The sequence below is a fragment of the Cornus florida genome, unplaced genomic scaffold, assembly GCF_030987335.1.
Source record: "Cornus florida cultivar Cherokee Brave unplaced genomic scaffold, ASM3098733v1 CherokeeBrave_3.0.0_Hap2_Chr02, whole genome shotgun sequence".
Taxonomy (NCBI): Eukaryota; Viridiplantae; Streptophyta; class Magnoliopsida; order Cornales; family Cornaceae; genus Cornus; species Cornus florida.
Window position 1 is genome coordinate 77,660,646 of NW_026775572.1, and position 72,089 is coordinate 77,732,734.

The following is a 72,089-nucleotide window of genomic DNA, read 5'->3' on the forward strand; positions in this document are numbered from 1 at the left end:
AAGAATGAATTTATTTTGTTCGGTAGAGATGATACAAAGAAAGAAAGAGAATAAAAAAAATGATCCATCCTTCTTCCTTTACAAAGTTTTAAATAAAATATTATCATAAATTATACTAGTTTTAAATTACAGTACTATTCTCTATAAATTACGATATTATAAATATTACTGAATAAAATGATAAAAATAATTTAAAACTAATATAGTAAATTGTGAGTTTTTTCCTCTTCTGTTCTATCCAAAGTACCAAGGGCAGAGCTAGAAATTAAATTTAAGGGGCATAGCGTAAAAATAAAAAAATAAAAAAAAAATAAAAAATCACGACAATAAATATAGATTATATAAATAAAGAATAAAAATTACTCAAAATAATATGTCAATTAATAAGTAGTTTAAGAAAGATAAATAGTTGAAAAAAAAAAAAATTTAAAAAATGAAAGAAAAATGAGAGAATTTTAAAAGGAAAAAAAATTGAAGTTTGATTCAAAAAGGGAATTTTGACTTTTTTTAAAAGGAAATTAAACGAGTTTAAAGAATAAAAAAGAGAAGAACTACAAAATTTAAGAAAATAAAAATTTTTGGGGGACATTATATGAATTTTTCATATACACATGTAAAATATATAAATTTAGTATATATATTATAGTAAGCGGGGCCAGAGGCACGTGCCCCCTGGGCATACACTGGCTCCGCCTCTTATCCAACCTAACAAAAATATAAAAATATACAATCTAGGATATTTTATCCATCCCTTATTCACTCCTTTCCATTCAAATTTTTTCTTTCCTATGAAACGCAACATTAAACATGGTATGGAAGATACTAACAATGTAAGAGTCAAAAAGAATTGTGACTTTTGAGATTTTTCTATAATTTTATTTTAGGAAAAAAATGAAAAGGGAACGCTTTATTATAATTTTGGAGCTAAAATATCATCAACCTTTTTTAAAAAAAAATAATGATACTTGCACCAATGAATTTGGCATAAATGTTAAGTTTTACCGTATTTAATTGATTATTAATGCATTAGATAAGGTAACGAAGGGTCCTATTTTTTTATATTTGGCCCAACCACCAATTCTGCTTAATTATTGGGTGCAAGTATAATTGCTTTTTAAAAAAATTATTTGAATTCTTTGCCATTTTTCAAGATTCAAACCTGTTTGTCGCGTTTGGAGATTCTAACATTTATTGATTGGACCAAGTAATGGCCAATCAGGAAATTCTACCAGTCAACATCTTTTAAAATTTCAAATACATGGTCTCAAAACTTAATCGCATTGTAGCGTTTCCATCCAATATTATAGTATTCCATTGCTACTAGTAACAATCTAGTGGGTAGGTGGGGTCATGAGTGCGCAGGATAAGCAATGTAAAAGCCAATTCCCAGAGTCTCTATCTTATTTCTTTCGTCAGCAGAACAGTCATTCTTTTGATGTGTGTGTCTATATATATATATATATATATGTGTATATTGACCATCTATACATTCTGATTGAAATCCCATCACAAACGCTCTGACTTTTTTCCGAGCCAAAAAGAAATGGAGGGTCTGCCCTCTGGGTATCGTCCCAATGTTGGAGTCTGTCTCATAAACTCCGATGATCAGGTAATAATACTATGCTATTTTCTGCTCTTAATTAGAATAATCTTTTTCATTCTGTTGATTTATAAGCTGATAAAAAAACCTAGAAATTTGTTGATAGATGTTTATAAACTCACTCTGACATACCGTTTGGATTTTAACTATAACACATAATTTTTTTAGTGTAAAATTTGAGTATTCAATACTGCCGTAGTTTGTGGTATATATGTTTTGGTGTTGAATTTGCGTGTGGAGGCCTTGATATTTGTATTTCTTTTTCTTATTTAGAGTTGATATTGTATTGATAGCAAAATTACAATTTCTAGCAGAATTATAGAATAATCGGATTATACTATTCTTTCTTTTTGGTAAATAAATTATACGATAAATGGAATTAAATTAGTCGATGTTAGTTGGTTTTTTTATTTTTATTTTTTTTTATTTTTACTTTTTTGGGGTTTGTTGGTTGAATATTTTAGTCCTGTTTGGGCAAAAAAGAGACCGTGAAGGTTTTAATTATTGTACTAATTTTTATCACATACAAGAGAAAGCCTACTTTGTTTTCTAATGCTCAATACCCTCATATCTGTGTCTTAAAAGAGAGAGAGAGAGAGAGAGAGAGAGAGAGCCGATTACTGGCAGCAATTTTTGAAATATTGATGATTACACGGACATATGGTGAAGTAAAAGGCCACTACCTAATATTGGTACTCCTACAAGGGGTTCTGGGAGTGTGGACCGGAGAGAGACCAAACATTCGTCATTATTTAGATAAAATGGCTGCTTATAGATATTTTATTTTATTTTTATTACTTATCAAAAAAAAAAAAAAATGGCTGCTTATAGACTGAAACCGTATTCTCACACTTTGCTATCATTGCACAGAGAAGTGGTCCCTATAGATATAAATCAAAGTGGGTTAAAGTTTTGTAATTATTTTTATGGAAATTTGGCCAATTTGAAGACTACACACACATGGACACTTGTAAAAAGTATGAAATATAAAAATTTGTCCAGAAAATTCCTTAGAAGCTGATGTGAATAAAATTTATAGAAGATTTACACAATTACTCTTAGTTGATGTTGACTCATCTTTAGCATTTGATTGATATGGGTTAAATCTAAATGTGAATGGGAATTTCTGAATGGTAAACAGCGATGCTACCTATTATTGATGCTGCCAGTTATTTGGTTGATGGAGTATATGTGGTTGAAATCAACAGATTGTTAAAGAGTGTTCTACTTAGATATGAGCGTGTTAATTTTATTAAATTATCCTGGAATTGATATTTTTGGATGATATTTTTGGATGGATATAATTCAGGATCCTGTAGAGCTTAGTTACTCTGTTGGCATCTTTGGCCAAGAATCTGAACCTTATGATACAAATGTATTTCTGCATAATAGATTTGTGCTGCATATGACACTTTTTCCAGCTCCCTGTTTGTTCTTTCATGCCACTACACAATTTCACTAGACTTCTTTCTCTGGGTTGGATCATTGAAGAAAGTACTGAGGAAGGGTTTTCGTGAAGTGAATTGTATTTGTTTGCCTCTGAGTCTGAGTGTTTTTTCTCGTCATTTTACAGTTGTAGTTGGGTGGATGAATGGAAAAAATGGTAACCCTCTGTCGTTTATTTGCAGGTTTTTGTGGCGTCAAGATTGAATGTCCCAGGAGCATGGCAAATGCCTCAGGTAAGCCTCAACGGGTGCTTTTTTTTTTTGGCTTTGTACGTATCACTGGTTCCCATGACTTAGGAAATGATGTAAATAACCCACCCTATCTAGGGCACAACTTCAGTTACACAAGGTTGTTCATTAACTGATGAACTTATTCATGTAACTACGTAGGAGCATGAAGTTCCATAATCTATTCACACCTTTTCTTTCCTAACTAAAACATGTTGGGACATAATTTAGCCATGATATTAAAGTGTTTTGGCCAAAGAGGTCACAGTCCGTCCATCCTCATTTCTGTATTAACCCAGGGAACAATTGCTGCACGCCTAGAAGACCCTTATTGTTCCAAAGATTAATCATTTCAATAGTAGAAAAACAGGAGAAATATTTAAATCCCATGATTCTAGGCTAAAATATCTCAGTTAGTACAGTAAGTCATTTCTCATGATTCACGCTAACATATCTCGGCTAACACTCCCCCCGAAGTTGGTGCGTGGAAATTTGAGATGCTCAACTTGGACAATGCATCCTCAAACATGGTCTTAGGGACGCCCTTTGTAAGAATGTCTGCAAGTTGCTGAGAGAGAGTGACAAATGGAATGCAATTATGACCTAAGATGATATTCTCTCAAATGAAGTGCCGGTCAACCTCTATATGCTTAATCCTGTCATGTTGAATGGAATTTGTTGTAAGGCTAATGGTACACTTGTCACAATAGAGTGGGAATGGAAGTGACATTGGAAGGCACAAGTTTGTCATAAATGTTTTCAGCCATAGTAGTTCACACTCCAAGAGTCATGCCCCTATACTCTATTTTTGCAGTCAATTGAGAGAAACAACATCCTACTTCTTACCATGCCAAGTAACCAAGTTGCCACCAACAGTAGTGCAATATTCAAAATTCAACCTCCTATTTGAAATTGATCATGCATAACCAACATTTGTCTTAGGCCTAAACTCGCTAGTGACCATGATTGGCTAACAAAATACTGCGTCCCGAACACCCCTTCAAATAGTGAAGGATATGAATAGTTGCAACAAGGTGAGGGGTGCGAGAAGAGTGCATGAATTGACTTATGACACTCACAACATAAGCAATATAAGGTCGAGTACGTAGATGAATTTCCTAACAAGCCGATGATATTAACCAACATCCGAAAATAACTCCCCCTTAGAATCAGTTAAGTTAACCAATTATTTTACTCAATCGGAGTATCAACAAGACGAGCGCCATGCTCACCAAAAGCACAAAACAATTTAAGAACGTACTTGAGTTGAACCTTGGAGTGAGCCACCTCAATGGCCAAGAAGTATCAAAGGGAACCAAGATCCTTAAATCTCAAACTGGCGACCCCGATAGTGTCATCTCTAGTAAGAACAATATCATCTACATACACAATGAGAGCAACTGTCTTATTGCTTGAATGGCGTATGAAAAAGCAGTGATGGACCCGGAAAATTTTTGGGGGGGGGTTGGGGGGCAGTCTTTTAATTTGTGGGGGCAAACTTATATAGTGGGTTCATTTTTGTAATTTCAATGGGGTTTTCTTCATAAATTTTCAAAAATTTAAAGTATAAAATGCAACAAAAAAAAATCAGTGGGGGCGAATTGTAATTTTTAGTGGGGGCATTGTCATAAATTCTTAAAAATTTGAAGTTTAAAATGCAAAAAAAAGAATCTAGTGGGGGAGAATTGTAATTTTAGTGGGGCATCTTCATAAATTAAAAAAAAAACGAGGTATAAAATAAAAATATAACAAATCCAGTGTTGGGTCCGTGCTTGTGAAAAAGGATGATAAGCTGCACTCTTATAGAAACCGAACTGGAGCATGGCAGTGCCAAAGTGATTAGACCAACTTGTAGGTGACTGTTTGAGGCCATATAGGGTGCAAAAAAGACAGCAGACCATCCCAGAATGTGCAGTACAGCGAAAGCCCGGAGGGGGGAGCCATATATACCTCCTCCTGCAAGTCACCATTGAGAAGGCGTTCTTGACATCTAACTGAAATGGTGGCCAAGAATGAATCGCAACAATGGAAAATAATAGGCAGATGGTGCTCTTCTTGGCAACAAGGGCAAAAATCTTGTGGTAATCTATGCCATGGGTCTACGCATAACCCTTGGCAACTAATCGGGCCCTATAGCAAGCAATTGACCTGTCTGGATAATGCTTAATTGCAAACACCCAACGACACTCCATAACCTACCTCCGGTTGGATTTGGGATTTGTGTTGACAGAAAAGTCTACCATCTGGATTATTCACTATTTTTCAACTTATATCCGTTATAGAATTTGCATATCAACTATCCTTGTAGCGGAAAACCCTTCTTGTTTTGTGTCTATTGTCACTATTCTTTACTCAAGTATTTCATTTCATTTAAAAATCCATTGTATGTATATGATTGACTTTCAATGAGATAGACCTAATTTTTGGTGAACCCTCACCATTTTTTCCTCCTATATGCTTATGTGATAAATAGACAGTCCTGTTCTCATCAAGTTCTTCATGGCCTAACGGAGTTCATATTTGACTATGTAATTCAATTCAACAATTTTAATTTTTTATTTTGGCGGGCGCATTAGACTATTTTTGGCACCATGTACACATAGAATGAGCTCTCTTAAACATTGTGTCGTATTAATTTACCACAACCTCATTTTGTGCTGGGTTTCACTTTCACCTGTAATAAACTCAATTCTTTTAGTATAATCTAGTTTAGTCAGCTATTATTTTTCATTTTCTAGCTGTCATTGTTCAGCCAATGAATAATTTTCTGAATTGTCAATGTTAGGGTGGTATTGAAGATGCTGAAGAGCCAAGGTCTGCAGCAGTTAGGGAATTACGAGAGGAGACTGGAATAGTTTCTGCTGAAATAATTGCTGAGGTTGGTCTAAAAACGATACTCTATAATGATTCACTTTTCTGTTGTAATAACAATGTGCATATAACAGGTAGCACCTGCTATGATTGTCGTGATGAAACCCTCGCTTTTTCTTTCCGTCTCATGACTGATCAGAACTTATACCTTATATTCATATACTTTCTGTCTCATGACTGAACGGTTTGTTGAGTGGTTGTGTAAAACAGTATTTTTTTATAATGCCCTTATATTTATTTAAACACCATGTCCTCAAGATATATACTTTTAGCTTGTGCAAAAATGATAATAAATAAATTTAAAAATGAAGGGAAAGCAGGATCAGGTCATTTGGATTACTAGTACTCTGAATGCATCACTCTGAATGGTTTGGTGAATAATTGTATATAACTGTAGACTATGAAGGTGGCTTATGTATTTGTGTGATGTCGTATTATCAAAATGCTAACTGTTGGCTCATCTGCCATCGAAAGAGGAGACAATGGGGCCAAGGCTTATTTGTGGTAAAAGCAGCAACCACTCCTTACTGTGATACAGTCTCTTTTTCCTCAACTTTCAGCGGTAGATATTAAAACAATTGTGATAAAGTACTGGTCATATTCGAGTTGACTGAATACAAATGAAAACCTTGAATACTTTCTGAAGCAGTTAATATGATATTAAATGTTGCCTTCTGAATTTTAATAGTAGACCTGACTTAAATCAAGAAATCTTTAATCTATAATGGGGCCTTGAATCCACAGGTTCCAAAGTGGTTGACTTATGACTTCCCACCTGCTGTGAAGGCCAAAGTGAATCGTCTGTGGGGAGGTGAATGGCATGGGCAGGCACAGAAGTGGTCAGTATTTTCTTCATTCTTCTTTTTGGGTTTGGGTGAAGCAGAGAGTTGCATCATATCATAGATCATGTTGCAGTTATATATTTCTAATTGACTAAACGATAGTTGATGCAATTGTCAATCTAAACTTGGCAATCAGCTAATAGTTACCCAATCCACTTTGTTCCCTGGCCTCTTGCTATATTCAAGTCGATTTTATTAATTTAAATTTTAGTGAATAGGTATGGACATGCACAATGCAATCCATCCTTTCTGTGTCCTGCATCCCATATCCTTCTTTTTATTCTCTCTCTCTCTCTCTCTTACGGTATTCCTTTATGCTATTGCTCTAACTGAATAGAAGAAAACTTGATAATTATATCAGTAATATGCACATGATATCTGCCCATTCGTATTTTGTGTTGGCTGCTGAATTGAAACACATTGGGGATCTATGTGTTGGCTTGCCAATGGGAGGAAATGTCTGTTTATTCATTTTGTTTTTCTTTAAACCTATTATATTTCACCAGTAAACTAATTCTCATCTGCTATGAACTCATCCTAGAACAAACTCATCCTAGAACAAATTTGTCTGGTCAATTTGAGAGCATTGGGAGCATCACATTCTGATTGAGTTTCAGGCTGAATATGTTTAATGCTGTTTCCCATAGACAGCATATTTTGACACAACTATGCAGGTAATTTTATATGCAATGAACTAGGTTATCGAGTCCATGTAAACTAGGGTGCATTCTCCTCTAGTTTCAGCACTTAATTCTGAACAGAGTAAGTGCTTATCCAATTAAGTGCATTTGATAATGCAATTTGAATATCACTTAAAAGAATAAATGCCACTTAAAATGGAATAAGTTTTAAGTGACAGTGACATCACTTATCATTGAATGTTGAACACTTAAAATTCAATATATGTACATATATTTAAAAAGTTCGCAATTTGCAATTATTACTTAAAACTTCAGCACTTAAAATTTAGCTCTTAAAATTTTCAGATTAATCAAACAGCATGATTTAAGTGGAATCCACTTCTATCTGTGGTTTGACTTTGTCGAACCCATAATCGGACCTTAATTGCTTATTTTCCATTCTTCAATGGAAAAGTGAGGTCTTACTGAAGGGTAGGGACTCAAACCCTATTCCTTTTAGCTGTATCCAGTTTATAAATTACCAAAGATGGCGACCTTGTGTTCTAGCAAGCAGAAATATATATTTAGCAGTTTTATGTATCATAGGCATGCAAACAGTATTAGCTAAAACTGGATATATACATATTTGTATACACTTGAAGATGCATAGGCACTGTGGAAGCTCTTCGCACATTATGACAATTTTAAAACTGCCACTGTTGCTTCCTCTATTGGAAGATGCAGCATCAATCTGATATCAAATTCTGATATTATTGTCATTGAATGGATTTATCAGCTCTTTTCTTTGTATCACATGTTATGATACACACACGCTCGCCGACAGAGACAAACACTATGGGTTTCGTACTCTGATAATTATAGATTGAATCACATAGGTTACAGATGTGGAGCATGTGGTGGTTGGATTTGGATTAGGTTAATGCTTTGCAGTTGTCCCTTAAAGATTTTGTAGAAGTGTTCTCTTACAGGGAGGAGTCGAGGGCCATTCTTCTGTGGTCATTGCTTCTGTGCTTCATATTACATTTTGCATTAAAGGTCACAGGCCTGTGGATGACCTGTGAGCTGAAGATAAGCGGATTTTTAAATAAAAAAAATAAAAAAAGCCTAAAGGTTTAACCTGGAGTAGTCAGCCAGTGAGTAACTCAGTCGGCTTGTGTATCGTTGTTCTCCACAATTCTTGCTACTCTTCTGATGGAGTTTAACTTGTTTGGTGTCACCGTACAAACAAATCTGACACACATGTACCAAGACAGTCAAAACAGCCTTAATAAATTCCGAAATTCTAACAGAATATCCTCTACCTTATTAAACTTCCGAAGCATGTATGATTAAGAGCATCCTTATTTAATTTGTACAAGATTTCTTTTTTCCTGAATTTTGTACAATATTTATGGACAGATTTATTGTTTTGTAAACATTGTGTCATTGTCGTGAAGTATTCTAGGACCTGATGTTTGATTTCAATATCCTTCAATCATTTTAGAGCTCTCACTCTATGTGGAACCTAAGTGAAAGATTTTATGCTTAAAAGAAACTTTCCTTGTCCTAAATATATTAGTGTTTGGGGGAGCTTTTGAGAGGCTGAAAAAGGAATTTTAAGCCTTGAAAGTTCTTCCTATAAATATAATACTACATCTTCTCGAAATCAAAATGTTAATGTTGATGTTATTAGCTCATTGTGAATTGAAAAGCCTTTTCCCTCTCCTTGGGCTTAAATAGCCTTCATATTATAAAATTAACGTTCAGTTTGGCTTGATGTTTTGTGCCCATGAGAAAAATTGGTGCATACTACCATAATAGCCCATCTGCATCAGGGGGACAATTAGTTATTAATTTTGGTAAAAATTCCATGGTCAATAGATTCGCCAAATATGCTAGCAAACAGAGCAGTAGAGAGAATGGACTGTAAAACTTTTGTTACTTGAATATTTATAACACATTTAGTTTGTGCATAGTCGAGTTTTTTGTCATTTTGAAAATGGAAGTTCTTTCTACTGTCATATTTAATGGTTGGATCTGTAGGCGTTTAGTATTAGGCTTTGCAATTGATGGGAAAAATTTATTAAAAAAATTTATGCTTCTTAACTTGTGTGTGTTAAAAAGTTTATATAATGTAGGTTTCTTATGAGATTAACAAAAGATGATAGTGAGGTCAACTTAGCAAGTGGAGAAGTAGATCCAGAATTCTCCGAATGGAAATGGGCAAGTCCTGATGAAGTCGTTGAGCAGGTATGCTGCAATTTTACTTCCCAATTCATTCTAGAATTTATTAATATCTTTGTTTGACATTTTATGACATGAGATATGACTTGTAACAGGCAGTGGACTACAAACGGCCGACGTATGAAGAAGTTATTAGAACCTTCAGACCTTACCTCAATGAAAGTGGACAATCTGCTAAGTGTCAGTCAACAAAATGGTGAATGTAGTAGTGCATGTGTTTTACAGCTCCTTCAATGTTTCTAACACACTTCAATCATAAAATTTGAAGTGTAGGATTTTACTTTGTTCTTTGTAAATGGTTGTGGCCGTTAAACCTTCAAATTAGGTGGTGGTTTAATTGTAATAAAGATGTTTCTGCAATATTTCACCATTTTCCATGATTTTATGATGTGTTTTGGTGTTGAATGAAAGGAGAGAAATGGGTTTGTGGGCTTGTATTGGAGAAGTGAAGGGTGTGAAGCTTTTTCGGGTACTCATCAGAAAATGTACAAAGACTATCTCATTGAGCCAGAGCCAAAACTGCTTCCAAGAGGGCATATGTAAACAACTAGCATTCAAAATAATCTTCTGATGTTACAGATTTAGTAGAACAGGTAATCTGTCGTGGCTGCATTGCCATAGGAAGATAAGAATTTTCCTTTTGGATATAAGCTTCCAAATACCCTTCAATTTGTTTTTGAACTCATGATGAATGTTATTCCTGGATTTAATAGGATATATTCGTTGGACTTGAGGATGTTGAGAACCACTAAGTATGCTGATGTAAGTGAGAAGGATCCATTTGGATTGAGCCCCCAAACCAGTATCCGCTTGGAGGGTATATGATCTAAGGATTCATGTTGATGTGTTGGACTTAGGTCAGACTAGGTAAACCTAATTGAAATGTTAAGAGATGGTGTACTTGGAGGTACTTGAATGACTTGATGTTGATCTAAGGGGTCATGTTAGGTGTACTTAAAGTTAAGAACATAAGTATTGCTTGATTTGAATGATTTGAGGAGTGTATATGGTTCTTGTAAGGAAACTAGGGTTTTGACTTTAATGGAAGATGAGCATGTGGAATGTTCTTTTTGAGAAACGATGATATTTTGGTCAGTTGATCTTGAAAAAGTGTTCGAACTTATCTTTTGAAAAAGAATATTCAAGGGTGAAAAGGGGGCTTTGAGTTTGAAGGTGCTTTCGAAAATGTTTGAAAAAAAGGGTCTGGGTTTGAAGACTGAGGGGGGACCTTTGGCAAAAGTCTTGAATTTAATTTGAAAAATATATATCATGTATTGGATTTGATTTGTTTTGAAAATTGACTGAATTTGAAAGAGGACTTCACTGAAGAGGCTTTGAACTTTAGAAGTTTTTTGTTTTTTCGCCCGTCAATGGTTAAAGAGTTATTAGTTAGGAATTAAAGTGGATAAGAAGAAGGGAATTCGTAGCATGTCTCCTTCTGACTTGAAAAAAGTGACTTTTAACAAAACCACGTGTAATTATCAAGGGCCTTGGAGCGTGGAGTGTGGTAAATATTGTACACCAGTGTTAGTATTTTTGGGTGAACCAAATTAAAATGTGAGTTCTTGACATGTGTGTTGGATCTGTTTTCTCTTATTATTTTGCTTAATTTCGGAACAGTAGCCTATTTCCTTTACCTCTCAAAGTATACGGTGAGGGTTCGAATCCCCAAGGGGACAAAGTGGATTTGTGACTGATGCATTTATTTTTTGCCAATGAAAAAAGTAAAAGCAAAAAACAAAACCCCATGTAATAAACTTTGAAGGGAGTTAATGAAAATCTAGATTTTACAAAGTTTAAGGTTTTATGCTGGAGTTACGATATTTATAAAAACCATGCAAAATTAAATTTTTTTAAGTTTTAAGAAGGGTTAAATGTTATTACACCCCCTGAGATTTGAGTTTATTACTCTCATATTAAACATGAGCAAAAGTTGCTATGACACCCCCTTCAAGCTTGGTTTAATTTGCCCTCACACCCTTAATAAAATTAAATGCCTAAATTACCTTTCATCCCTACTTTCTCTCTCTAACCACCCTTAAAAAGGTGCTTCGGTGAAATTAGTGAAATAATCACATGTTCTCTTTTTCTTTCCTTTTCAAATTGCTGGTGTACCTCCTTATTTCCATTTAAACTATGATTATCGATTGGTCCCACTGTTCCCAGTACATAAAATAATTTGTTATTGCCATTGAATTCTTATTCATTATTAAATGTTGCTAGACCAATGTTTTTTTGAAGATCCAGTAATCCTATCCAAATTTCTGAAGTTCTTTTAGTTCTTTATTTGTAAATTAATATATTTGAGCTCAAACAATAGATCAGATTTTGTGGACTCTGATCTATTGTTTCTGAGTGGGTTTGGATTAAATTATTTAGATGGAAAGTTGAAAAAAAATTTAGAATATAAGTCATCTGTAACTCCAAATATTTAACAAAATATTATACAATTTAAAATTAAAGAACTTGACACTTAAGTTTGGTTAGTAAATAGTGAGAAATTGGAGAGAAAACTTTTTTTAAAAAAAACAAACATTTGGAGAGGAGTTGATGATGGTGGTAGAGAGAGAGAAGGTGAGGCGCCAATGGTGGTGATGGCGGCGGGGAGAGGTGGGGCATGGTTGGTGGCGGAACTAGGATTGCAAGGTAAAAGGGGGCTAAAAATAATTAAACCCATAATTATTTAGTGTGTCATCCATACTCTAAATACAGAATTATCATAGATCAGTTATTCAAATAAACCCAATAATCTATAACCTTCTAACACATTTATACTTCCAAATTCTAACGTATTTTCACAGTCAAGAATCCACTGAAGTCTGTTTCATACAAATATTAAAACAAACACCTACAAAAATGCAAGATATATATGTTCCTTATCAATAAATTCACATTAGAAAGTAAGACATATGTGCTCCACTCCCGACTAGTTATTAATCCATTATATATTAAATTACCTAATTTAACAAGAAATCATCAAGTCATCAACAAAGCCCTTTTTTTTTCACAAAAATAAAAATCAATATTTCACTGGATTAACAATAATAATTTATGATATCCATCCACCTATGCCTTAGTGCCTTACACACGAAGAGTTTAGGTCTTCTTCTAACAATGTGTTTGATTTACATATTGAGCCGGGCCCTGTTATGTTTTATTATAGTTTATTTTGTGATTGAGCCTATCCATGGTTCGTAGGCTTGCTCATATTTTAAGGCTTGGCCTTTGTAAATTTTATAACTCTTTTAATTTATAGAAATACTATGGATTGGGTTGGGCTAATAGGAAGAGGAATAGTAGTACATGGGCTTATAGGAACAATATTACTAATTTTTTTTTCAATTGGACCTGGGCTATAGCCTAGGTTAGCCCATTACTAGTTCCTCCCTTGGATGGTGGTGGAGTAATATATATGATCGATATATATATCAAGGGTGGGTAAAGAGCAAAAGTGAAGATGGAGGGTAGTCTAGGTATTTAATTTTATCAAAGGTGTAAGGGAAAATTAAATCGAACTTGATGGGGTTGTCATAACAACTTTCGCTTAGATTTAATCTGAGAGCAATAAACTCAAATCTCAGTGGGTGTCGGAGCATTTAACCTTTTTAAGAATTGTAAACCTTAAATTTACTAATTTTAGGATAATGCATGCTTTGAGGGAATTTATTGAATTTCACAGGATTTTGATCATTCTAAGTGTACTTGCAAATTTTAAAGTCCTCCGTATTGGGCCGAATCATAGTACACTTGCTGGGCCTAGAAGGAAATTACCACCTAGCCCATATATCTCAGAACAATTCCAGTATACCATTAAGTACATCTAATTCCAAAGTAATTATACAGTTAGAGGCGACCAATTACAAGTGGCTTCAAACAGAACAATGAAGATTTTGATTTGGAACTGTTAGGGTTTGGGAAAATCCCTGACAGTTCCTCAATTAAAAAAACTTCAATTGTTTCATTCCCATCAGGTTTTAGCTTTGACTGAAACCAAGAATGGTAGTCATTTACCGGAGAAAGTTTAGAAGGAGTTAGGTTTCCCAAATAGTTGTTTTTCAAATCCTATTGACACGGCAGGGGGTATTGTGCTTTGGTGGATTGAGGAAGCTTCTATGCAAGTGGTTGTTCAAAATCATTTTCAGATCACAATGCCTTGCTGGCGCCGTTAACAGAAAAAGAAATTGAGAGTGCAGTGCTTGCTATGGTTCCCTTCAAAGCCACTGGGCTTGACGGTATGCCACCTTTGTTCTATCAAAAGTATTGGGTTGTGATAAAGGATGACGTAATGGTTGCGATTTCTAGCTTCTTTCATTCTGGTTATTTACTGTCATCTCTTAATCATACTAATATAGTGCTTATTCCTAATAATACATTGCCTACATTAGTGTCTCATAATCTCCCTATTTCTTTATGTAATGTTGCTTACCGTAATATTGCTAAAATTATGACTTGCCGTTTAAAGATGGTGATCGACTCTCTAAGCAGTGAGTCCCAAAGTGCTTTTATGACAGGTTGTCATATTATGGAAAACATTCTTTTGACTCGTGAAATCCTTCATTACTTGAAGGACAAGTGCCATGGGAAGAAGACCTTCTTAACTCTCAAGCTTGATATGACTAAAGCGTACGATCGACTTGAATGGCCTTTCCTTCTTAGCATGTTGCAGAAATTGGGTTTAAACTCTTATTGGATTAAACGATTTCTTAATGCTTGTTTACAGTCTTATACTCAATTGTTATTAATGGCAAACCAGTGGGTCTTTTCCATCCCTCTCGTGAGCTGCGATAATGTGATCCTTTATCGCCCTATCTCTTCATCATATATGCAAGGCCCTCTTATTGGCGTTCCAAAGGGCTTAACAAATGAGGGTATTAACGGGAAAATCTATAAAAGAGCTCCTTCCATATCCCATTTATTTTTTGCGGTTGATTCGATCATTTTTTGTCAAGCTTCTACAGGAGAAATGTCCATGTTGAAACACATTCTTCATCAGTATGAGTGTGCGTCAGGCCAGTAAATAAATTTTGCGAAGTCATCAATATTTTTCTCAAAGAATGCTTCACTTTCCCTCCGGTGCAACATTAGTCATATTCTTGAATTATCAGAAGAAGGCATGCATGCGCGGTATTTAGGAGTGCCCGCCATTATTGGTCGATCAAAATATGATGTTTTTCAATTTATCCTATAACAAATGAAAGAAAGGTTGGCTTCATGGCGGCGATACTCACTCTCGATAGATGGAAAATAAGTTCTTATTATGGCTGTCTTAAATGCCCTTATGACATATGATTTGTCTTCATTTAAGTTGCTTCGTTCTTTATGTTGGGATCTGATGAAACAAGTGCAACTGTTTTGGTGGGGCAATTAGGCTAAAGGAAAATACGTGCATTGGGTCAAGTGGTAAACTTTGTGTTCAAGCAAATCCAATGGAGGGCTTGGCTTTCGAGATTTGGAAGCTTTCAATCTCGCTCTCTTTACCAAACATGCATGGAATTTTTAGGTCCTTAAACAAGGCATGGCTAGCTTATAAGCTTCTTAAAGCAAATATTTTCCTTCATGCTTCTTTGTGGAAGCTTAATTAGATTCCAATACATTGTGGGGGTGGCGAAGTATTTGCTCTTCATGGGAGATCATTTATAAAGGTTTGTGGCGGTCCATGGGCAATGGGCAAATCATTCATATTTGAGAAGACTTGTGGGTTCCAACTCTTCTATATAAACTGAATATGCCTCAAGGTGGAAAAATTATGTTAAAGTAGCTGAGCTTATTGATGAGTAGCAACAATCTTGGAAATGGGATATATTGAACCTGTTGAAATATATAGACATTTCAATATAACGGTGGAGCAAAATCCTCCATTAATCATAGTGCCTCATTTGACAATTTTACAACTTCTATATTCTTTTATATTTACCATGCTTATATATAGGCTCTTTGTACTAGAGCAATAAATAGATCTGAATAATAGAAATGTAGCCCTTAGTGGCTCTTTGTGCCATAGATGTAGGCCCTAGTGGTTTTTTCCATTTTCCGTTTATTCTTAAGTTGCATTTTATATTTGCAAATTCAAATTTAACATGGTATCAGAACATCGATCATAGATCGATCATCACAGAGAGTTTGAGGGAGAGTATGAAAATTATTACCATGAAGCATAGTCTCTATGTCTTCACATTCTGTCTCTATGTCTTCACATTCTTTTTTTCCAGCTATTTTCCGGCTTAGTTCCGGTCATTTCTTGGCGTTGTTCTGGCCATTTTTTTGGCTTAGTTCCAGTTATTTCCTGGCGTAGTTCTGGTCATTTTTTCGGTGTTGTTCCGACCTTTTCTTGGTATAGTTCCGGCCATTATTTTAGCGTTGTTTTGGCCTTTTCTCGACCTAGTTCCGGTCCACTTCCCGACATAGTTCCGATCTAGTCTCATTAGGAAGATCCGGTAATTTTTCCCCGATGAGTTCCAGTTTATTTTTCCCGGTAAGATTCGGTCAATTTTGTGGTTTTGTTCCGAACACCTTCCCATTATCTTTTGGAGGCGTTTCGTTGGTAAGCTGGGTATTCATGATTTATTGAAATATATAAATATTTCTATATAATGGTAGAACAAAATCCTCCATAATCACGGTGCCTCCTTTGACTATTTTACACCTTTTATATTCTTTTATATTTACCATGCCTATATATGGGCTTTTTGTACTCAAGCAATAAATAGATATGAATAATAGAAATGTAATGTTCTTCGCCTTTGCCGTATTTCTAACAGTTTTTATTGACTTGTTTGGGCTGCTAGCGTGTTCGATAACATTGTCCTCGTCTTTGTCGTGTCTTCGATGGTTTTATGTTGACCTTTATTGTACAATTATTTAGCCCAGTGGAAGTCTCTGCCATTACTTGATGCCCATTTAGTCTTCGGGATAGAGAGGGTATGACTTATTGGGATTTGAAAAAATCGGGTAAGTTCTCGGTTAAATTTGTATATCATCTAGCACGTTCGATTATTGGGCAGTAACATGACTTAACATCTAGGAGAGATATTGGGGGCACTATGGACCAGATTGTAGGTTGGTCCACTGTTTGGAGATGTAAATTCATCTAAAAAAACTAGACACTTTCTTTGAAAATGTTGTCATGATGCATTACCAATAGCTCTTACCTTAGTTAAGAGAGGTATGGTGATTGACCCAGTGTGTAACATATGTGGGTTGGAAGAGGAAAATGTTACCCACATTCTCTTTAAATGCCCTTAGTCTGTTCAAGTATGGAAACTTTTGCCTCTTCGGTTTGACCTTGTTAATTCAAATATCTCTTCTTTCTTAGAGGGGTGGAAAGGACTGATCAAACTTTCACATTCCAAGGAGCAGTATGAGCATGTTTGTAGCATTGCGTCATTTTGTGGATGGTTTACTTGGAAAGCTAGAAATCAAATGGGTTTTGAAGGGGAATTATAGGATCCTTGTATGGTGGTGCGCATGGCTCTATCCCGGTACTGGGAATTATCCCTTTCTCCATTTGTTTGGGTTCCTCCAATAGATGGTACAATTAAATGTAATGTTAATGCATGGTTCTCTAGAGGTAATTGTATGGGTGGAGGGGGTGCTATTTTTCGTGATTGGAAGGGGGCTATTGTGAAGGCAGTGGTGTTTAAGCCATTTTCATCTCAATCCCTATTAGAGGATGAAGCTTATTGCCTTAAAAAGGTTTTTATGTGGGTGCGAACATGGTCTTTTCAGACTATCTAGTTTGAAAATGATGCGAAGTTGATAGTTGACGCTGTCCTCACTGCCCCGAATTGTCCTGTGGAGATTACAGCTATATATAGTCATTAGAAGTCATTTCATATTGCTTGAAGAAGGTACATTGTGTTGACAGTTCAAGTTACAAACAAATATGTGGTTTATATCCGGTTCAGTATGTGAATTTTAGCTACAAAGACTATCAGGGGCAAATAAGTCTTTTCACATATATATTTGGTCATTTTACACTTACATGGGATACTGCATTGTATTACATTGCTCAGAATTTCAATTTATTTTAGTATACATAGCTGCAATAATAATTTTTTTGTAAATGATGACGATTGTCCACTTCAGGGGTATTTTGGTCATTACAGATGATGAACGCTTGTGTGACACGTGTCATTTGGTCCTAGTGTGAGAAAATAAGGTCTGTTATGCATTTCTTAGTGACCAAGCTTGATATATATTGCTGATATACATTCATACACAAGCTGTTAATTTGCATGTGCAGTAGATAACAAAATAATGAGTTGTACCATGGGCATTGTAGTCCTTTCACACAAGGAATGCCAGACTATTCTCTAGCCAATGATTGGTATAAAGTGCCATGTGTATTTCCTCACTAAGGTAGGACTATAGATCAATGTACTATATATATGTCCTGTTATAGCAATGAGTCTCCCAAGTCTTGTGTGAGCACCCTTAAGAGCTACACTGTGATATACACTTGAGACACAAAGAACAATGAACATAATCTGAGTTTTGAGAACAATTTGTGAGTTAATTCAATTTAGAGATCTATGTGGTGTGTGTGTGCGCATTTGAAAATGATGTTTAAGGCTGTGGATTGTTGGTTTGCTGGTGCTGAGAGATGGTTCAGAGGGTCAATCAAAGCTTGAGGCCTTTCTTAAGATTACCAGAGGTTGAGGCAAGTTTGTTTAGCTATTTTACATCTGCAGAAAATATGCTTGTATCAGTTTTACAGCTGCAGTAGTTTTTGATGTCTCAAACCTCCATCTGTGTTTTTTTACTAGTTTATCTTTCTGATTTGAGCTTATATACTTGATATCTTACTGTGAGTTTCACTCTTGTCATGTGAGCAAGTTTATATAGTTAAATCAAGGCTGTTCAAGTTGAGTTTTGCATAGGAATATGGTCATTTGTGATTTTGACCTTTGAAACCCTAGCTTTTAGGGTTTTCTACTGTATAAGGCCTATTTGTGTATTATTATAGTTATACCATGCTGCCATCACTGTGATTATTAGCTGAGCATGTGTGTATTGAAGATATAAGGCTGCGAGAACCATTTTCTGGTCTATGTTAATACGAAATTCCAAATTTACCCCTCAGATTAAGCAAAATGAAGACTTGAAGTTGTTGTTTGATACTCTAAGCTCTACAATCACCTTTATCTTTTGTATTAGCTTAAGTATTGTTGTTAGAAATATTTTATAATGTATTTGGTGAGTTGTGAAAGCTCATAGGGTCCAAGTAAGGTTGCTTAGGACAGAGGAGTGCTTGTGTGCACTGTATGTGAGCTGGGTGTGTGTAGAGAGTGAGATAGCTGAGTGTGTTTCTTCTTACATTACCACTAGTGGATTTGCACTGACTGAGGCCAGAAACCAAGGATTTTGATCTCTAGTTGAGAGACATTTTCCTTGTAAAATCATTGAGCACTTGTGGTTGAATGTGTGAGCCTTTATCAGTTATTGGAGATTGTCTCCATCACTTATATTGAACCTATAATTTGACTAAGTGTTGAAAAAAGATTTGAAAAACAACCACTTCACCCCCCTTTTTGGTTCTTCATATGAGTATCATTTTTGTTTTGTAGGGGTGGGTATAGGAAAAAAAATTAAAACCCGTCGCGGGTTACAGGGTGGAATGGGGTTTGATAAAAATATGTCTCGCCCTGTTATTTATATATATATATATATATTATGTTGGTGAGTGGATATTGTTTAATAAATGATTTAATTTTTTTTTAAAAAAACATTGTTCAACCATCTCTTTATTGGTAGCAGATGTGAGTACTGATGTAAATAAGAATTTGGTGGTAATATTTCCTCGTGATTTATAGCAAATTTGAAACTAATGTGATTCATTAATGTGTGAGTGACTAGATATTTTGTTCGTATAAATGATTTTAAGGAAATTTTGCAATGAGTTCTTGAAACTTAGCATGAGCTTGTGGTTGTATTCGTGTTTGATTATATAAAATGTAATATTTATGGTTGGCACCAATGGGCAGTGGCCTATCGGTATGAACCCCTTACGTAGGTAAGAGGTTCAAGACTCAGTGGAGACATGTGTGTGTTACCAACTATGAAAAAAAGAGAGTTTATGGTTGGCTTCTTCTTCTTTTTTTCCTTTTGCGTAAATAGGGTGGGCGGGCATGGATTCACTTATTTTTTAATGGAGTGGGTATGAACGTTGAGAAATCAATTTGTTATGAGTATGGAACGGGTATGGGATTCCTATTAATTAAATGGGAAGGGAACGAGTTTAGGCAAACCCGTGCCGTACTCGTCCCGTTACCATCTCTACTCAACGACATTTACTTTATTATACTCTAATTACATGTTTTTGTAACCAAATATACATTTGAAATCATTGTTTTTAAACCTGTAGCTATCCCAAACTCTATGCTTTGATTCCTAATTAATATACAAACTTTGGGAGCTGGTATTCTCGCTCTATATTTATCCTCTTGGCTCCAAGCCTCTTTCTAATAAATGAAATTACATAATTGTCATTCTTTTTAATTTTTCATCTAAATTAGTCAACCCTACATTTTTTTTTTTTTGAAAGATGAGAAGTACATAACTTAATCACTTTTCCTCTTCACTGTAGGAAATTGAATTCCAATACAGTTAAGGTGGCTTCAAATAAGGAAATCGATTTCCAATAATTTAAAGCATGTGTCTTTAGATATCGATCTTGCTCCAACACTAAATATTATGCTTTTTCCCCATTCTTACTTCTCAATGGGGATGTATAGCTTTTTTCCATTGTTACTATTAGATATAAGGAGAGAGTATAAAACTCTGTATTATATTAACATGTTAAATGTATGTCATACAGGAGTATACGGAGGTTTATATAGGAGAGGTCATGTGTGGGGAGCAAGTCATTACCATATAAGATAATACTAAATATGGTAATGAAGGTAGGTTAAGACATCTACCATATAAGGTAATGCTATATATAGTAATGATATATTATAGAATATATTCTAACAATACATGGTAACAATATATTAAAGAATATATTCTAATAATCCCCCTCAAAGTCAAGGTGGGTTATATGAAGCCATCTTGAGTTTGAAGATAATCATTTCTCCTGATATAGCTGACGTGGCACCGATGCTAACGTGGTTGATGACATGGCAACTAAAGTGGCAGGTGGCTTGGCACTGTTGCCAGCTGTAATACCCCTAGTTTTCAAAAGGATAAAATGGGAATATTTTGGTTTGTTTTTCATTTTTATTTAAATTATTGGACTTATTTGTTATTTGGTTAAATTAGTTGTTTTATTATTATTTATGTGTATTTAATTTAATTGTTGTATTGTAATTGTTTATGTATGTTAAATTAATTATTTATCTGTTTTATGTTAATTAGCTGTGTTGCTTTAACTATTTAATTTTGCTTTAATTTAAGTGTTTTTTTTTTCCCCCCCTTAAAAGTAGGATTAAATGACGTATGTTTTAATAGGACTTATTTGGTATATATTTTTTGTATGGTTATATAGGATTAGGGTTTTCTTTTATAGAGATAAATAAGCTGACTTATAGTTAGCTAGGAATTGGAATTAGGTCTTAGTAAGTGCCTATATATATAATCTTATATGTCTGTTAGGGTTAGGAAAAAACAAAACCCTTTTCACGTATTGTGAGATAGAGAGATACAGAGACATGTAATGGGTGTTTGAGGGAAAAACAGTGGGGCGCTTGAAACTGATAGAACCACCAGATGGGATTTCAACCATGGACTGTGGGTTGAACCAAGGAAGGATAGGAGTGTTATTCGTATGAGGAACCAAGGAGGAAGCAAATAAGTTAGAACAGTGCGGGATCGCCGGAAAATCTAGGAAGACGGCGTAGGGATTTTAATTCAAAAATCTCAAAGGCAAGTTTCATTCTGTCTCCTTCCTATAAACTTGTGTTCTGTGCATTCTATATAGTCTCCAGGGATTAATTCAACCTTTAAAACTAATAATTGATGCGTGTTATATTAGACTGTAACCTGTTTTACGTTTAAATAACTGAAATTGGGTTTTTCTCAAACTGTGTTGTTTTTTATTTAAACTTCTGTCAATCAAGTTCATAATAGAATTTAAGAAGTTTCTATGATTGTTGGGACTTGTATTGAACCTTAAGAACTTTAAGGAAACTTGGAGCAGAGGAGTGGTCTTCGCCGGAAGCGAAGAAGATAAACAGAGGAAAAGAAAATTGTTTCGGTTGAAGCTTTGTTAATAAATTCATATTGAAATATGTAGGGTTTCTAGGACTTTAGGAACTTGAATAGAACCCTAGGAATGTTAAAAAGATTTAGGATAGGATATTGGGCTTCGCCGGAAGAGCAGACGACAACCGGACGAAGCAGAAACAAAGCAGTGAAGCAGAGAGGGGCTCTCAGGGGTGAGAGCCGGCTCCTAAATGGTGGGAGCCGGCTCCCATGAAGAGAGATCCGGCTCTCCATGAGGGAGAGCCGGCTTTAGAAGCCTAGGAGCCGGCTTCTATGGGAAAAAAACCCCTACGGGTGTTTTCTGCAATTTTTCTGAAGTTCAGGGGCTTAAAGGTAATTACTGGAAAGTGACGGGGGGTTTTAAATGATTAAAATTAACTTGTTAAAGCCTTCAAATAGTTGGTTTATGCTAAGGTGCTAAACCTAAATGAATGTCATAAAACATAAGCTTATAATAGGCCTATTGTTAAGGAAGGAGGAATGCTTGTTTTGCTAAGTTGTTTTGACAACTTAATTTGGACTGACAATGTAATAATTGTTAAAATTTATATCAATGATATATTTAGCATAGTTCAGTTCCAGGAATGTTGGTTATGACGTCATGTACTCGTATCTAATAAGTTGTATATTGTCGGGAGTAGTGGAAGGTTAGTTGCTAGTTTCGTGTTAGCAAATTAAATGAAACTGGTATAAAATACTTTTGAAGTTTCATATGATGTACTTAAACTGGAGTGTCATTATATCCGACACAGAATTTATAATGGGGAATTACATAGATGCCATGAGATTTAATTTTAAATTTGCATGCCGTAAAGGATTTGGGAGGATGTAAATGCTAGTCATCATTTTAACATTTTAAACGAACTAGTACGGATGTGTTGTTTTGGAATTCTAGTATAATGTGCAGTTTAAAATTCTGATATTCATTATATTATGTTATGAAGGATAATTGCTGAACTGTCTTAATTTCTGTTCTGTCAATTACATGGAAATGGATGGTTTAAATTGTTTATTCTTATTTTAACAATTTAAAAGGAGGTTCTATGAATATAATCATATACTGGATGCATGATAGGAGCTTATCTATATCTGATTTCTATTATGTTGGTTCTGGATATACTTGATGTTTATTTTGAGTGTGCATCATGTGTGGATCATATGCATTATATGTACCGGTATGGGACGGTGACATATCAGGGATGGATTAGATCAAAAAGCTAAGTCCTACCCCTTTCATACATACGGAATGGATTAACTAAAATAGTTAAATCTTACATGGATGCATGTCCTGTCAATTAAAACAGTTGAACGACATAACGGATGCTTGTTTTATTTTTCTGCATTAAGAAAGAATTTATATATATATATTTATGGTACTGTGATACGAGCTTGAGTCTCCTGATCACGGTTAGGGTGCGTATATTGCAAAGGTTGAGTAGCTAGATATAGCTAATGTTCCCTGGTAGGTCTAGGTACTTGGCCACTGAAAAGCGTGTTTTATATGTCACATTCTACCCAGGCTGAACTATGTTATAGGCTAGTGAGCATCCTATAGTGTGTATTTATATATCTATGGACTATTGTAGATATTGCCGAGCTATCTAGGATGTATCTGTGTATCGGGTTTATGTACGGATTGTAGTAGGATGAAACTTGCATGTGGGCCTGACCCACCTTTATTTTTCAGGTGTTCGTGAGTACCAGGCTTAGGGTTTGATCGTGGTGATGCAGATACAGTCACTCACTCTTCCGACTACATAGGATTTTCTTTCTTATTTTGGTTTTGGATTTTAATTCTGTAAATGTTTTACCAGTTGGAAATATTAGGGGTCCACTAGATGGATTCCCGAGTTGTACGGATTGGAAAGTTTATTTATATTAAAACTTTTATTTTGGAGGTTTTACAATTAGAATTCGTTTCAGCGTATAATTATTTTATTCTTAATTCAGTTTTATTCCTGCTTGTTTATATATTGATTGTCTGGTATCCTCCGGATCTGTGCCCGGACTTGATCACCCGTGGTTCTAGAATCGAGGGGTATCACACCAGCACCTCTACTGCGTGGCGGGGTGACGGAGCTGATTTGACACGTTAAGCAATTCTGAACGAGGCATCTCATTAAACAACGAGGCTTCCCTATACGGGGCATCCTGAGGCGGGGTTCTCTAAACGAGACATTGCATTGGGTTTTCCAAACGAAGACTTAGACAACGAGGCTTCCCTGGACAAGGCATATAAAGATCTTGGAGTGCAGAAGCGTGTTGGTCGACCACTGTCACCGAGGATGGGGCTAATGGTGCCATCCTCGGCGGTGACTACGTAAATTGTTGGATTATTTACCAGAGATTGAATGGCTCTGAAACAATGTTAGAAATAAAAGAGAGTATATAATTCTGTATTGTATTGATGTGTTAGATGTATGTAATACATGAGTACATGGGGTTTATCTAGGAGAGGTCATATATGGAAAACAAGTCATTACCATATAAGATAATGTTATATACGGTAATGAGGGTAGGTTAAAACATCTACCATATAAGGTAATGCTATATATAGTAATGATATATTTTAAAAAAAATTCTAACAATAAATGATAATAATATATTAAAGAATATATTTTAACAGTTAGGGTCGAATTTGTGGAACAATTCTCTCACGCCTCGCTTCCCACGTAAGCGTGAGATAATCACCCATCACCTTAAATTTGTCTTGTCTTGCTTTACAACAAACATAAACAATATTACTAATTCTGTTATAATAATCACAAGTTGCTTCAATATCCACACCATTAAGATAAAACCCTTAACTACATACATGATCACAAATCTCATAGTCTACAAATAATACCAAATCAAAAGTACAAGTCACATAATAGGAGACACACACAAGTTCTAATCATCACACATCTCATAATCCACAAATAATACCAAATCAAAAGTACAAGTCACCAAATGGAAAACACACAAAAGTTCCAACTATGCTACCTGTTGAATGCATTACCCATAACCCAAAAACCAAAGCATACTAGCTAGCACCAAAAATATATAGCAAAATCCAAATGACAGTCACACCTTAAAAAGTCTGCCTAAAGTCAATCTTACTCCAGTGCCACGATTTTCTCACCATTGTTAGGACCTAAAAAATGTTTAAAAAAAAATGAGAGTCAGCTCAAAAGAGCCTAGTAGGTTTTCGAATTTTATGAAAAATAAAAAGGTTTTATTTATTTATCTATTTCAAACGAGATTTTGGCAAATCTATTTTAATAGTTGCAGTAAAAAGAAAAATATAGTAATATTGCTGGAAAATTTAACTGAACACTTACGCTATGCAGTTGACTATTACAAACTAAAAGTATAGTATTTGAAATCAACGAAAAATTTGAAATTATTTATCAAAATTCAACTCATATGAAACTCATTTATCAAGATAATTCAAGAAATCAAATAGCTCATCAGAGAGGGCAAATTCTAAAGGGTAGTATTAACCATGCTTCGTCCACCACTGTGTACCCCTCACGCATCTTCAAGGACCTTCCCCCTGGGACCGCCACTCCCGTCCCTCGGATTAAGGGGATCTTACTCCGGGACCGTGAACACCCCCTCGTTAAAGCCCGAGCCGTTTAAAGTTTTCAACCTAAGAGAAACTCTTATCTTATCTATTTAATTCCGAGGCACATACATAGCGGAATACCAAATTCGATAACCATACACAAATCCAATGAGCAAATCCTTTTCATCAGCAGGAGTAGCCTGAAACTAGGGCTTGCCACTATGGCAAGAATGACTGGAATAAGAGCTGCAATGCTCTTATTAGGAGTCTTGAGGAGGAGGCTGTCTTGGCGGCTGAGGAGGTTGAGGAGGAGGAGGAGGCAGAGGTAACAGCAGCAGTAGACGCACCAGCGGCAGAGGGCGATTTCATAAATATTAACCTGGAGCGGGAGCCTCCAGCGGAGTCACCACATCATTCTCCAGTGGGGTTAACACTTCATTCTCAAGAGTAGAGTCAAGATGAGCATTGAATTCATAAGCATGGAACATCAAATAATAAGAATGGATTGTCCACCTATCTAAAAAAGTAATGTAATTGCATTATAACTAAGCCAATGGCATGAAAATTAAACTAATTAAACTAAGGTTATGGCACAATCCATCAAGAAATAAGTATGAACCATCAAATAGACCTCAAGAGTATTCCATTTAAGCACTATGCCTTGACCATCACTAGATTCATAATATCAACACACATAGACATGCATCAATGTAACAAAATCTAGAGATAAACACACGAACATCCACTCTAGCATAGATAGACATATGAATAGCATAAATAATCAATTGAAAATATTAAACTACACAAATCATGGTAGAAACAAGATTAAAATATATATCAAAGGTCAAGACAAGACTTACAACACTAATCTTCATTAATTACAAAGTATCAAAGTCTAGGAGGTATGCTTAGGGCTAGCTCTAGCCCCAAGAAAATGTTTAGCCACTCATTGATATTGTCATCCAACCCTCAAGGGCTATCTCCATGCTAGAATTGATCTTCTTCCTCCTTGGTGGAAACCCTAGAAGAGAGGAAGAATTTTATCAATTTGTGTATTCTTTCTCTAATCTCTAGCCAAGTCTCTCTAATCTAACCAACCTGTTTACTCAAAAATAGCCAAAATCCTTATATAGGTAACTCAAATGTCACACCCAGTGGTTAGATCTCGTGCACTAGGACCTCCCAATGATTGCACCATGAGCACACATTTAATTTGGCTTGAAATCAACTTTTCACGCAACTCGAGGCAGTTCGATCAATCTCAAGGTTGGTTCAATCGATCGAACCTTGGCAGCGCTTTTTTGGAATAAAGATAAGGTTGAGATATTTTTGGGAAGAGGATAAAAGTGGTAGTTGAAGATAAGATCAAAGATGTTCGATCGATCGAAGAAATGTTAGATCGATCGAAGAAGACATTTTGCTGAAGATAAAGACAAAAGGTTTGATCCATCTTGGCATTGTTGGAAAGATTACTGTGAGATCGATCTGAGCTTTATTCGATCGATCGAAGAGTGCTTTCTTTCACCAACTTGCTTCCACTTTGCTCCTTTCTTCCAATGAGCTTGAGATTGCATCTTTTATGTTCTAGTTCAGCTGGATTAACTTATTTTAGGGATAAGTGCCTGAAAAGGGAAATAACATGAAATTAGATTAAAACAGGAAAATAAGATAGGATAAGGTACTAAAACGTTCAAGCTTAAGGGGTTTAAATGCGCACTTTTCAGTGCTCATCACACATGTTTAAGGTAATGTAATATATTTCATAATACCATATTACAAAATTAAAATAATTCAACCAATATTGAATTATATAAATAATTCAATAATCTACTTATATAACATGCTTCAATTTCACATAATATTGAACACATCAATATTTAGCTTATTATCATATAATAATGTATATAACATTATTTTATTATATCTCAATTATTAGTATAATATCTACTTTTTATATCTGAAATAGAAGCATATAATAAAATCTACGTAAGGAAGACTCTGTCTTAAGATTGTTGGTAAATATATATGTTTCACGTGACATTTAAGATATAACAACCTTTATACTAATATATCATGAGATAATTAACAATATGTTAAGAAATAATTAATTAAATATGCAACTATATATTTAATTAAATATACAAAATAAAGCAATAAATTAATAAATAATAAATAAAGAACCTGGATCGAGGCTAGTATTGAATACTATGTCCTTAAGACAGATTCGCCCCGTTATGGTGCAAATGGACTCAGTGACGTCTATCTCCAGGATACAACGGTCTACATCCACTAGTAGCAGTATTACAAACTCGTGGATATGGCGAACCTCCTCCGTGTAATACTCTCTTTGACTCAAAAATGCATCTATACTATATAAATGCTGAATTGGGTGCAATCCGAACCAAATGGTTTGGACCAATCTTAATATGGTTCGATAAAATTGGATTAAGGTCTAAGTGGCTCGGACCACTTAACCTATGGTTTGAACCCACTTGGGTTGGGTTCAAGTATAGAGAGGGATATAGAAGAAAATGAAAATGAACGATTTGTAAATGATCTAAAAGGGGGTATTTATAGGCAACAAGGTGCTTTTTCGGGTGGGTGTAACCGTTTGGAAAAAACTAAAAAGTAGTTTTTAAGCAAGGTGCATTTTCGGATTGGGTGTGTCTCTTCATTATTGGACACAACCATTTATATGTGCTTCTTCACACTGGACACATGCACTCCAATTGGTTGCAATGGTTCACATGGTGTCTGTTCACCCATAGACACATCACTCCAATAGTTTTGAGTTGCATATTTTCATCCAATAACCAACCAGTAATCGCACCTGTTCAGTCAAAGACATTTATTGATGATTAATCAAACAATTTTCATTCACAATTTGTAACATTTTTTTGCAATTAAACTTATATTTATAGTATAAAAAGTATGTGTTGGACCTAAACAGATTATATAATTTAATTATAAACTTAAATCTAGAAATGGAGGAAAGGAAAGAAGAGTGTCGCTTTCTTCTAGTCATGTGAGATATTTTATTGTATATATATATATATATATAAAGTTGTTAACATATTTAGTCCTTAGCTCCAAGCGTCTAAATGTATCTGCTAGCCTTTGTGTCCATAAACTCTTATAGGTACCCCCAAACACACGGTCGAAACACAGTCATAGGTGAAGGTCCCACGTGGCAGACTAATGATTTGCTATGGGCGCATTGCACGTTCCTGAAACATCATCAGGAGAAGCTTTGTAAGAGTGGTGAGATTGTTTCTAGGTACTCTTAATAAATCTTATTTGCTCGTTGATGCAATCATGAACCAAAACCTAGTCTTGTCTCTAAAAGGAAGGAATTGAAGATATACAAGAGGAGGAAGAAAAAGAATCATATATTGGAGAAGATTATCAATTGAATAACCAATGGAAGTGATTGCAGTTTGCATTATATATATATATACACACACACATCTATCTACTGTGTCAATATCCATACTATCTAAGGGCTTTATCCTATTTCCAAACATATATATATATATATATATATATATATATATATATATATGACTTATAATAGAGAAACCAAATAAGAAATCCCGAATAAGCGTCGAAAAATGACCTGTCTTGGCCAAGTCATTTACTCGAGTTACTTTTTAAAAACATAGATTGGCCAATAAACATAAAGACAAATCTATTTACAATGTTCAGCCTTATCTTCGTATCATACTCATTACATTTTCTCTCTACCAATTACGATTACTCAGAAATTTTCTTTCACTTTTCTCTTCCAAAATTTAGCCATATCTCTCTCTCTCAAATTCTCATCATTTTCTCTCTCAAATATTTGAATATGAAAAAACCTCGGAAATTCTATTTTATTTTTCTCTCTTTAAAAATGTATGTATACGTCTCTCTCAAATTTTATTCAGTTTCTCTCCGAAATTTGTGTCTGAATTCCCTCATCTGAAATTCTTTTAAACTTTTTCTATCTAAAAATTTACCGATCTCTCCCTCAAATTCTCTTCGCCTTCTCTCTCTAAGATCTGGGTTTGACTTTCTATTTCATCTCCATGTATTTGTTTTCCCCACCATTCCTTTGTTTTCCATCTCACATCCGTCCCTAAAACCTTCAAATTTGTCTTGTGACTTTACAGGGCGTTCTCCATGACATGTCTGGTTTAGGTGCTCATTCGGGAATTAACTTTCGATTTCTCTATCATTATCCAATCCAAAAATATCAATATCTCTATTTATCATCTCTCTTTATATATATATATATATATATATATATATATATATATATATATTATCATTATCATAATATCACTTTTGTTTATATACATTTTTATTTATTTATATACATTTATTTATATAGTGATGTTTCGTTGGTTTTTATAATTAATAAGTGATGTACAAACAAATAAGAAAGTTATATATATGCTGAAATTTTATTGGCTTGTCTAATTAATAAGTGATGTACATATTATAATTAGAAAATTTATATACAGTAATTAGTAATTAATAAGTGGTGTACATAATTTAATTAAACTTTTATTTTGTGAGCGAAATGAAAATAAAAAATAAAAAAACAAATTACATATATTGTAGCAGTACGGTAAAGAACTCATTGTATGTCACTGGAAAATGATTCACAACATTTCTCATACTTGCGTGACTGGAAAATGATTCACAATATTTTCGTACTTCCTTTGTATAAATTCACGTTAGAAGTTTGCTAAGAATTGATACACGTCACTTTGACATATTATCACATGATAGTCATGGAGTTTACATTTGTTGAGTAGAAATGAAACTCCTATCCAGCCATCCTTCACTCTAATGGATGGCTAGATTGTACTGCAATCAATGGCTCAGAACTTTCATCTAAGATACTCCTATAAAATATCCTAAATATTTATCACCCTAAATAACTATCTAAGATACTCCTATAGAATTCTCAACACTTGCAGCCATATAACTAAAAATGGCTGGTTTGCATATATATATATATGCTTCATTTGTGGATGTTTTCATTCTTGGTGCATGTTAGATAGGGAGCATGGGTGCCGCATTTTACTTTCCGTGAAAGTGTAGGAATCAAAATCCACTCGGGTGAGTTTTTCTGGGATCCAAATTCTCTCTTGTGCAATGGTAAATTGACCCCTCCAATTAGTGATGCACGTTGTCAAAATGTTAAAATGTAAATCTAACATTACAAAATTTTCCTAACATAAATCACTAATTTAAAGGGACCAGTTTATTATTATGCATGAGAAGATTTTAGTCCGTCTTCGTGTGTTGTTCCTTAGGTGCGAAATAAGTGAACCACAATGAGCCACCTCTGCACTTTTTAAAATTACAGAATGGATGAACACTTAACACTGTTAGTAATAAGTTGCTTCACTGTAATAATTATGTTATTTCACTTGTTACAGAGATTACCAATACTAAATATGGCTTCTAATCACGTGATCAAAATAAAATTTTATTGTTATTTTAATCTTTTATTATATCAGTTTATGGATGTTTTCTTTGTAAATAATGATATACTCAAATCAAACACTTGTTTACTGTTCATAGTGTTTTTTTAGGTGTTGAATTTTGTAATTATAATTTTTTATTTTCTAAAATTTGAAAATAAAAAAATTGTACAAAAATCATATTGGTTGACAATTTCTAAAAATTGTTTTATGACGTCAAAATAAATTAAAAAAAAGTCTTATTTTAGGAAAACTGTCTTTTATAATTTTTTGACTTTTTAAAGTTTGTTTTCTAAATAAAAAATCAATTAATTTCTTTAATCTTGTGATGTTTAGAAATGAATATGGGTAAATGTAATGGGTTTTTGCTTTGTGTCTTGTTATGGAATGCTTTGTTGATTTCATCCAGTAAAGTACAATATTTTGCAAGTTTATTGATGCTGATTATTACTGATGGATGAAATGCAGCTTACAATTTTTTGTTAGACTTCATTTCAGTTGGTTTTATAAATTTCAATTAATATGAACTTTTTGGGTTATAAAAATGAAAAATATCTAGGTATTGTTATTTTTTATTTTTATTTTTTTTTATAGGAAAAATTAGGATATATAAGATTAACAATCCAAAGATTAGAGAGAAATTAGGTATATTGCCTGAGAAAATAAGAGAGTAGAATTTGATGGTTTGGATATATTCAATACGGATTTATAAATTTTTACCATTCGAAAAAGAAAAAGAAAAACAAAAAAAAGAAAAAAAGAAAAAAAAAAAGGAGGCAAAAGACACAGATCGATCTAAACTAATATAGAAAAAAAGTGATAAAAATTTAGAAAATCTAGTGTGCTCGATCTATAAATTTCACCAATTAATCAAACAAAATGAATGCGTCATGGATCAACGAAACGAAATGTATATGTCCGTATGGAGTGATAAAAGACTATTGCATCTTGACGCTACAACAATAAAGAGAAACAAGAGAGTTGATGATTTGCAACAGATCCAATATTTGAGTAACATTAATAGAGAAATGTATACACATTTTCTTTTTTTCGCTCTTCGAATTAAAAATGGTGAATGTTCAAATTTCCGTAGAGATAAATGGATGCGTGAATATTTTGTCAATGAAAATAATAATGAGAAAATGTTGTAGAATAACTTTGAATTCAGCAAAATGCAGGACACACAGGGTGTCGAGGTTCACAATATCCTGAGATTGGAATGGTTAGCATGTCATTGAGTCCATACTGAACTTTTACGTTGCTGCGCGATGCCCATATATGATGGTCTCTTCAATCTCAAATCTCAATAAGATGCCCAATCATATTATTTTGTTTTCCCAAACAAGGTCATTAGTATTTCTAGATTTCGTGTTTTAGAACTATTTTAGTGCTAAACAAGGATCTGTATGTGGACCTAGAAAAGGGGGAGATCTTTTAATTTATAGGGACAAACTTATATGGTAGGTTTATTTTTGTAATTTCAATGAATTTTTTTTCATAAATTTTCAAAAATTTAAAGTATAAAATACAAAAAAAAAAATTAGTGGGGACGAATTGTATCTTCATAAATTCTTAAACATTTGAAGTATAAAATGTCAATAAAAGAAAAAAAAAAAAAAAAAAATCCAGTGGGGGCATACTATTAAATTAAATAAAAAATTTGAGGTATAAAATGAAAATATAAAAATTGGGCTGGGCGGGCTCGGGTTCTTAAAGTCGCGGTCCGGGTCATCCCGTCCCGTCCCGTTATGCTTATGCACCATTAATCCCCAGTCACGGGTGCCATCTTCTCCCGCCATCTTTTCTCTCGGTATTGGCAATACTTCCCTTTTTTATTCTCAAACCCTAGCTTTCTCTTTCTCTGCTATTCTCTCCAATCTCCATCAACAATCGATTGCCGTTGCTGCTGTTCCCTCCATCAACAATCGACTGCCCCTTATAGAGATATTGAGAATATAACTCGAGATATCTCCAAGTCACCAAACAAAGCCCTCAAATCTCTGTAAGTTTCAAATCTCGAACTCATATCTCCCATTCGCTTCACAATTTGTTGTTTGTTCTTCTCAATTCTGATATTTTGTATATAAGATCGTATTTTGCGGTTTAGGGTGTTGATTTGCTTTTGAAAATCACTCATCACTCACCTCTGGCTCTGAGTACAGTACTACCACCAATCCATCTGTTTCCTTTGATAGATGAATTTTATGGATTTGAATGGCTGGCAGGGAACACTACCCTAACTTCCTTCCTCTCCCACCTCTCTCTTTTCTATGCTAAAACCAGCTATATATATATATTTCATTATGTATTGCTGCTCTATGATTCTTTACCTAGATAGAATTTAAAAGCTTAATACTTGAATTTATCCTGTAAATTTTTTAGTTGTTTAGGGGTCCCAAATGATCCAAGTCTATAACCATACCTCCTACGCTCCTATTTGGGTGTCAGAGTTGAATTAAAACATGCATCCAATCAGGATGAATGTTTTAGCCATACATAAAATTCAATGTGGGTTATAAAAAAACTTACTCAACAATGGAAAAACGCTACTAATTAAAACCAAGATCATCTATATATGTATCTGAATTGGGTTTGGTTACCTATGGGGACAGCAATCTTCATAGAAGCAAAACTGGCTGTATACAATACAAGCTGCTTGTCAAAGATAGTGAGACCCAAACGAGCATCATCAGGCACATTGTGGGTGAGATAGAGTGGGTACCATTCTTCAGTCCAATCATAGTCCACCTCTTTTAAAATAAAAAAATAAAAAATTCCCAATTTTTTTTTTTTTTTTTATCAATTCTCTTTTTGGCTATACAGTATTTGCGCGACCCTCCCCCACTCCCCAGAATGTGAATTTTAACCTGCTCCATGAGTATTGATACCTGAAATTTCATCAGGTAATGTATATATACATAGGTGAGAGAGTGTTTGATCGATTAGGTGATGGAAATTTTGTTTTTTGAAAGAGATTAGGTGATTTATATAGAGGACATATAAACCCAGATTCACTGCAATTTTATAGTACCAACTGATAGGAAAAACTTTAGATTGTTGTTAAAGACAATCTATACAGTTTTTTTTTTACCCTGTTTTTTTTTTTTTATGTCAAAACTTTCCTTTATCATCGACCATTAGTTTCCGATTCACATTTTGATTTTATATGTAATGTGGCATATCTGTGTTAAGACACAATTATCTACAAAATTAACTGTTATTGAATTGCTGTGACTAAACTGATATTGTCAAAAGTCTTATTTTCTTGTTGGGATGAGGTTAAATTATGTCATGATTGAAGGAATATTATGGAAGCATGCTCATTTTTATTTGTTTATTTATATTTTAACATTTCTATGTTTTGCTTAGGAAATTTTCATTTACTTATTTATTATTTATTATTATCTTTTATGTTTGACCCAACTTCCTCAGTTCTACATCTAATTGTAATATGGATTGCATGTCATGTGCTAATTTGGGTTTAAAATAGTTCTTTCTGGTATCTGACAAGTGTTCCCCAAACCATTTTGTCATACTTTTGAAACTGAACAGTGGTTGTATAAATTTATTCTGATAAACTGGCCAAGGCAAGAACATATTCTTGCAAGTAAATGGTCATGTGACAGTTCTATTTGTTCATTAGTACTGTTGTGTGAATCATTTTTATCTATTTAAGTATATAATCATCATAAGTGATTTTTTGGGAGCTTTTGGTGTGGCTCTTTGATCAATATGCTGGTAGAATTTTGTAAAACTGTTCGATGATATGAAGCTATTTAGCGCTACCTATCAACTTGCAATGCTTTTGTCATGTCAAAAATTGATAGCTAAGGTTTTACCTTTTTTTTTTTAGTGACCCTGCCGTGAATGAACTGTTATTGTCAGAAGTCTTATTTTCTTGCTGGGATGAGGTTAAATTATGTCATGATGATACTGTTATTGTCAGAAGTCTTATTTTCTTGCTGGGATGAGGTTAAATTATGTCATGATGATAAGAATATCATGGAAGCATGCTCAATTTTTACTTTTTGTATAACATTTCCATGTCTTGCTTAGGAAATTTTTTTTTTCTAACTTTGACCCATTTGACCCAACTTCAGGAGTTCTACATCTAATTGTAATATGGATTGCATGCCATGGTACTAGTTTGTGCTGGTTTCTCATGAGTGTTCCCCAAACCATTTGATCATACTTTTGAAACTGTACAGTGGTTTTATACTTTTATTTTGATAAACTGGCCAAGACAAAGGACATATTCTTGCAAGTAAATGGTCATGTGGCAGTTCTATGGGTCCATGGATCCTGTAATATTTAGCATTTTTATTTATTTAATTTTATAATCATCAAAAGTGATTTTTTGGGGACTTCTGGTGCAGCTCTTTGATCAATATGCTGGTAGTAATTTTTTTTTTAACTGTTTGATGATATAAAGCTGTTTAGCAATGCTTTTGTTATGTCAAATATTGATAGCCAAGATTTTTCGTTTGTTTAGTGACATTTTTCCTACATAAGCCTGTTATGGATTCTGAATGAGAGATTTTGAAAGCACATTTTCTCCTTTATTTTCATTGAAAGGATTTTGGACCTCGAGATATGTGCTCTAAAACAAGAGCAATGGCTGAAATTTATTGATAGGATTATTGAATGCATGAGAATCGAACATGCGAGGCAGAAATAAAACTCCAAAAAACTCCAATGATGCAACAAAGTGCACCAATCTCGTTCCTCAAGAACTAATGTAAGCTTCTTCTCGAAACAACACAATAATTAAAGTGTATGGCTTCTAGCTCAGATGTGTTTTGATCATAAGTGAACCTTCTTTATTATGTGGGTGTATATATATATGTAGTTGCTATGAGGGAGAAAGTCTTGCTCGTCTCCTCAAATCAATCGAAAGGTAACACTTCACGCTCTAGTTTTGGGTTTGAAAAACACATTCACAAACTAAAAACTTCATCTGATTATATTCTTGTGGAACAGGGAGATAGAGTCAGCAAGACAATTGGACAAAGCTTTGCCTGATAAAATATGGCTCAAGGTTTTCCTTTTCAATCTTTGAACTTAATGCTAGTATATGTCATGCCAGGTCTCTCTGATGGAGTTTATTTTCTATATGATTGTGTATTTGATGTCTAATTATTTGTTGTGTTTGCTTATATTAGCAACAATTTTCAATTGGGGTCAATGATGTCACACGGGTGCTTGAACGAATGCCTCCAATTTCTGTGATGGGAAACTCTGCTCAGCAGCCTCTTATAAACTGCAGAGATTGTGAAGCTTCACCAGTTCAGCTTCAGGCCAGTTATCTGACCATATTTCCTATTCCTAGTCACTGGGTCATTTGTTATTTTTAATGGATCAATTCCTTCAATTGCTTTGGCCAAGCTACTTTTGATGGCATTCGCTCATCCCATGTACTGTGTACAAAAATTTATGTTTCATCTTTCTTCTCTTTAATTAACCATCAAATCCTTGGGGTCAAAATGTCACTTAATATTCATGTCATCTCTGTGTTGCTAAGGCTGTCACTTATTATGCATTCCCAGCCAAATTGAAGTTGGAGAGAACTTTATAATTATCATTTAAAAATCAACGTTAATTCTCTTGCAGGAATGCAGAGTGAAACATGAGGTGAAAACATATCATTAATTAAAGTTGATCTTTAGACCTTGTGTACCATCAATTGTTTATTTCCCTTTCCTGATTCGTGTTGCATGTGTGGACAAACTTAGTTTGATGCATTATTTTATAGGATGTCCAGTTACTATTTGTTTTTGTTTGCCGTTACTTGAGTAGAGTAATGCCTTGTAGAATGTCCAGTTAGTTATCTTTTATTTTTTCTTTTCTTTATTTGCCGTGACTTGAGTAATGCCTCGGACTTCGTTAGAGGTTTTGAAAAGGTGGATGGAGATTTGTTGTAAACGTAAAAGTGCTGAACAGCCTCTTTTACCTTATTTGATGTATTTGGAGGGAGAGAAATAAGCCTGTATTATAAGGAGTGGAGTTCCCTGTGCATGGGCATAAGAATGTTCTCCTTAGATTTTTATTTTATTAGTTGTTGGAGTCTTTCTCTGGTTCTCATTTAAGGGTCTTTTGGGGCATATAAGGTTCTGTTGTAGCTTCGTCTTTTTGGTTTTTTACTTTGTGGGTACTTACGTAGTCAGGTTGTGATCTCTTGGCACCCTTTTGGTGAAAACTTTCATCTAGTCCATCCATCTCATCCACAACATAGATAAATAAATAAATAAAAAGAAAAAAAGCTGCTAGCCAACTTACTTATACAATTACCACCTTTTTTTCTTTATATGTTAGACGCAGATATATTCATAATGAGGACTTGAATACTGCACCGCTTCATTTAGGGTTTGCACGAGATATCACTCAGGCTAACTGCCGATGATATAGATATGGCAACCCTTCCTTGGTGGAAAACTTCATTTAGGAATCATTGAACTTAAAGGAATGCCTCCTACCGTAAGATTACTTAAGTGCCTATTTATTTAGCTCTTAAAATCAGTATTGCATCAAAATTACTACTTCAGAGAATATATATTGTTCTTTGCAATAGATTTTGACTCACTTGCAGCCTACCCAGGAAAATCTGAGAATAGCACTTCAATTATGAGTTCTTTTAATGAAAGCCTTTGAACTAATGGTGTGGTTTTGATTGATGCATATACTCGTTGACTTTTTTCTTTGTTACCTTGAATTATTGAGAGGCAATCTTAGTTATTCCCTTTTTCCCCTGATGATAATACTCAATTAATCCTTTGGTATATAAGATTACCAATTATGAAAATGACATGATGGTTCTTGTTTTGCGGATGTGTAGGCCATACTAATAGCTTCTGACTGCAACCCTCGGTGGCTGACAAAGCATCTTCCAAGCATGGCCTCTTCAAGGAAGGTACCACTGATCTTTGTGAAAGATAAGAAAGGGGGTTCTTTAAGGTTAGGTGAACTAGTCAGGTTGAAAACAGCAATTGCCATTGGGGTTAAGGTAAGGAAGTCATGATTTAGATAATAGTATTATTCATTATATAAGAATGAATATTTTATTTTGCTTATTATACGTGCTTCTTTTATTTATTTTTCTTTTTGCTCCATAAAAATAAATTTGAAGTAACATAAAATTCAACAGGAGCCCAACCACAAGTCATGGCAGGGACACCCCTAAGGGGCTAACTATTGCAGCCCTAACAAAACACACCATACACACCTACAAATTACAGACAACATCATTGAACCAACTACTTTGCTAAAAAGGCTCTAAACTCATGAACCACATCAAAACATAGACAAGGCCTAAACCAAAACTATACAAGACAACCGCTAATTGTCCAACCCAGACTACTTTTGGGCCATCTTCGATGAAGATCTAAGTCCAATTTTGACAAAGTTACTAACCTCAAGAGTATTTTAACGACTTTAAACCTTAAAAATGTGCCATGCACATTTCTACTATCAGACCCAGCAATTATTCTCATAGTCCTTCAACTTTTTCTAACCAAATATTGATGTAGCTTAGGATTCTACCAAATAATTTAGCCTTTTTAAATTTATTTTTATCTCATTCCCAATTTTTGTATTATTTTTACTTCATTGTATTACTCCCATTAGTTGTTGCATTACAACGTGGGGGATGTCCACATCATCATTTGGAGTGAAAGAGGAATCAAAATTGATTTAGGCCAATTTAAGGTAAAGGTTGATCATTGTTACTTAAAGGGATTATTAAATAGTTGTATCTTGTGACCTTTTTTTTTTTCCGCTTCTTTTTCTTTTTGTGAAGTTGAACTATCACTTGAGTGTATTGTGCTTCAAGTGTTACCTTTCTCTCACAAAAACCCTACCTACAACCGTTAGAAGTGAAATATTTTCATACATTTGAAGATTGAGGCAAGGCTGTCACCAACTTCTTCCATTCTCTCTTTTCTTTCTTTCTCATTCTCTCTCTTTTGGCCTTTCTTTTTCTCTTTTCATCTTTTACTCTTGCCGAGGGCACACGTTTAAGGTTTTTAACATTTTTTCATAATTGTTTTGATGTCCCTTTCTTGAGAGGCTTAGCAGAACATGAGACGCTCTCCACTTTGATGAGTTTTTTTTTTTTTTTTGTTTCCCACTTATGGGAAGATTATGTGACATAAGTGAAAAGTTGTGGTTGATTTCATTTCCTCCCCCTAATGGTGGAGAAGATGGTAGGATAGGTTCAAGGGGTGGATGTGTGTTTGCTGGAGGTGGTTAAACAGTTGGTTGATGGTGGCACGGTTGTGGAAGAGGAGGGATAAGAGATTAAAGAAGAGGGAAGGAGGCTTCATTTAATTTCCATTGGTTCATTTTCTATATTTTTTTGTTGTCTATTAGTCTAGAATGTTAGAAAGTAAGTAGGCTTGGGGGGTTGAAGTGATTCACAATGATGGGAGATCAAAAGACTATTCCATATTGGACTCTTGCTGCCGAATCGAGGGGGCTTGACTTTTATCAGGCTCTAAATGCAGTTCAACTTGTTTTCAATGATAAACACATTTAGTCGGTGTTCGAACACCTTTGCAATCAATTGATCCTGCATAGACAACCAATGCTTGACCAAATCAACCATAAGGGATTGCTATGGCGTAGATATTTGGAACCACACAAATGATCCCACTGAATTGGCATTACTTGGTGCCTTAGTGTGCTACAAGTGCTCTTCATATACAGTCCGAACAATCTATGCTTCTTGTTAGGTACTGATAATTGATCGCTCATGTCCTTTGAGTTCAATAGATTCAGCTGAATTTGTGTTGGGCCAACCCCACTGAGCTTTCAACTTAATATCCTAGACTTTTTAATACATGTCCAACCTCACATCATAGATCACCTTTCTACATACATACTGATTAAAGGGCCAAGAAAATGCCAATTATCAAACCAAAGTGATGTTTTCTGCCCATTTTCAATGTCGTGGTTAACAAAAAACCTTGCAGAGTCACTAGGCATAGGTTATCCTAAAAGCTGCCATCTTTGACAAATGTTAATAAACATACATTCTACCGGATGAACATATAAGGCTGTAATCCAATCAGCAACTCTCCTCCATCAACTGGGTTACATAAGCTAGCCCTTGATCTTTTTGCCTCGGTTTTCTTCATGCCAATACCAGATGACAGGAATGTACCATAACATATTCAATATCCTTCCTCACCCGTTGGGAAAAATAAACACATTATATCTTAGTGTTGAATCCTAAAGTCAAAGCCTGATTAGCTGTATAATTCTAGCAAATGAGAGCTGTTGTAAGTGCCCATGATTATTTTCTAGACGTTCTATATGTTCTACAATCAATCAGCATGGGAACAGCTTGGTAGAAATTAAGGGAACAACTTGCCCAGCAACCGAAGAATCTGCTCCTTTCCATTATCTTCCTTTCCAAAAGGAAGAACCTAGCCTTATTCACCATTAACATGAAGGCTGATAGACATCTCATGTTCAAAACAGACCTTTTGTCTCATTACCAACATCTGTGCATAAAACACCGATAACTTCTTTGCTGACAAGCACATCTTGAGTGATAGCTGAAGTCGCCACTACTTACTCGAGCTTTAGATAGACCTGTGAGCTTCTCTTCCAAGATGACAGATAAGTAAGGATAGAGATGATTTGACCTGTGAGCTATCCGCAATCATGACAAGTAAGTGGGGTGATAGAATTTCCCTATCTCGATCCTCTCGTTTTTTGAAATCGCCAGTCAACTCCTCATTTACGACTTCCGAGAACTTAATGAGTTATTACAAGTCAAAAAAAAAAACTTAATGAGTTATAATAATACACAAGTCTTAGATAAATGCACTCCACTTTTAAACATTAGGGACACACCTTTATCATTTTTTGAAGGGAAAAAAAAAATACTAAAAAGTACATTTTTCAAAAGTAGTGGAGTGCAGATTGTAGCTCCATGTTAGTATTGTTCTCTGGGGTTGAAATGTCTATATACTTGTATAGATGCTGCACGCATGCGAACACACAAGCACATGTATATTTACCACGCTCTGGGAATAGACTTTTTTCATCTACAAATATTTTATTGACTTTTCTCTTCATGTAGGCTAAAGGAAACGCTATTAATCAACTTGTTGAGGAAATCATCCGTGGCAATGAAATACATGACAGAACTGATTGCCTGAACTCAACTGAGATGCCTGGTGCACCCTGTCAGTAACCATATTTGATCATCGGCTTATCAACATCCAGTCGCAGCAGAAGGGGACATATTAAACATCAGCACAAAACCAAGTGACCATAAAGCATACACGATGCATTGGACCATCCATCGTGGTGCTCATTTTCCCCTTTTCCCCCTCTTTTCGGACGGGAAATTATTAAGTAGTCCAGGATCATAAGCCACTTGGTTGTTCAGTCCAATCAAAACTACTTTGATTGATCCGCCTATCTTAGTCGGAGAGTTTTGATTAGACTAGATCACATGGTCCAGGTCCATTTAATAATTTCTCACTAAGCTATCAAATCAAATGCTATCAGCTCTAAGCTTGTCCACATGTTTGAAGCTATATAAGGCCTTAAGAATGCTATTCACCATTCTTAAGAATGTATTATGTACATATTTGGTGATGATACCATTAAAATATTCATGTCCAGACATGCTGTTTGGGGCTTTGCTTATAAGTCATGTCATGTTCTTTAGTTATTTAACCTACTGAATGAATTGAGACCCCTTAACCACCTCTATTCTCGTTTGATGAGTTTACTTGTCTCGGAGTGTCTTGTTCTTTATTTATTTATTTTTTACCATAATACCTTGTTTGGACTCACTATGTATCATTTGATAATACCTTTCGTTCAATTCTTACTTCACGGTCAAAACTCAAGGCCCTTATCTGATGATTAACAATCAAGATTTTGTTTCCAAGTCTAATTGTTGTAAAGAATTCTGGCCAAAGAATTAGAATAAGTATATGATGAAAACTATAAGAAAAGGTAGCAAAAAAACCCTTTTTTTTTTTATTTTTTTTTATTTTTTTTTTATTGATATCACAATTTCGTTATATTTGAATGGTGTGTTTCTTCATTATAAGAATGACTAAAGAATTGAATGCATCTTTGCTCTGTTAAAACAAGCAAGTCAAGTTCATGGCCAGAACCTGCTCTGTTGACCATAAGGAATTAAAATGTCAATGGCTCATCTAGTAACAGTTTCAATATGAAACAAGCAAAAGTCAAGTCCCATCATGCTTCCAGGAATTGTTTTGAGCTTAGAGGAGCCCTGTTGAACAACAAATGACTACTGAATTGAATGTAAAAAATACAGGCTTGCTAAAATGTAAATTTAGGGATCCTACGGTGTTCTAAACTTCAACAATCAATCCCAATAGCTCAGGCAACACTACTAGCAGCCAGTTCTAAAATTCACCCACAACTAATCTATTTAAATCAAAAGGTAACTTCCCGGGAAAAAAATAAAAATAAAAATAAAAATAAATAAATAAAATAAATAAAAATCAGCATGATTCTTCCCATTTGAATTGTTACCTCCCTAAAAAAAAATATCTAACAGATCTCTCCAACAAGATGAAGCGGCTAGTCCTAACCTTAACGTATTTAAATATTTCACCAGCGGTTAGTCCTAACATTCACATGAATCTTCTCAGTTGATTGATCATACAAAATGGATGTGTCCATATGGAGTGATAAAAAATTCTTGCATCTTGACGCTACATGAACAAAGACAAAAAGAGAGCCAAAGGCACCAACAGGCTTGTGGCCTAGCGATACAAGGCCTATACTTCTCAAAGGGAGGTCAGGGGTTCGAACCTCAGTGGAGGCAGTGTGTGTGAGTGAGTACCAACTACGAAAAAAAAACAAAAGAGAGCCAAAGGCCATATGTTGAGCAAACTCGATTCTGCATATCCTATAATTAAGTAGTACAACGAAATATATAAATGCAGTTCGATGGAAAACTTTAAACGTTGCACGGAAATACTTTAGAAGTTTAAGGATAAGAACAGTTTGATGGAAAACTTTAAACGTTGCACGGAAATACTTTAGAAGTTTAAGGATAAGAAGTTTGCACTTTGAACTTTTTCCTTGATAGGCATCAAATGGAAAATATTTCCATGACACAGACTCATGCTTACACAAGCAAGCATTTCAGCTCACATCTGCTGGATGACCCGGTTCTCCTTCCACTAGCCACTTCCATCAAGTTGTCCATGGGAGGCAAGATGCGCCATGTATTGCTGTAGTATAAAAAATTAAAAAACAAAAGGTCAAAACAGGTCCTTCAATTTGGCAGGTTTTGTTGTAATATGATTAATATCTAAACTATTAAGACAGAGAGACAGGACATTGATGTCATACCATAATATATATTTAATGTATAAGTCATACATGCATAAATTGGTAGAAAGCCAAAGTTTGGTATTGAAGTGGGATCAGATACTCAGTTTGGCTACCAACCATACCTAGTGGCAGTTCTTCACTGCTTTCCTTGAACAATCTGCCATTAGCAGCTGTGGAATTTATTTATTTTTATTTGCTGGGCATGATTCAGCTACCAGAGGAGAGAGAACTTCCAAATAATATGAAAATTGTTGTTGTTCTGAAAAAATTTCAATCACAGCCATCCTTTTCTAATGGGAAAATATTGACCAACGATGGTCCAAGTACAGCCATGTACAATAGCTTTGAGTTCAGCATTTACTACAAGAGGTTCACAATGTCCAGATATTGGAATGGCAGACATATCACAAAGTTCATACTGAACTTTTACCTTGCTGATGCATATGTTTCCTTCAATCCCAAATCTCAACATGGCAAGTCAAAATACGCTCAATCATGTTTATTTTGCTCTCCCAAACACAATCATCAATATATCTAGATCACGCGTTTTAGAAATATTTTAGTACAGAACAAGGATCTGCCTTTGCAATAACCAGAATGCAAAAACTTTTAAATAGAGTAAGTCATTTAACATACATAACAGATGAATAAGCAAGCATGTGACAATAAACAAGAGCATAGAATTTTATACGATAAATGACTTAACTGAAAAATAGAAACAGAGCACAGAGAGAAAATTAGCCTTGTTGATCTCAAGATGAAACTTTTTAATATGGCATTCCTAGACTAAAGGGAAACTATAATGCACAAGGCTCTCGCCACAGCGTAATCTACAGATTTATGAAGCCTTACCTTAGCAATACGGAGATGCTGTTTCTGTTATGAACCCGTGACCTTCAAATCACAATGGAGCAACCCTACCATTGGGCAACACCCTCAATATGACATTCCTAGATTCCCAACTACAATTGCAAAAAAGATCCCACGTGCGAAGTGTTGTATCTAGCTTCCAGTCATAGAATCTGGTGATTATCAGTATGGTTCCCATTTTGCGTGACTATGCAACTTAAGCCCCATTACATTCCAAACTAAATTGCTTCAGCTTTTGAGGCCATAGGCAAGGGCATTACCAAAAGTTTTGCACCCATTTCACCAGTCATCTAACTTTCAAAATAGAATATAATTTTTTTATATTTTTTGGATAAGATTGTATTAGAAAGTGTTCAAACGGGGAACACATCCCAAAAGGAACTACACAAGGCCAAAGAGGACCACTAAACTCTCAAGGAGTCCAAAAAATCAACTATCTCCCCATGGATTTACAATTTCTCCCAAAAACCCAACAAAAAGGCTTCGGTGGACTTTGGAGCGCCAGGCTTCGACTCTCTGCGTCTACTAATTTAACTTCTAACACTTCTTGCCTAGTAAAAAAAAAATTCTTAACTTATCAGAAAAAAAAAAAAAAAAAAGGGAGAGCAAATAATAGAGAATTTTAGTGCCCCGATAGGAGTTTCCTTGCCATCAAAGGATCTCCTATTCCTTTCTTTCCATGGACACCACCAAACACATAGAGGCACTACCCTCCAAAAGTCATCTTTCCACTGAGTGATCGAACCAGATTAGCCCGTTTTCTTGGGGCGAGGATTGAGAACCTTTGTCAGGTCAAGGAACCAGCTCTCATTCAAGTTGGGGATGGAAATTTTTCAAGATTTGGCAAGGCTTTGTTCTTCTATTGATGGAGGCCCTTCCAGGCAAGGCTTTCTTCTTCTGTGGTTCCTCAGGCTTTCATCATGCCTGCACAGATACAACCAGCCCTGCAGGCCACGGGCTTGGGCATCACTATACAACATCTCCAGGCCTCAATCAAATCCAAGTTACCCAACAATAAGCCCCAACTATCTTGGGCCGCAGGGCAACGCAGCATAAGATGATAAACCATTTCCTCATCTCTCTTGCACGTACAAGCACCATTGAACAACAATCTGTCTCCTCCTCCTTAGATTGTCCACAGTCAGAATCTTCCTCAAAACAACCGTCCAAGCAAAAAAAGCCACCTTGAGAGGGGCCTTGGAATGCCAAACAGCCTTCCACGGAAAAGAAGGGCTTGAGACATTTGTAGAGAGATGGCACATCAATGTGCCCCTCTGTGGAAGGAACCCACACCTGGAAATCAACACCAGCTCCCACAACCTCCTGGCGGTAAAGCATCACCAAAAACCCCAAAACATCCTCCATCCCCTAGTCCTGGAAATGCCTTGAAAAACAACCATCCCAGGTAGACCTTCCGCCATCAAGCCGATATCAGTTAACCACCAAAGCATTTCTATCCGTGGCAATCCTGAAAAGTCTAGGATAAGTGCAAGCCAAAGACGGTCCCAACACCATACATCCTCGCAGAACCGGATACCCCTACCATCTCTAACACTGGATCTGATGTGTTTAGAAAGTTCATCCCACCCCTTCCGTATGAATTTCCAAACACCAACACCACTTGAGATCCTCACCTCCAAAGAGCACCACCCTTTCCTCTCCTCTCCATATCTGGTAGCAATCACTCTCCTCCAAAGTATGTCTCTCTCCACCCCAAACCTCCATAACCACTTCCTCAAAAGGGTCTCGTTGGCAGGCTCAAGTCTCCTGATACCCAAACCTCCCAACTGAATCGGACTACAAAACCACTCCCAGCAAACCAAATGATACTTAAATTCCTCCAATCCTCCCCCATACCAACCCAGAGGAAATTCCGGTGAAGCTGCTCAATTCGCCTAGCCACGGAAGAGGGAATCTGAAAAAGAGATAGAAAATATGTAGGAAGGCTCACCAACGTACTCTTCATCAAAGTAACCCTCCCTCCTTTCGATAAATATTGCTTCTTCCTCTTTGCCAACCTCCTCTCAAACCTCTCTGCCACGGGATCCCAGCCACCCATTCTATTGCGTCAAAGAAATAAAGTATCCCCACATCAGCCCATTTTTTTTGGAAATTTCATGTCACTGTATCTCAAGACCAACTTTTGGTATCACCAAATGCTATCCCAAACTCCCATTTCTTATTTTAGAAGTCATTTTACTAGAGCGTGCTTGAAAGAGCAATACAAACTGAACAATAAATTTGAAAACTATAGCTACTGCCGTTGTTGTCCAGAATAGAATTTCAATGGAACGGTTTCATTTTCACATTCCTCCCAGTCTCACCACCCACCCACCCCACCCCACCCCTGTTTTTTTGGAAGCCCTATTCTTAAGGATTTTTAGATATTACATATGATCCACAAGATGCAATGGAATCATATAGTTTTTCCCGTTCTATAAACTTAACAAAACCAGAAATACAAAAGCAGATATGGTGAAGATTGAAGGTCAATAGATACCAAAGAATGGACAATTCTATTACCTAGACTTGATTATTTATAGGGAACGACGGATTGAAAATGATATTGCACATGGATTCAAAGAAAAATTGGTTTAGTCTAGGAAGCACGGACATGCCTGAAAGGTTGAAGTGTCTGTGTCGGACATGGTACGGAAACGTGTAGAAGAAGCCAAAAAACGTGTCTGAAAATGTCTCTTTTTGGAGACGTTGCGGACACACTGTGTACACGCCATCGACAAATGACGAACATGCTGACACACCGCGGACACAATTGTCTGATTAAAAGAGGCTTTTCAACAAATTTGAAAAAATAAAATAAAAGAAAAGAAAAGAAGATGGGTTAAAATATATAGAATGTGCAATTCTTTGAAAATTTTCAATAATATGGAGGTCAAAATGTAAAATTAAAAAATACATTAAAATTAAAATGTAATTTACCAGGTAATATTATTTACTTGATCTTTTTTTAGTTATTACTTTTGGAATTGTAAAAGACCACAAAGTAAAAATGGTAAGAATCTTGCTCTCTTTAGCAACCAAGCTTTGAAGTTACTATAACGGATTATCAAAACTTGACTGCCAGTGAACCTTCTTCTTCTCCTTCAATAAATCTTCTTTCCCTATCTTTCTTTCTTTTCTTTGTCTTCTTCATATCACAAACCCCTTTCTTCCTCTACAGGTTCTCTCTTTTATTGTCAACAATAAGCACTAATTTTAGAAAGGATATAGGAAATCTACTTCAGCCCATTCTCTCTCTCTCTTCTTTTTTTTCTTTTCTTTCATTCTCTATACAACTGTAATATAACAAATTTATAAATAAGTTTAGAAGTTATACTTCAGCCCATTCTCTCTTCTTACATGAGAGAATTGTTGTTTTAGTTCATTAGTTATTGTGGTATAAGATTTTTTATTCTTAATTTGATGAAAAGTAATATTAGTCTTATGAAATATATATGTAAGCCGCGTCCGTGTTGCAATTTTTAGGATTTTTCGTGTCATATCCGTGCTTCTTAGGGTTTTTGATGAAATAGTGCTTGTGTGAACAATGTATACCTATAAATCTAGAAAGAAAATTCTATAAAAAAGCGAGTAAACCAAACATGTTATGCCTTATAGGACAGAATAATTATTATTTTTTTGATAAGTAACTTTATAGGACAGAATATTGCGACTAAGAAATAACATATTCATAAATTGACAAGGATGAAAAGTAAATGTTGATATTGATGCATGATAAAACAAGAAAGATGGTGGAAGTAGCACAAATTGAAGATTAAAATGGTTCTGCACTACGTAAGGCAGACTAATTACTTCACCAGTGAGAATAGTAATGCTAAGTAAAAGGAAAAATAAAATTAATGTGGATCGAAATAGTAGGCGACGAGTGAAGACATGATAGCAGTAATTCAATAAAACTTATGAACCTAGAGAACGCAATGACAAAACAAGATTCACGTAATGGATTCCAGATAATTGGGGACAATGCTTGTTGAAATGAGTACTGTATCCAAATGTTTTCCAACTTTTTCTACTAAAATAGTATAATCCTTGATATACAAATGACAAAGAGAGAACAGATGGCAACCAACGATCATTTTTGTCAACTCACCGCATGATATGCATATGGCGATTTCCCTTGACGTTCAAAATGTTTAGCTATGATGGACCATTCGATTGGTCCCCACTCTTCCTCTTCAAAGCAATTCCCAAGTGCAGCTTTGTATAACTAACAACAAACCAAAAACTTCATTGTCACATCCATACCTCAAACAACATATATCAAACCCAGAAAACCGAACCCTAAAAAATAAGTACTTACGCACCTTAGCATGATCAGTAAGAAGCTCAGTTCCAGCTGGGTATGATGCATAGTATTGGTCAGCTCTAGAGTACCCAGCTCTAGTCCTGCAAGACCCAAATCAAGAAATGGTTAAAACCCAGATACATTTAACCGTTTTACATGCCATTTAAGTGAGACGCGACTCACGTATTGTTCGTATAACCGTAGCTCAAGACCGCGACGAAGCAATAGAATCCAGCATAGGACACCAATCTCCTAAACTTTTGAATCTTCAGTATTTCTTTATACCCATCATAGAGCCTCATGATTGATGATCGTATGAGGTACATATAATTCCTGAAGATCAAAAAGATGTCCACTTAGGCATTGAATCGAACATCTTGTGTGCGTCAATTGCGATGGAGGCACAGTCAAGGTTTCCGAAGGAGTTGGCGTCGACGGACAAGCTTCTGAAGTGGCCGATGGGAGCCACCAGGTTTGCTTTGGGGTTGGACTCGTCGCCGCCAGTCGGAATCAATGGTCACGGTGGGGAGGTTAGCTGTGGAGAGAGAGAGACAGAGCGCGCTCAGAAAGTGGTGAGAAGGGAAAACATGTGAGGGGATTTCGAGCATAATTTTAGGGCAAGCCAAACGACGTCGTCTGGGAAATTTATTTTTTATTATTATTATTTTTTTTCTTTTCATAGGGTCTGTTTTTTCTGTCCCCTACTCTGGCCCTCCCTCTTTCTTTAATTTTATTCCGGAAAAATTACACTGATGATATTTGGTATATATATATTCCTTTTTATTTGTCATTTTAGACTAACCAGTATTTTATTATTACTTTTCAAGTTAGAAAAAAAATAACTTACTTTTCTCCAACCACAATTAAATCCCATTGACTGCTTCTCTCCATCTCCATGGGGATGATTTAGTGTTTCTGGTAGCCTAAACCATCACGACTATATGGATTTCCAAAAAATTGGGGCATTGATTCAAAGATAGTTCTGAAATGTCACCGAAGGCATTAAAAGGAAAGATAATTATGGGATTGTGCCTAAGAATATAATGCAACTATATAGAACTAAGATGAAGTCACTTGAGCAAATTGAGGGTAATTACGCTGATTCATACTAAAAGCTATATATATATATATATATATACACACACACAAATGAAATTAAGAAGTCAAATTCTCAAAGTTTGGTGATAAATTGACACTAATTTTAAAAAGGGAATATCATCCACCACGTATCCATATAAATAAATAGTCTACCTTTTATATAAATTTTTCTTAAATAAATAAAACATTTCACCAGTTTAATTAGAACTTGAAAAAATGCAGGAAAATGTGATATTAAATAACTTGGATACTTATTGTAAAATATCTACGACTACCTCTTATTAGAGAAATAAATAGTGGCAGACATTTTTCGTATTTTCATTGTTTGGCAATCACGAATAATCCTTTTTTCATTCTCGAGTAAAATAATTCTAAATAGTGATAGGTATTCTCCGTATTTCCATTGTTTGGTGATCTTAAAGAATCCTCCCTCTATTTTTTTGGCCATGAACCTTCATTGAGAGGTTTATGTCATTGAGATTAATAAAAGAATACTCTCGAGATGAATAATTATACAACAAATAAAAGACATTTATTTATATTTTAGACATGGTGGCTTCATCACTCCCTTGAGAGGGATGCTTACATGAGTATATTAATATGAAAATAATACATGGAGATAAAACTATTTTTCATTAAATGAGAATGAAAACTACTAAAATGAAAAAAGAAAATATTTGCTCAACACACTTAACACTCCACCTTTTTTTCTCTCTATCTCTATGTATTTCACTCCCTTGTTTTTTTGGCCAAACATTTGGCTATTTATAGCTTTCTTTTCTAATTTTTTTATTACAATTTTTTAGTAGAACTTATTTTTCCAACTGTACTTACTTCTTTGACTTCTTCAGTGATTGGATGTGCACCTGGTTTTGAAGTTGAGACCTTTTAGAATTTTGTTAATGCATAACACCAACTCTCCAACAACGCTCCTTGGGTACACTTTTGGTTATGAATAAATATAACCTTCTTTCTGCTGCATATTTGTCACTTAAAAAAAAAAAAATACATTGTAGATACAAAAATTTTATGGATTTTTGTTTTGACAAATTGACCCATCAAATATGGGTCTCATGTTTAATTAAATTATTTAATTAGTCCAAACTTAGTCCACTTAAATTATTTAATTAGCATAGCCCAGATGATTAAATAAAAAAATAATTATTCCTAATAAAATATATTTGGAATAATTATTTTATAGATAATTATCATAATATAGCCGACCCGGCCCAGTTATGATTTTGTCCTTATCAGGAGAGGACACATGTTATCATCCTATTAATTCAAGAAGCCTATAAATAGAGGCATGGATGAAGGAGGAAAGGGTCCAGAAATTGAAGAGGTCTAGAAATTTAGAGACCCAGAAATTCCAGAGATAAATACAGAAGTTCTGCCAACATTTATCCCCAACATCCAAATCCAAAGGTGAAGAACACCAAGCACATCAAATCGTGTCATTCTTCATCAAATTCCACGGTGATCAACAACAAGCATATCAAATCGTGCCGTTCTTCATCTAAATTCTACGGTGATTAAAGATCAAGCTCGTGTAGCCCTTGAATATTAACAAAGGAGATCGAATCAGAGGACCTTATTCTTTGTAAAGAATATTATTATGGGGGATTGTACTCCAATTTTCTCAAATTAATAAAATATTATTTTTGCTCCCTATTTTGTTCTTTATTTGTAGACTACGAAATTTGTGTGTACAAATTTTTGGCACGCCTGGTGGGACATCCTTTGCCTCTCATCTTTTTTTCCTACATCAAATCCTCAACAAATTCATCGTCAGAGTCTATGACTTCCAACAAGATTCAGACGAAGAGCAAGAATACCCCCAAGGATATCGCAGTCATGATGGACAACATCATTACCACCACAAAAGGTGGCAAGAAGGTTGCAACTTCATTAAGTGGTACCAACATCTCTGCAACCCCAATGATGCGGAGCATAGCCAAAGCATCCGTTCCCACCAAAAGGCAACACGATGCAGTAAAAGTAAATTCCGTCAAATCCGCCAAATCCGTCCACGTAACAACTTGATGAGCACTGAAAAGTGCGCATTTAAACCCCTTAAACTTGAGTATTCTAGGACCTTTATCTATCTTATTTCCCCGTTTTATTCTAATTTCATGTTATTGCCCTTTTCAGGTGCTTATCCCAAAAATAAGTCAATTCAGCCAAATAAGAACATTAAAGAAGTTAACTCAAGCTGAATGGAAGAAAGGAGTAAAATGGAAGCTAAATGAAGCAAAGTGTGTAAATTCAGCATGTTCGATCGATCTTAGCATTTCTTCGATCGATCAAAAGTTCATCGATCTAAACAGTTCAAGATGGATCCAAGCCCTTGTCCTTATCCAATAGAATCCACCAAGTTCGATCAATCCAATAGTTTCCAGATCGATCGAAATGATTCGATCTTATCCACACCTACCACTTTTGTCTTCTTCCCAAAAATATCTCAGAGATTTGTCTTTATTCGAAAAGGCGCCGCCAAGGGTGATCGATCTCTGCAGCATTTGATGGATCTCAGCCATGTTCGATCGATCTCAACACAGTTCGATCGATCGAACTTCCTCAAGTCCGAAAAAAAAATAGATTCCAGCTCATTAAAAGTTGGCTCATAGTGCAATCATTGGAGGGACCTTGGTGTACGAGCCTAGACCATTGGGTGTGATATTTGACCTACCTATATAAGGATTGAGAGCCACTTTTAGAGCATAGTTGTTATTCATAACTTGTAACATTCAACATATTTCTTATCTTGGAGAGGAGGCTAAAGATTAGAGAGTTTTACACATTTTGGGAGTTCTTCCATTCTTTTAGGGTTTCCATCAAGAAGGAGGTCATTCCTACCATGGAGATAGCCCTTGAGGGTTGGATGACTATTTCAATGAGTGGCTAGACATCTACTTGGGGCTAGAGTAGCCCTTAAGTTTGCTTCCTGACTTAGTTCTTTGTATATTTTTGGGGATTTATTTGTAACAATGTTTTGATCTTGGATTTATATATATATCTTGTGGTTTCTACTTGATGTGTATGGATAAATGCTTTCAATTGATTATCTACTTCTAACCATATGTCTATGTATGCTAGAATGGATGATTCATGTGCTTTTCTCTAGATTTAGTGAAGTTTATGCATGTCTATGTGTATGAATGAAGTTAATCTAGAGATGGTCAAAACATAGAGCTTAATTGAACACTATTGCAATTTATTTGATGGTTCACACTTGTTTCTTGATGGATTGTACCACACGTTTAGCTTACTTAGTTTAATTTCATGTCTTTAGTGTAGGTGTAGTGTAGTTGCTTTAAATTCATAGATAGGTGGACAATCTACTCCTATTCCTTGGTGTTCCATACTTATGAATGCATTTGGTGTATGTTCTAGATAGTTGTGTGTACATAAACTGTGGTTTCATTGAATGAATTTTGGTCTTATTTGATAGATTGTGCTTTCCATTTGATTTGGCTTGACAATCTATCTTTATTTGCCATCCATGCCTAGTTTCAATTAATGTCACACACACACACACACAAGTTACAAGTCAATCTCCCCATTAATATACAATTGCTAGTGTCTAGTGAAGTCAAGCTTAGTGGTGAGCTTTAGTACCCCAAGTCCTCACCTCTATATTTTTCTCTACTTTATTAATCATTGAATTTTGTTTACTTTAATTTCAATTGCATAATAGTTTAATCAATCAATCCAACTAATCTTTGATCACTCGACCTACTAACCCTATATATTGTTTCCATCGTAAAGGCACCCACAATCCCTTGGGACGATCCCTACTCACCCTAGCTATATTTTTAGTTAGAGGTAGTAGTGGCTTTCATAAATTTAAAACTTGGCCACATTGCACACTCACACTCTTAGTTTATATTTTTGCAAACTTTTGGTGTAACGGTACGGCACATATTAAGTTTTTGGCGCCGTTGCCGGGGTTTTAATTGGCAACGCCGTATTTTAGAAACAAATAGGAATTAATACTCTTTTGATCATGTCTTTTCTTTATTTTCTTTTTAGTTATTTATTGTATTTGTTCTTGGTTGACTAGGTGCATTAAGTGAAGGAAGTTAAGTAAAGGAGAATTCAAAGCAAGGAGCTAAGCAAGGCAAAAGGACTAAAAATCTAAAAAAAATTGCAAAGCAAAGCAAGGCTTGAAACTTAAAAGTTAAATTGAAGTTACTTAAGGACCATTTGTGAGACATTTCTAACTCAATCTCTAGTTAAATTGTTGGCCGGGTGGAGGCTTGCTTTTCATTTCTTAGATAAATCGTGAGCCCGCGTGGAGGCAATTTACTTTTCTTTGCATATTGTTCAAGCATGCGAGTATGGGATCATTGTATGTGAAGATTTGTTGATTTGTTGTGGGGGCAAAGTGTTTGTTACTTGCTTATTTCTTGTTACTGTTTGTGCTAGTGCATGCACAGTCGTAGGTCATTGAATCCTACTTTTGTCCCTCTTAATTTTCATCTTGAATCGGTTGTTCGTAATCATAGGGGAAGAGGTAGTTCTCATCACTCCATTTTATCAATAGAGGAACAAAATAATGACCATGTGGAGTACCTTGGTTATATAGACCAACAAGGCATCCTCCACCCTAATGTACATCATGAAAACATCCAAGTACCATTAGGTATGCTTAGACCATTCATTCCACCACAACAAAAAAGCCAAATCCAATTTGGAATGCCTCAACCAATCTTTGCTCCATAACCTTCCATGGTTCAAGCTAACTACGGTGTTCGAGTAGCACCACCGGTTGTAAATCCCCTTCTTGCTTTAAAAGACCATTATGTGCCTAATGAATATAATGCACCCACTTGCATTCAATTGCCTTCATTTAGAGCACATCACTATGAAATCAAACCATAAACCATTCAAATGCTTCTTAACTATCTTGGACTTCCAAGTGAGGAACCCTACAAGCATTTGGATGAGTTCCTTGAAGTGTGTTCCACCGTAAAATACACGGACATGCCAGAAGAAGTGTTAAGGCTCAAACTTTTTCCTTTTACCCTCAAAGACAAGGCAAAATATTGGTTTAACAATCTTAGGCCTTTTTCGATAACTTCTTGGGCAGAAATGCAACAAGAGTTCTTGAAGAAGTATTACTCGGTATCAAAGACCAATGCCATGAGAACTTCCATTTGTGAATTTTCTCAAGGGGATGGGGAAATGTTTCATGAAGCATGAGAAAGATTCAATGACTTGTTTAGGAAGTGCCCACATCATGACATACCTAAGTGGCAATTAGTTTAATATTTCTTTGAAAGTTTACCGGAGAATCACAAGGATATGGTTGATGCATCTATGGGTGGTTCTTATCTTGATAAGCACGAAAATGATGTGTGGCAATTGTATGAAAGTATGAGTGAAAATTCCATGCATAGATCTTTATCTTCTAAAAATGGTAAAAATTTAGGAGGAAAGAAGAATGTTGGCTTGTATCAAGTTGACAACTCCAATGATATAGTCGCCAAGATGAAATTCTTATCTCAAAGGTTTGATCAATTTTTTATCAACCAAACTTCGGCGAATCAAATGTCTTCCTTCCCGAATCATGTTTATCATCGTACATCTAATGAATCTTGTATGACTTGTTCTAGTGTGTTACATTCCACTTTCAATTGTCCCCATGGACATGTGCAAAATCACAACTATGAGCAAGCAAATGCCATTTTTGCTAACCAAGGGAATAATCCCTATAGCAATCATTATAATCCAAGTTGGAGGAACCATCTGAACTTTTATTGGAAAAGCCAAGGGGAAGGCTCAAACCCTCCCTAAGGTGGTTTTCAAGGGAAGTATGTTCCGCCTCCAATGTAAGGCCAAGGTTTCCAAGGTTTTAGATCATCGTCATTTCAATCACATGGAAACCAATTCTCTAATTCTCATTTCCCTAATCAACCATCATATTCTCAAGGAAATTCTAGGAGTCCCGCTTTTGAAGAGAAAGTTTTGACCGCTTTAGGCACTTTAGAGGCGAACACTCAATTGCTTCATTCTCACTCTCAATCCATTGCTAAGCTAGAAACCCAAGTAGGGCAAATAACTAGTACTTTAAATGCTAGAGAGAAAGGGAAAATGCCTTTGAATGCCTTACCAAAGCAACAATGTGTTGTGGAGACTCATTCCTCATCGGAAGGTCCCACAATTGAGCATGTCAATGCGGTGACAACCTTGAGAAGTGGGAAGATTGTGGACAATCAAGTAGGTATGTCCAATGAAGAGAGTGAACCGGTGCAACCAAAAGTTAACACCTGTCCCATTTCACATTTTATTCCTCTTTCATTGCATGTGCATGATCATCATGTTGAGAAAGCATTGAAAAATGATTTGAAAAATGAATCAAAGTATGATTTGAAAAAGGACTTAAAAAATTCTTGTGTTGATGATGTTTCAAAGAAAAATTTTGAAAAAACTTTTGAGCCAAGAGCTCCATTTTCCGGATGCCTTGAAAGGATCCATTTATCTTGATAAACAAAAGATCAAGACTAATGAAATCATTGAAATGTTTAGGCAAGTGAAGATTAATCTCCCACCTTTGGATGCAATTAAGCAAATTCCGCCTTATGCCAAGTTCTTAAAAGATCTTTGCACCCAAAAAAGGAAGAATAAAAGTCAAGCACCAAGAAAAGTGGTCTTGACCGAGCAAGTGAGCTCTATTTTGCAACATAACACTTTCCCAAAGTTCAAAGATCCCGGTTCACCTACTACTTCTTGCATCATTGGTAACCATGTTATTAATCAGGCTCTCTTAGACTTAGGAGCAAGTGTTAACCTTCTTCCATACTCAGTATATGTCAAATTGGGCTTAGGAGACTTGAAACCGACGTCGGTGGTTTTACAACTTACTGACCGATCAATCAAAAAGCCTAGGGGTATCATTGAGGATGTGTTGATTAAAATTGATATGTTCTTCTTCTCGGTTGATTTCGTTGTCATTGATACGGAACCGGTTCTAAATCCCAAGAGCCAAATTCCTGTTATCCTTGGCCGTCCTTTCTTGACAACTTTAAATGCCAACATCAATTGTAGGATGGGGATAATGAAAATCTCATTTGGGCATATGAAAGTGAAGTTGAACTTCTTTAACCCAACCCCGAATTCAATGGACCAACATGAAGAAGCGTATGTTGTAGAGGAGTGTGTAAACCATGAATTTGATGAAGTTAAGTCTTTACTTGATGTTGAACATTTCCATGGTTTGTCTACCAACTTAAAAGCACAGAAAGTTGCATTGAAGTCAAGTGTTGCAAGGGCATGGAAGCCCAAGAGTTGTTTTGACCAAGGACTGTCAATGTCGTTTGAATCAAATCCAATGAATTCTTTAGGGAGCAATTTGTTGGGTGCGATTCAAAAATCCATTCACCCCATCAAGGAGGGGTTGCATAACAAGATATTTGATCCGGGCTAAAAGAGCCCAACATCTTGCTGGAGACGTTAAAGACTAGTAAATGCTTCGTAGGGTTTACAACCCTATTCCTCCCTCATTTTTATTTTACCTTTCATTTCTTGCGTCGTTTAGATATGTTTTAGGGTTTATACACATTGATAGGAACTATGATTGAGTATGCATGCACTTTCATTCTGAAATTAGGCATTTTGTTCCTCTTCGATTGATCTCAAAAGAAGTTCGATCGATCGAACATCCTTTCCTGCATCCAATAATATCTCTATTCCATTGATCGAAATTTTCCTGTATAAATCAACTCTCTGTGTATCGATCGAAAATTTTCTTAGATCGATCTGAAAGTTCCTAGATCGATCCAACTTTTTCATATAGATCGATCTTCACTCCACAATTAGAATTTTTTTTGAGATTCATGAAAAAGGTCTCTCCGTGCATTGTTCGAACTTGTCTCGATTGAAGTATCTTTCAGATCGATCTTGAATTGATCGATTTGTACCCCCCTTTGTTGACTTTGATTTGACTTTTGAACTTTAATTTAATAAAAATCCAAAAATATTTTGAATTTTTAGTTTATTTCATTTTATTCTCAAAAATTTCAAAAATATTTTTAATTTTAGGAAAAATTTCAAAAATCTAAAAATATTTTCATTTTTTCTTATTTTTATTTTACCTTTTATTTTTATTTTTATTTTTGTTTTTATTTTTATCTTAAAAATATTTTCAAAAATTCCAAAAGATTTTTATTAATTTTATTATCCAAAAAATCCAAAAATATATATTTTCTTTTTAAATTCCATTTTATTTTAAATTTTCTAAAAATCCATAAAATATTTTTAGTTTTAAAAAAAAAAAAAAAAAAAAAATTCAAAAATATTTAATCATTTCGAAGCATAGATCGATCTGTGTTCCTTTAAGATCGATTTATGTTCGATCGATATGAAATTTTTCCAGATCGATCGAACTTGTCGAGACCAGTTTTTAAAATAAAACCCTAGGGTCATTTTGATCGATTTGTAAATCGATCTCAGACCCTCATCTCTTACCGCTGCAACACCCTTTCTTCCCAACCTCTGGCGACCCTCCGGCAAGTTTCCAAGGCTTCGAATCTTCCATCTTCATCTCAGATCTCACATTCCTCTCTCTCCCGATCCACTTCTCTCCCCGTTTTGGTAAGTTTGAGTTGTAATTTTGGGTTTTGAGTTTCAATCATATATTTTTGATGTTGCCATGTTAGATCTGAGCTTCCTATGTTTGATTCTTACCATTTTTGAGTGGATGAAGCATGTGTATATATGTATATATATATGTATATATTTGTGTATATATTTGATTCCAAATTGATTTTGGGGGTCACGTGCCAAGACAAGTGACCAATATTGTGTTATTGTTGTGTGAGAGGGCCCCACAAGCTTGCTTGGGTGCCCCCGTACCATCCATGTCACAGATCTGTTACTGTTTGCATTCTTTGCAGAGTTCGATCGATCTTTGTTTTTCTCAGATCGATCTGGTAAAGATTGATCCCACTTAAGTCCAGATCGATCCAACTTGAATTGATCTCATATTTTCCTGATCGATTGAACATCATAAATTTGCCTATACACTTCACACACCATCTTTTGTGTTCCATGCTATCTTATTTATGCCCAGTGCCTGTGTTTTCCACATTGGATGCATTCTATACTTATATTGTTTAGCATGTTTCACTCGGTCACTATCTATTTGGTTGCGTCATCACTTGAATAAATTTATGATTATTATTCTAAGTTGTCTATCTTATTTGACATACCTATTTTTATATACTGTGCTTTAATTCTTTATGCTGGTACTAACTTATTCCGCAAGTGTTTTTCTTTCTGTTTTGCAGGCTATGGCTAGGGTAAAGACTGTTGCCCGTAGGCATTATCCACGCAGAGTGAGGCAGCGAGTAGAGGAGCAGGCATGACCATCTCATGTTCAGGACCCCATTCCGGAGCCAGCTCCAGAGCAGGCTGAGCAGCATGAGCAGTTAGAGTAGTTAGAGGCAGATCTAGCTCAGTCCCCTTCAGCCGAATCTAGACTACAGTCTTCAGCTTCTGCATCATCTTCTGCAGCTGAGACTGCGCATATACCTTCTCCCTCACCACCACCGGCACAGCCAGGCCAGGTTCGCGACAGACCTACCAGGAGATACTCATGCCTTGAGGTGGCGCATGAGTCAGTATTTGATATTGTTTTCTTCTCCAGGTATCTCTTGACCCAGTCCACCTACGATGATATTGACCGGAGGGGCATTTCAGCTATTTTAGCCCTAGTCATATATCCAATTTACTCACGGCTTGTTTAATTGTTCTACCAGAACCTCCGGCCGGCCCTGAGTAACCTGTCAGAGCTGCACACTACTATTGATAGCCACCCCATCCGGATCATAGTTGATATTCTTGCCAGATTTTCTCGATACCCGCATGTCTGCCCTCCTGATGTTCATTATCCTCTATTGGAATGGAGGCCTTCTTACGCAGACATAGCCGTGGCACTAACTGGCCACTATACAGATGGTGAGGCTTTCGCCACTCGAACTTATCTGCCCGATGACCTTTAGTTCTACGATTCGGTACTATTCCGAAACGTATTTATGGCGGGCCATAAGATCCAGAGGCGTTCAGACTTTCTGGTTGCTTTATATTCATTCTACACAGGCCATTGGGTATCTATGCCGGCACTCTACTGGAGATTCATGATGAGGTTGTATTTAACTTATATTAGCAAGGCCAAGCCTAGGCGGGCCACTTTTCTTCCATTTGGCCATCTTATCACTCAGATCCTCCGAGATCAGCGCTATCCTTTCCACCCAGATGAGTATCCAGAGACAGGAGCTTGCCATTATGGCAAGAAGGAGTGGAATAAGAGCTACAATGCTTTTATCAAGAGTTTGGTGGAGGACACTGTTCTAGCAGCTGAGGAGCTTGAGGAGGAGGAGATAGCAGCAGCAGATGATCCAGCAATCGCACCAGCGGCTGCCGTATATATAGAGATCGATCTAGAGCAGGAGCCTCCAGCAGAGGAGTTACCACATCACTCTCTAGTGGGGTCACTATTATATTTCCAGGAGCAGGCACATGATGCACATCATTTTCCTGATCCAGTGTTACCTGAGGCTCCAGCAGCGACACCCGGCTTTAGAGAGCATATCCAGGCCTTGGAGGACACAGTTGTCTATCTTCGGTCAGATGTGGCATCTCTCCGCTCCGATGTCTTAGTTGCGCTGCAGGGCATATCCAGAGATATCAGGGGATCACGCCCCACTCGCCCTACCTCATCTGCCTGATCTTTATTCCTCTCTTTTATCATGTTATATATCTGTGATACATTCCTGCTCTTTTGATATAGTTATATTGTTTTTGTGGCCAGTCTGTTTGCCCTATTACTGTGATGTACCATATACTGTTTTTATTTTCCTATTTTATGCATGATCTTTTGGATGTCATATTCTACTATTGATATATCTGTCTGTGACTGACTCTATTATCAGGTGCATCCCAGTGACTTCAGTGAGAGAGTGCTGCCCGAAATTTTCAGGACCACCCTTTTCCTCTCTCATTAGTTCATTTATTATCCCATTTACACTTGTATGTCCACTGTGCACCATTATTGTCCCCTTTGTTATCTGATAAGCTTTTCTCCCAATACCATCTTTTCAGGCCACAGTTCATCCCAAGTTTGGGGGGTTTATACCACCCACTTTGGATACTTCTGTCCCGACCATTCTTTGCTATAGCCGCACTGGTATACTCTTTCCTTTGTTTTCTTTGCATATTGAGGACACTGTGCTATTTAAGTTTGGGGGTAATGTATGCTTTACAGTATTTGCTTTTAATTCAAAATTTTGAACATGACTTGTGTATTTGAGGGATTTCTATGATTGGTTTATAACTAGCTATGATTTTGATCTTTTGAGGACTATATTGCTTAGAATTTAAAAATTGCTTGACTTGAGAGTCCAATACTCCTTGTATGTTTTGCAGATGCCATTTAGGAGTAAATTTTTTGAAAGATTGATATCTTACTTATATTTGTGGTCTACATCATCCTAATTTTGTGATTGTTTTGAGAATCACTCTAGGATTCTACGCTAGCACAAGCACACACTAGCATTCATTTGTGGGGTACATGCTTTGTTAATTATTGAATTGGTTATATCCCAATTGGGCTAGTAGTATATTGAAAGCTTTCATTTTGATAAAGGTGGATAACAAACCCTTTTCATTGATTAGTCGGGATTTTAGCCTCATCAAACACTGAATTTCTCGCGCCGAAAGGTGGAGTGCCCAAACTCTAGGTTAATAATTGGATTTCTGAAAAAAAAAATAAATAAATAAAAATAAAAGAAAAGAAAAGAAAAAGTTGAAAAAGCAATTAAAAAAAAGTGAGAACTTCTCCCAAAAGGTGAGAAGTGGGAAATGATTAGATGGATGTTATTTTGATTTGTAGCCTAGTTGATTTGAGCTTGTAAGTCCTTAGGGGTGTTTTAACACCTATTGCCCTAAAGCAGTTTGGTTTAGGAGTCATTGACCTAACGCTAGACCTCATGGCTCGCTAGAAAGCTTAATAGATCAACACATTGCACTATGCTTCCATCTTTGATCCTTAGGGATAGGAAAAAAAAAAAAAATCAAGTGAAAAGAATAAGCGCACCTAGAACAATAAAGCTTTAATAAATGGTCCACTTTTTGTCTTGATGATCGGTACTAAATTTGTGTGCTAGTTTGAGGGTAAGGATGTGATCATTTCTTTAGTTGGCTTAAATAGCAACATATTTGATGCCGGTCCACTCAAAAAGGATTCGAGAGTTGTTTTAATTTGCATGATCAGTTTCTTGATATCTGAAGGACCATACTTGCTTGTTTGATGTTGAAATTTTGGGAGATTGCTTGAAAATGATTGAAAAATTGCATACTTGAGGTAGTTTTCTCCCAAAGCTTGTTTGCAATATTGGTACCTCTTTAATGATAATGAGCTTAATGTTTGTGGGTATCATTTCTGAAAACCCTCATGAGACTTCACTCGTCCACTAGGGGTAACCTAGGGGTTTAAAAGGCTTATTGTATATGCCAAATGCAATCGTGTTCCCTACGAAAGTGGCGTTATCCATTTATTGCTTTCTAGTTCATAGTTGTATAGTTGTTCATTTCATTCCTTTACTTAGTAGTTCATTGCTAGGGACTAGCAATATTTAAGTTTGGGGGTGTGATGAGCACTGAAAAATGCGCATTTAAACCCCTTAAGCTTGAGTATTCTAGGACCTTTATCTATCTTATTTTCCCGTTTTATTCTAATTTCGTGTTATTGCCCTTTTCAGGTGCTTATCCCAAAAATAAGTCAATTCAGCCAAATAAGAGCATTAAAGAAGTTAACTTAAGCTGAATGGAAGAAAGGAGCAAAGTGGAAGCTAAATGAAGCAAAGTGTGTAAATTCAGCATGTTCGATCGATCTTAGCATTTCTTCGATCGATCGAAAGTTCATCGATCTAAACAGTTCAAGATGGATCCAAGCCCTTGTCCTTATCCAATAGAATCCACCAAGTTCGATCAATCCAATATTTTCCAGATCGATCGAAATGATTCGATCTTATCCACACCTACCACTTTTGTCTTCTTCCCAAAAATATCTCAGAGATTTGTCTTTATTCGAAAAGGCGCCGCTAAGGATGATCGATCTCTGCAGCATTTGATGGATCTCAGCCATGTCCGATCGATCTCAACACAGTTCGATCGATCGAACTTCCTCAAGTCCGAAAAAAAATAGATTCCAGCTCATTAAAAGTTGGCTCATAGTGCAATCATTGGAGGGACCTTGGTGTACGAGCCTAGACCATTGGGTGTGATATTTGACCTACCTATATAAGGATTGAGAGCCATTTTTAGAGCATAGTTGTTATTCATAACTTTTAACATTTAACATATTTCTTATCTTGGAGAGAAGGCTAAAGATTAGAGAGTTTTACACATTTTGGGAGTTCTTCCATTCTTATAGGGTTTCCATCAAGAAGGAGGTCATTCCTACCATGGAGATAGCCCTTGAGGGTTGGATGACTACTTCAATGAGTGGCTAGACATCTGCTTAGGGCTAGAGTAGCCCCTAAGTTTGCTTCATAGACTTAGTTCTTTGTATATTTTTGGGGATTTATTTGTAACAATGTTTTGATCTTGGATTTATATATATATCTTGTGGTTTCTACTTGATGTGTATGGATAAATGCTTTCAATTGATTATCTACTTCTAACCATATGTCTATGTATGTTAGAATGGATGATTCATGTGCTTTTCTCTAGATTTAGTGAAGTTTATGCATGTCTATGTGTATGAATGAAGTTAATCTAGAGATGGTCAAAACATAGAGCTTAATTGAACACTATTGCAATTTATTTGATGGTTCACACTTGTTTCTTGATGGATTGTACCACACCCTTAGCTTACTTAGTTTAATTTCATGTGTTTAGTGTAGGTGTAGTGTAGTTGCTTTAAATTCATAGATAGGTGGACAATCTACTCTTGTTCCTTGGTGTTCCATACTTATGAATGCATTTGGTTTATGTTCTAGATAGTTGTGTGTGCATAAATTGTGGTTTCATTGAATGGATTGTGGTCTCATTTGATAGGTTGTGTTTTCCATTTGATTTGGCTTGACAATCTATGCTTATTTGCCATCCATGCCTAGTTTCAATTAATGTCACACATGTAATACCCCTAATTTTGAAAGGATAGTCCTGGTATTTTGTTTTAAGTTTTTGGTTGCATTTTTAATTATTTAATTGTTTTATTGTTTGGTTATTTGCATTAATTGTTATTATTTGTATTTGTTTTATTGCTTGGTTATTTGCGTTAATTATTATTTATTTGAATTCTGTTCTCTAAGTGACTTATTTTATTTAATTGCATTTTGTTTTCTTTTATTTGCCTTAATTATATCTTGCATTATTTTAATTATTTTAAGTGCGTTATTGGTTCTCTTATAATTGTGTAATTATGTAAATTAGTTAATGGGATTTCATTAGGGTTTTGGTTGCTGTACGTAGTCATAATTTATTAAGCCGCCTTAGATATAGTGTCTAACTTATATTAGAATAAGAATTAGATTTTCCTTAAAATCTATATAAATAGATAGTCTGACGTTGGCTTAGGGTTAGAAATCAAAAACCCAGTTCACATATACAGAGGGACAAACAAAGCAGAGGGAACTAGTTACGCCGGAGAACTTAAAAGACGACGTAGAGATTTTAATTCGAAATCTCGCAGGCAAGTTCTAGTCCTAACTCCTTCCCTTTGCCTCGTGTTCTTTGCATGTCTAACACAACTCCAGGGAACCATTAAAGATTGAAATTAAACTGGATTTTTGTTTCTCTGTGATTTAAAACTGATTGTAGTTGTAACGTTGTGTATTGCTTGTTTTAAAGCTTCCTTGCGTATCTTGTGGTTTAAATTCATGTAAACTGGAGTATGAAGAGTTTATTAGATCTAAAACACATGTGGAACAATTAAAAATTAATCTATCTCGCATGGTGATTTTATTTGAAACAGTGACATTCATGATTTCTTAACTTGCTCTTCTTGAAGTCTTCTTGCATTAATTCTTGTTTTAATCGATGCCAGAAGTTAAAGAATGAATTTAATGGATTTTGGAACATATTAAAACTTAGTTTACACATCTAAGAACCCTAAGATAGAAAGACAGTTCATCAGAAACTCGCCGGACGTGGAGAAGATGAAGGAATAGAGGAGAGACGGCTCACGATTTGAAGGAGCAGGCTCTTGGAGCCAAAGAGCAGGCTCTTTGGAACGAAAGAGCCGGCTCTAGCGGACTTGGAGCCGGCTCCAAGACTAGGAGAGCGGGTTCCAAGCAAAGAAAGAGCAGGCTCTTTCTTTATAGAGCAGGCTCTTTTGTTTGGTTTTCCGTTTTTTTTTTTTTGTTTTTCTGCGACTGTATGGGCTATGGGGCTTGGATTTTCACGTTTTCAGATTCTGTTGAAAGCTGTATTGGAGTGTTTAAAGATGTTCTAAGTCTTGTTAAACTTTAGGGAGTGGGTTAATGCATAATAAAGCAGTAGATGGTCATAACTTGGACAGTGGTTAAGTCTGGATAAAACTGTTACTAATTTAGTTGGGGAGGATTTTAAATCTACTGAACATTGGTTTAAATCATTCTCTGTCAATGAAATTTGTTTAATTTGGTATTATTAATAGTCACATGAAAGCAGGAGGTTGAACAGTATATAATTTTAAGTATTTATGTGGACTGTTCTTGGAGATAGAGGATTTAAATTGCATAACTTTTTGTGTAGCAATTTATCTATGAAAGGAATTATTGTTTAATCATGTTTCCATGGTATAATATAAGCATGTTAGATTATGGAATGAGTATATGCTTATAATGGATGGATTTACTTATACATATGTTAAATGTATTAGCAAAGCTTGGATAACTGTGTAGTAGTGTAAAGTAAGCATGTTCAATTAAATATTTTGACTCTACTTGTTATGAGTTAGTTGGTGTTTACATTCTTGATCTGTATTATCAAATTCTGGATGGATGAATTGTATGCACCGGTATGGGACGGTGACATACCAGGAATGGTTTAGTTTCAAAATACTAAATCGGACCTGTATTGGAATAAGGGAATGGATTATAAATAAATGCTACTTATATTTATGGTAAGTCAAAGAAGTTGTACAAGCTGAATGACTAGCTGGATTACTTGTTATCTATGTTGAGTAAAAGAAGCTGCACAAGCTGAATGACCAACTGGATTTCTTATGGATGGATAGGATAGGACTTTAAATATATTTTTATGGTACTGCGATATGAGCTTGAGTCTAAGAGTCGACGGTTAGGGAGCGTATATGCAATAGGATGCGTAGCTGGCTATGTTGGTTGAGGTATACCCTGTTAGGCTTAGGTAGTCATGCCCACTCAGGTGCGTTTTTGCATGTTGCCTTCTACTCAGGTTGAGACCCGCAGCATAGTCCAGTGAGAGTCCATAGTGTGGATATATATATATATATACATGGATTATATAGTTATTATTGAGTTGGTTAGAATGTATATGCGTATCGAGTCTCTACTTGGATTGTTGTACGATAGAACTTATTTGTGGGCCTGACCCACTCCTATTTTTCAGGTGTACGTTAGTTCTAGGCTGGAGCTTGATCGTGCTGAGCAGAGACGGTCATTCATTCTTCCGACGACATAGGATCTCTCTTCATGATTTAGATATGGATTTCTTCAGTTGACATTTCAGTTTGGTTATTCTTATTAGGGGTCCACTAGAGATAGATTCCCGAGTTGTTTAAACTTTCAGTGGTTTTGGACTAATGGATTTTTTTTTTTTAAGCACTATATTTTGAGGATTTTCAATTAGAGTTCTTTTCAGCCTTTATTTATTTAGTTCTTATTATTTCATTTTGTCATTTGTGTTCGTTTTAAAATATTAATTGTTTGATATTCCCTCGGGTTTCGGCCTGGGCCTGATCAACCCGTGTCTCAGATCCGAGGGGTATCATAGTTAGTATCAGAGCACTTCGGGTTCAAGTGCCCTAGGATGTTTCGTATTAAGTCTTCCGCGTAGCATTTTCTCTTGATTAGAGCTTCAGTTTAGGATTCGTTGTATTCTGTTACGGCCCATTTAAAATCGTACTGATGTCTGTCTTCTGTGTTAACAGAATGGTTAATACTAGAACCAGATGGAACCGTAGGTAGCGAAGGGAAGCGGCACGTAGGAAGCAAGATTTCCTACAGCGTCAACAAATGGGGGAAGAACAGCTACTGCCTAGGTTTCAGGAGGAGGAGCAGGAGGAAGGTGGTCAGTTGCATATCGAGCAGGAGGACGAACAACTAACTCAGGAGTCCCAGGACCAGGTCTACAATCAAGGTAGGAAACCGGAGTTTACTCCTCAGTTAGTTTACACCATTGTTCAAGCTGTAGCAGCGGGGGTAGCACCTGCACTTCAGAATCAGCTACACGTTCAGCAGACACTAGAAGTAGTACCAGTGGTGCAGAATGTGTTTAAAGGACATTGTTATGCCCATGGAAATTATGGGCATACAACCAGACAATGTCCTAGGTTCGCTCGGAGACAGCATAATGAGGGACCATAGTTAGGATGGGATCAGTCAAAGGCTAACCAGCAGGGGAGACCGTTTGGTACTTTTTGGGGTGATAAGCGCCGAATATTGCATATTCAAGCGCCCCTATTTGCATTAGTTAAGTCCATTATTTTATCATATTGTATATTCTAGCTTCATTTGCATGCTTTTGTTTATTTTCAGATTTGTTTCCCAAAAACGAATAAAAATGATGTTTTGATGAGTTCTTGAATATCAAAGTGTGCAATGTTGAAGTTTACAGCCTGACAGCAGTGGAGTTTGACTTTGCTCGTCAGTTTTGACCTAACAAACTTGAGAACTGGACTTCCATCAAAACATGACGTACTTAGAACTTTGAGTTAGCTTTCTAAATCATCAAACGGTTCATCATTTGGAGTTCGGAGCAGGGAGTTATGGCCTTTTTACCAAAGTAGCTCAGTGTAGAACAAGTTGAAGAATGCAGAAAGTTGCACCTTTAAGCGCTCGAAGAAGGACCTTTGAGTGCTCGAAATTCGAGCATAATGGTCCATGACAATCTTCGAGCACTCGAGGCCTCTTCTTCGAGCGCTCGAAGGGACATTTCAGCCCACTTGCACCTTGAATCCTTCAATTCTGATTTCCATCTTTGATGAATGGTTGAAGTTGTTCTTTGGTTGGGGGTTGGAGCCTTGTTTAGTGGAGGTTTGGTAGACAATATGGCTATAAAAGAAGAGGGGAGAACCATATATCATATCTCATTTTGCAAGATTTTTGAGAGAGAGAGAGGAGAAGAGGATAGAGTTCTTGTGGCTACAAAGAAGGAGCTCGAAAATGGAGGTTCCGGGCAAGCTTCTTCCTTCCTCTAGGGCATCCATGGGTAACTAATTATTCCTTTAGGGAGGTGATGAAGCCTCTCCCCCTTGTAAGCATGTTCTAGTATAGTTCTATTTTGGGGATTACAATGTATATTCTATGGTCTTTTCATGACCAAGAGCACTTCATTGGTTGTAATGGTTGTTGATATATATATATATGAATGATTTTTCTAAGTTGATTATCTTGTTTTAGGTAATGTGTTACATTAATCATATTGCTTATGTTTTCATGGTGACAATGGAAATAAGGTTATGAAATGGTTTAATGGCATGTTGATAGGTGACTTTGATAGATCATTGGTTAGGAAAATCCTTTGATGATGTATGCTTAATCGCTACCTTCATGTGCTTCATCATTTTTGTCAAGAACTTGATAATCTTTCATCCAAGTAAGTGTGTTTAAGTTGCATCCTAGTTTAAGTAGTTTAAACACATTCACCTTTGATGGATTATTCTTGTTTAAGGCTTAATGTATTTCTTGTTAATTATATGGCAACTATGTGTCACTATATAATTCTTGACCATTATATATTGTTTATCCCCTAAATTAGTTCTATATCTAGCATGCGTAGAAGGATGGAGGCAGATTCACTTCCCTAGTTGTCTTTACTCGTATCTCGCTTTAATTCTCGCAAGCTTTATTTTATGAACCTCACATTTTAGTTTTAGTGACAATCTAACAAATCCTTTATAAACCCCCTTATCATTCTAAAAGATGATCCTAGATACCTAAGTTGCCATAAACTAGCAGTCCCAGTGGTTCGACTTACCCGACCAATAGCCCTATTTTACAGTGATTTGTGCTATTGCAAAACGGGTTGATTTATAATTGGTAATCGATCCGTTGATCAATTTTTGGCACTGTTGCCGGGGACTGCAAACGGTTTTGCAACCGAGGTTCTAGGGTTAACTTTGGGTTGATTGTTAATATTGTGATTTGTGAATTTTTCTTGTGTAGTTTTAACCATCATTGTGTATAAGTTATTTATGAGGTTCTAGGGACTTGATGCTCGCCGGGGGAACCCTAGCAAATTCGTAAGTCTAGAGGACTCTAGGTTAGTCTCTTGACCTTCTAGTTTCGAAATTGTGAATATCTCGCATGTGTTAAATCTAGTATTAGTTAAGTTGTGAAGCCCTTATTGAGGCTATTTTATTGTATATTTTTAATTGCAAAGCATCGGTCCTTGTCGTGGCCATTTACATTTCTGTCTTGATAATTGAGGAGAAAGGGATCATTGCATGTGGATGTTTTGGTGAAGGGTTGTTGTGTATCTTGTTTGTGTTGTATATATTTTGTGTGAATTTATCTTAATGTATCTAAACAAGTGGCTGAATTAGTCCTAGATGGAGGGTCATTATCTTCCAACTCCATTTTACACACCACATGAGTTTTGTGCATTTTGCTCTAGTCATACACATCATACAAGAGATTGTCCTTCACCGGGACAATTCTCAAATTTTTATCTAGAGCAACCGACTGAAAATTTCTTTGAACCGGGTAATGATCCATACTTCAATGGTTATGACTCGGGTTGGGGAGATCATCAAAACTTCTTGTGGCATGACATGGGAAATTCAGCCCCACAATCTCATGGGCAACATTTTCACGCCAATTTTCAACCCAATGATCATTATTTCTAGCCCTCTTCTCTTTTTCCACCATCTCAATTAGATGAGTTTATTGTTGCCAACAAACAAATGTTGGAGTCTATCAACAAGCAAATGATGGATGCCAACAAGCAAATGTTGCATGCCACTGTTAGCATGCAACCCACCACCTATTCTCATTCCCAATCTAGAGTTGAGCTAGATGACCAAATAGCCCAAATTCAACAAATGGTTAATGCTCTAAATGATGAAAAGGAAAAAGAAGTTCCAATTAAACTTATGGCCAATCCAAAAGAAAATTCTATGAATGATGAGCTTACTCCTAGTGACCTTCATCATGAGAATGATCAAATGGTAACCATACGTGAAAATGAAGAAATTATGGTTGAGGAACAAATTGTTGCCATACAAAAAATTGAAGAATTTTTGGTTCAAAATGAGGCAAATAATGATGAAGTGATTGTCTCCCTTGAAATTCCACAACAGCCCCTAAAGAATCCTTCACTTGATGTACCTCCTTCAATGGAGGATCCTCTAAAAGTTTGGTTGACTCATTTCAATTGTGAGGATTTTGATGTTGACAATTCTATTTGGGAGGTAAATTCTTTGCTTGATATTCCTCCACTCATTCACTCTCCTCATTGGGAAACATCAAATGTATCTCTTTCTTGGGAGCATACATCTCCTCCCATTCCCTCACTTGAGTTGTCTCAAACTGTTGAGCCCGAACCACTGGATAAGTGTGAGGAGGATGTTGAAAGTTTGAAGGATAATTTTTCGGGCATTCCCGTGCTAAATATGATTTTTCACAAACCCTTGCTTGGTGTGCCCTCACTTTATCCATCTGCCCATAATCCAAAGTTCTTCATTGAGGAAGAAGAGTGGGTTGAGGTCTTTCCTTTACCCCTTTTCAATTTTTTTCTTCAAACTCTATTTCTTCCACTTCTAAAAGAACTTTCTTATTTAGGGAAGTGTGACTCTCTAGAGAGACATGGTATAGGGTAATGAGGGCTAACCTGATCTTGTGCGTCTAGCTATCGACGTTAAATTTAGCATCCAAGGGAAGAAATTCTTTCTATTTCCACTCTTCCCTAATTTTCAATTGCTTGGGCCTTGAAATTTTCTGGGAAATTGCTAAGGAAAGCCAAAATTTAACCTTATCTGGAACTATCTTAAATTGTTGTCCAAAATTCAGACTAGTTTTCTTAGGCCTTCTGCAACCCTTGTTTTTATTCTTGGAAATTTTCAGCTCTATCCGGCAATTTCATCGGTCTTTCGACATGGTACTCTTGTGCATAACCTCCTTCTTTCAATGCACTGGTTGTTCGAAGTTTCCTAAGTCCATCCGAGCATTTAAGTCCTACATTGGCACACTCTCTGACCTCGTTGTCAATACCGTGTAGCAAAGATTTCAAGCCAAGCACTCATAGGACTTAGAAAGATTGTTGCACTGCAGTTAAAGCACTAGAAAACATACTGCCTGGTTTTCGAGCGCTCGAAACCTTCCTTCGAGCGCTCGAAGGATGCGAAATGCTCACTGCCCACTTTTTGAGTGCTCGAAGAAGGACCTTCGCGCGCTCGAGGCTTGCATCCCACGGCCCCAAAGCCCACTGCCTTATCTTCGAGCGCTCGAAAATCCTCCTTCGAGCGCTCGAACTGACCCCCACCTTTTTTAAACCTGCCTTTCCCTCTCCCATTTGTTTCAGTTACCTTATTCACTCCCTTCATCCCCACGACCCCCCATGCATGCACCCTCTCCTAACTTCTTCACCCCTTCCTCTTCCTCACTTTTTCATCTCCAACCTTCTCCCATCTCCATCACTCTCTCATCCACATCACCACCACTTACCACCAAGCACAAGGGGCCTTTGGTTCTCCCTTTTTGGGTAAGTTTCTTCTTTCTATTTCTCTTTCACATTTTTAGTATAAATGGAGGATGAGATTGATTGTGTAGAGGTATAGTATGTGTTTGGGGCTTGTATATTGTCAATTGCAGGTAAAAAATTTTGGGTTTTCAAGAACCATTCACTGTCTTTGCCTTTAATTTTTTCAGAGTGCACACCACCTGCTCAACAAAATTCCTGAACCAACTTCATCTCTCTAAATGGCACCGCTTTTGGCATTATTTTGTTATCCATTTTAAACTTGTGGCTAATGTGTGCATATTTATGTTTTGTATGGATTTTTATCTTTCAATAAAATTCATGTTAGTATCTCTGTTTTGGTTTTTCTTAAGAGACCTATGCTTTTACATGTGTATATTAGTTGTGTTTTGACAGGTCTGCATGTCCAAGTTTGGGGGAAGATCATTTTGGCATCTCTTCATGGGATTGCATGCGGCTCCAATGCCAGAGTTGCCTCACTCACTTGGTATTATTGTTCCTTTTACCCCATAT

The 72,089-nt window shown here is 35.8% G+C and overlaps 3 protein-coding genes and 1 non-coding gene across 5 annotated transcripts; 2 read left to right on the forward strand and 2 right to left on the reverse strand.

The window, feature by feature from the left end:
• The first annotated feature begins 1,471 nt into the window (after positions 1-1,471).
• LOC132295349 (nudix hydrolase 25) lies at positions 1,472-10,230 on the forward strand. The gene is made up of 6 exons (XM_059793577.1): positions 1,472-1,609; positions 3,229-3,279; positions 6,059-6,151; positions 6,889-6,983; positions 9,745-9,856; positions 9,946-10,230. The coding sequence occupies exons 1-6, from the start codon at positions 1,544-1,546 to the stop codon at positions 10,048-10,050; spliced, it is 522 nt and encodes a 173-aa protein (XP_059649560.1). The 5' UTR covers positions 1,472-1,543; the 3' UTR covers positions 10,051-10,230.
• Positions 10,231-32,828: 22,598 nt separating this feature from the next.
• On the forward strand, positions 32,829-41,918 carry LOC132295350 (uncharacterized). Of its 2 annotated transcripts, none has more exons than XM_059793579.1 (7): positions 32,829-33,080; positions 35,714-35,816; positions 35,928-35,975; positions 36,059-36,116; positions 36,241-36,375; positions 37,911-38,078; positions 41,163-41,918. In XM_059793579.1, exons 2-7 carry the CDS (start codon positions 35,740-35,742, stop codon positions 41,274-41,276), a joined length of 600 nt encoding a protein of 199 aa, XP_059649562.1. In that variant the 5' UTR covers positions 32,829-33,080; positions 35,714-35,739; the 3' UTR covers positions 41,277-41,918. The 2 variants fall into 2 exon arrangements, with proteins under 2 accessions (XP_059649562.1, XP_059649561.1); XM_059793578.1 differs by having other exon boundaries at positions 32,831-33,080; positions 35,654-35,816.
• Positions 41,919-42,958: 1,040 nt separating this feature from the next.
• On the reverse strand, positions 42,959-49,320 carry LOC132295351 (uncharacterized). Its single transcript, XM_059793580.1, has 4 exons — positions 48,774-49,320; positions 48,610-48,691; positions 48,396-48,512; positions 42,959-43,311 (listed from the first exon to the last, which is right to left on the reverse strand). The coding sequence occupies exons 1-4, from the start codon at positions 48,914-48,916 to the stop codon at positions 43,261-43,263; spliced, it is 393 nt and encodes a 130-aa protein (XP_059649563.1). The 5' UTR covers positions 48,917-49,320; the 3' UTR covers positions 42,959-43,260.
• A 5,510-nt stretch (positions 49,321-54,830) lies between these two features.
• On the reverse strand, positions 54,831-54,937 carry LOC132297888 (small nucleolar RNA R71). Its single transcript, XR_009479442.1, has one exon. It is a non-coding gene; the product is annotated as a small nucleolar RNA R71 (small nucleolar RNA).
• Between the last annotated feature and the right edge of the window lie 17,152 nt (positions 54,938-72,089).

Bases quoted from the DNA above. Each gene is read 5' to 3' on its own strand.
- LOC132295350 (XM_059793579.1), top strand. From the start codon at position 35,740: ATGCGAGGCAGAAATAAAACTCCAAAAAACTCCAATGATGCAACAAAG. The intron at 36,376-37,910 runs GCCAGTTATCTG...GCGGATGTGTAG, and splicing joins CTTCACCAGTTCAGCTTCAG to GCCATACTAATAGCTTCTGA. The intron at 38,079-41,162 runs GTAAGGAAGTCA...CTCTTCATGTAG, and splicing joins CAATTGCCATTGGGGTTAAG to GCTAAAGGAAACGCTATTAA.
- LOC132295351 (XM_059793580.1), bottom strand. From the start codon at position 48,916: ATGTACCTCATACGATCATCAATCATGAGGCTCTATGATGGGTATAAA. The intron at 48,513-48,609 runs GTGCGTAAGTAC...GTTTGTTGTTAG, and splicing joins TTCTTACTGATCATGCTAAG to TTATACAAAGCTGCACTTGG. The intron at 43,312-48,395 runs GTGAGTTGACAA...TTTATACTACAG, and splicing joins CGCCATATGCATATCATGCG to CAATACATGGCGCATCTTGC.
- LOC132295349 (XM_059793577.1), top strand. From the start codon at position 1,544: ATGGAGGGTCTGCCCTCTGGGTATCGTCCCAATGTTGGAGTCTGTCTC. The intron at 3,280-6,058 runs GTAAGCCTCAAC...TGTCAATGTTAG, and splicing joins GAGCATGGCAAATGCCTCAG to GGTGGTATTGAAGATGCTGA. The intron at 9,857-9,945 runs GTATGCTGCAAT...GACTTGTAACAG, and splicing joins CTGATGAAGTCGTTGAGCAG to GCAGTGGACTACAAACGGCC.